This window comes from Rousettus aegyptiacus, unplaced genomic scaffold, assembly GCF_014176215.1.
Source record: "Rousettus aegyptiacus isolate mRouAeg1 unplaced genomic scaffold, mRouAeg1.p scaffold_m13_p_10, whole genome shotgun sequence".
Taxonomy (NCBI): Eukaryota; Metazoa; Chordata; class Mammalia; order Chiroptera; family Pteropodidae; genus Rousettus; species Rousettus aegyptiacus.
The window spans coordinates 46,905,847-46,977,935 of NW_023416285.1; the positions used below are offsets into that span (position 1 = coordinate 46,905,847).

Sequence of the window (72,089 nt, forward strand, 5' to 3'; positions counted from 1 at the left end):
CTGTCCTTTGGCTACACCTGGCATGGGGTGCAAATACTAGCTGTCCTATCTGCCCTGAGGAGGAAAGAGCCAGGAAAGAAGGCCCAAGTGGCCTTGAGAGTGAGCTTATAGCTATACAGTCAAGAAATTTCAGAGTCCCTGGAATAAAAAAGGAGGGGGGATGGGCACAGGCTCTTCTTAGCCTAGCAGATTCCTCACCCCTTGGGAAGAACATAGCCAGATGAAGGCCAGACTGGAGCCCATGACAGACACATCTCTTGTCCGTGTCCCAGGAAGTACTGTTGTAGTCAATAGATCAATCAGTTTGACTCTCAGTTCTTCACAATAAAGTGGATCTTATAATGTCTCTTCACAAGATGGTTACGAGCCTAAGATAGGGTGCTATTTCTGAGTGCACTATCTAAGTTTATGGTATGGTATTTACAATATTTAGTGTTAGTTATTGTTATCATGGCCCAGGTATAGAGGAAAAAGGAGATCGGGAAGTCCCTCTCTAGAAGGTGGCATGTCATCTAGATGTGTATGGGATAACATTTCAGGCCAAAGGAATGGAGATGGGAAATTACTGTGTGTTCTACAAAGAGGGAAGCCCAAACTGCCTGACTTGGAGAGCTTTTGCTCAAGATAGTGTTATTTATGACAAGAAAGGTGGACTGGGTCAGGATTGAGTTAAGGGAGAGTGGGAGACTGGGCATGTCAGGGGAGAGTGGTTGAATATCAATCTTAGAAATATTACCAAACTCTAACTAAATTAGGACTGTCTTTACATTTTCAGTTTCTGATTTTATGCGCACACACACATATCAAATGTAAAGCTAATTATTTTAAACACCACTATAAACTTTCTCAACATTTACATAAGTATTTCTTAAGACTATAGACAGGGATGAATCTTTTGCTATATATTTTTCTCTTCTTCCTTTTCTTTTTCTGTTTTGTGGCCCTAAGTACAGCTCTAAAGATAAAAGATGTATGAACTTAGATCAGTTATTTTATGGCTCTGAGCCTTAATTTCTTCTTTCATAAAATAAAGATAATTCCCATTTTTTCTTCATTTAGGTACATTTTCTATTGCCAATTATCTTCGCTTTTCTCATTCTGTCGCTTTTCTACCTCCTTGTTGAAAATTGCATTTATGTTTTTGTTTTCTTATTCTTCTCAAATTCTTGGGGGAAAATGTAAAGATGAAAGACGAAAAAAAAATTTTTTAAAGGTTTGTAAATGAATACTGGGCAAGAGATTATGAAGTGAGAAGCCACTGTGATGGCAAAGAAATTTAGTCAGAGATACAACTGGTCTAACAATGAGGCTGGGGTTGTATAACATGAGCTATACTTGCAATGAAGTTTTAGTTGCAATATAATTACAAATGATAGTCTTGAATCAAATTGATATAATGTCAAAATAGTTCTTTGAATATCTGGCAAAATATGCTATATGGAAGCAATGTCTATCTATCTCAAACCAACTTTTTCAGTACTTAATCTTTACTGCTTTTCTGACATTAACACTTTTCACCTTTCTCTACCTTATAAACTAATGACTGTTTGCCACATCATTCCTACATGACCATCTGACCTTGAAAGACATATTTATGTTTTGGTTATCCTTATAAATTCCAACACTTAACATTCTACCTTGTAACTAACACAAATAACACTACACAAATCAAATGTTGAAGAAAGCCTTGGATAATTCTTTCCACCCCTTCCTACCTTACCCCTACCCCTCCCCCCCCCCAAAAAAAAATTAAGGGGTATGACATGCCAACTTATTTTCAAATACTATGCTATATAATGATAATATAACGGAAAATGCAATGGTTATAACAGAAGGAAATACAGGGGAAAAAAAAGTGCCTAACCTAGACTGGGGAGAGCTGCAGGGAGAAAGCTCTTTATCTAATTTTAACTGATGCCAAAGCACTTGGGTATGTAGAGGACTGGAGGATGTTATAGAAGTAGCAGGAACAAAGCCCAGAAAGGAAAAAGAGTTTGATGATCCTTATTTCTTAACTTTCAGTTCAGTGCAGCAAGAAATGAGGCTGAAAAGGAAGACAGTTTCCCCATTTTGAGGATGTTATATAGAATGTCTCTTGATCAAAGCAAAAGGTTTCTTAAAAGGGAAATGGTGGCTTTGGAATGACATTAGTGACTTCAGGAAACTGGTGACCTAAATTATTCATAAGTGAGGGCAATTGTCTCATGGGTCTGTGTCTCATCCTTCTGTGGGGGATTATCCCTTTCTCTCTTGGGCTTTCATTAATCTTATTCTCATGCAACACTGAAATTTGAAGACTTTCAGAATTCTCATTCACAGCTCTGCCTATGGCTAGGGGAACCTTTCTCACTAAATCAGTTATATAAAGCCTTGTCTTACCATACACTTTGCTCATTCAATAAATATTGGGTAGCTGTTAAATAACAACAAAAACAACAACAATAATAATTGGTATGGTTTCTCTTTTTCTGACTTGATTCAGTGATAGATACATAAGGGCTATTTAAATCCTCTGTTCTGCTTTGACTGGTCCTTCTGGAAGCAGCTGTATTCCTCCAAATTTCTTTGTGTGTACTCTCACTTCATGATACCATCTTCTGCCAAATGACCCTCCTCATAGTTCTAGTTCCCGTCAGTACCCCTGGCTTCTGGACTGTGGGAATGTTACCCTTTCATGCTTTCTCTTCAGCCCTGGGGATGGTAGCAACTTTCTATTTTGTTAATCTCTGAATTTTCTCACCATCCCCTATGAGGTTTTTCAGCTCATTTATCACACATCATTAATTCTTAATATTAAATTTCATGTGTTTTAAATATCTATTGTGGCTCTGTTTTCTTAACTGAACCCATACAGATATAGGTAGTGAAAGTATAGTTTAGACACTCAATCATGAGATTCAGGCTGGGTCAGAAAGAAACAAAAAGAGATCTATCTGATGATAATAACTTACAGAAATCACAATAATAACAATCTTCATGGGGTCAAATTACGGCACCTGAGGAATAAATAAGCTATTGACAATAGAAAGTTTCAATAAGAAAGTGAAATAGTTGAGGTTTTGTTTTAGAATTATAAAATAAAATTTAACATATTTTCTTCTAAATTTATTTAAGGACATTTTATTTTGAAGCAAGGAAATCAACTCAGGCAGAGCAAATAGGAATAAAATTGCCTCTTTACAAATTCTATTTTAAATGAAGATTAAAATTGTTATTTTCCAGCTTTATCAAATTGCCATTTAAAACATATTGAAAAGGAAACTGCTACCTGCTCTTACCAGATGTTCTGCAAATATTCAGCATCACTTGATACGTATTAAGTCACTGTGCAAAAGCAGCACAGGAACTCAAACATATTTCTCTTGCCAATTTTTTTTGATTAAAGGCAAATTGTGTCTATCAAGATTACTATGATTATATTTAATTAACTTTCCGAAGGTTTAAAAATTATCCATTTTGTTTTTAAACTCATTGTAGGATATCACTAGATACCGATAATAAATTATAAAATTAGAACTATAGATCTCCTGATTTTCTCATTCTTAAAAGACTTGTAACAATTCTGCATTGATTGACAGGTGATGCAGTAATGCTAATTATTTTGTTTAAAAAAAATCTATTTCCAAGTGTCTAACTGCATTTTATTTATTTATCTTTATTGACCTCTCCACAGTATTAGACAAAGTAGATGACCTGCTTTTCACCGATCTTCCAGAATACCACACTCTCTTGGTTTTTCCCCTAACTTTAATTTTAATTTTTCAATTAGAGTTAACATTCAATATTATTTTATATTGGTTTCAAGTGTACAGCATTGTGGTAAGACATTTATATAATTTATAAAGCGATCCCCTTGATAAGTCTAGTATCCGCCTGGCACTATATATAGTTGTTACAATATTATTAATTATATTCCCTATACCCTATTCCACTTCTCCTAACTTTTACTTTCTAGCTCTTTCTCTTTTTCCAAACTCATTTACATTGAAGTGTCCCAAGGTTCAGCCTTTAAACCTTTTCTCTCCTCTATTTATATTCATTCTCTAGAGGATCCCTTTCGTGCTATGGTTTCACATACTATCTATATATTCTCATCATCCCAAAGTACATCTCAGTTCCATGCCTCCCTTCTGAACATCACACTCGTATACCCAGCTGCCTAGCTGACATCTCTACTTACATATCTAACTGACATCTGAAGTTGAACATGTCTAGAATGGAATTCCCACACTTGCTTACCTACAGGCTATCTTACCTCTCTTAATAACAACAATTTTTTTCCTTCCAGTCTCTCAGCACCAAAACCTCAGTCACCCTTGACTCTTCTCTTTCCCTCATATTTTACATCTAATCTATCAACATATTTCACTATCTCTATCTTAAAAATATATCCAAAATTTTACTAAATCCTAGCAACTCAACCAAGCTAAGTCCCCAGAAGGCACACACAGTTCATTCATAAATAATTGTGGTTATTTAAGAATGAAAAAAGTAATAGCTTTCTGTAATGTATGTGTATTACTGTTACAAATAACTCGTTTGAACAAAAATACTTATTAAGTTGTTCGTGACAAACTATTAATGAACAGCACTATTAGGCATTTCTTTAGGTCTAGAGACACTAAAAAAAATTACTTAGACGCTGCGAGCTCTATGAAACTAAAAAGTTTGAAAACATCTGTTCTAGGCATTCTACTACCTTAAAACTTTTACGCTTTCTTTTCTCTGCCTGGAAAACTCTTCCAGACATCTGTATTGCTAACTTCATCACCTCCTTTAAGTCTGTTCAAATGTTACCTTCTCAAGAGGCTGACTGTCACCACCCCATTTAAATGACAATCAGCCCACTACCTCCATCTTGGTACTTCTGATCTTACTAACCTCATTCTAGTTTTGCCTCATATTATACTTTGCCTCAAGTGAACTTACACTTTATTTTTTAGATTTATTGTTATTCTTACTAGAATACAAGAAAAAAAATGGCTCTGTTTTGATTCTTGATATATTTCAAATGCCTAGAGTATACCTGGGCCACAGTATTCAATAAATGTTAGTGGAAGGAGCATATTTATTTTAAGATCTACAGATGTGATTATTAAAAGGTGAGAAAATAATAGAAAAGGTCTATTCACTTAAAATACTTACTCAGTCTACGGCCATGCCACCCTGAACATGCTCAATCTCATCTGATCTTGGAAGCTAAGCAGGGTCAGGCCTGGTTAGTGCTCGGATGGGAGACCACCTAGGAATACCAGGTGCTATAGGCATTTAAAAAATACTTATTCAAAATTTTATGTGCTTTTTGATATTTAGATGGGACAAGAGGGCATTTCTTTGAATGCCAGGCTAAGGAGTCTCATCTACGTAACCATTAAATGAACTACTGTTCTTTAAAAAAATATATCGAAAAGAAAAAAATTCTTGTGTTCTATTAGTTTTATTATCCAGAATGGTAAAGATGATGAAAAAATTGTAGAAAAGATACTAAGATTAAATATATTAAATGACAATGCTGCCAATATTGTAAGAGTTTTCTTAAGTACAATTACTCATTAGACATACTTATTGAACATCAATAAGTGAAAGCCGCAGGATTAAAAAATGTGCGACATATAAAAACTCCAGGCCCTGATCTTGAAAAGTGCATAATTGTGCATATAAGTAGTTGCTAATTTGGATGGGAAAGTTCTTAGTGCCTTGAGGCCAATATAGACAGAGTGTAATGGTGATTAAAAAGACAGGAAAAAAGAATTCGAAAAATTTCAAGGAGAATTTAAGCAAGGCTTTAAGCAATGTTTATAATTTAGAATTGCACAGATTGTGAAGTGGGAGGGGATATGGAATTTGTAGGCAAAGAAGAGGAGAAATTTTTTAAAGAAATTATAAGAATAAAATAAGTCTTGTTTAGCCAGTTATAAAGCCAGTTAAATTTATATAATAACAGTCACTAACTATAAATATGTAAATCTTTCACTTACTTAAAGGACCATTTTAGATCACTTGATAATGTTCTCTTTTCTCAGTACTTGTGCTGGTCTTTGGCTTGTTTGCCCTCAGTTTCACTCCTTGCCTCCCTCCTGTTCTGTTTGTAATGCAGAAGGGCAGTTCTAGCAGGTTTAATTGTCAGACTCCTGTGTCAGATCTGGCCATTAGGGGGTATTGGCAGGAAAATAGAGAATAGGAGAAAGTGAGAAACCAGGGCATTCTCCACTCTCTCCCTGCCTTGGACACTATCTCTGGTAGCAGTCATGTTCTTTCTTTTGGCTTTAGTGTTTCTGGCCCCCATAGATGGGCCTACGTGTTTCCGGCTCCCACCAGGTAATCCTATCCCTGTCTCTGTTAATACTTGGTCTCTCTATTCTAGGCTTATAAAGAATTTCCTACATTTTAATCCTCATGCTGCCCACTATTGCATTTAGATTTGCAACTCTTCTATCACCTATGAAACCATTTTTTTATTGTTGTATTAAATTCTCTCTGTTGCAAATAATTGAAGTGGTTTCCAATTTCCTGGTTAGATCCTGACCCTGACTTTTTTAGAAATTGTTATTTTCGCATCTGTTATGGGTTTAATTGTGTCCCTCCCCATCCCGCCCAAATTCATATGTTGAAGTACTAACCAGCAGAACATCAGAATGTGACAGTATTTGGAGACAGAATTTTAAAAGAGGTAATTAGGTACAATTAAGTCATACAGGTGTGGCCTAATTCAATATGACTGGTATCCTTCTAAGACGAGAAATTAGGACACAGACAGACACACACAGAGGGAAACCCTTGTGAAGACAAGGAGAACATGGTCCTCTACAAGCCAAAGAGAAAGGCCTCAGAGGAAATAATCTTGGGGACACCTTGATATAAGACTTCTGACCTGCAGAACTGCGAGAAAATAAATTTTTGTTGTTTAAGCCACCCAGTCTGTGGTACTTTGTTATGGCAGCCCAAGAAAATATAGTATTTCTATAGATATTCTATTTTCTAAACTTATAGCTATGATTTCTTTACAAGTTCTTCATCCCTCTCAATTTTTAAAATTCAATTTATAAGCATAGTATCTTTGAGGGTCTACCTTTTGCAGAATGTAAAAGCAGATTATTTGATAGATTTACTGGTATTTATGTGCAATCAAGAATCTTGTTCCTTTTAGTCATGAGCCCGTATTCCATACTTTATTTCTTATAGATTATAATGTATATGGTTTTTCAGCTGAATGCTTATAATTAGCCTGTGTATCTGTTTATTCTTATCATAAAACAACATATGAAGATATATAGTGACCATTACTACAAACCCAGGAGGGTGTCCAATAGCATATATAACCGATCTTGAACTAGGATAATCAATTAAGGAATAATAATAATTTTCACCCAGTGCCTATCATTCTGCTCTTCTATACATACACATCATGAACCTTCTGTGGGATTTATAAGCATGGCTTAGCTTATAAAAACTGCATATCATGAGGATATTAACAATAGACTACCATTAAGTATCTGAAAATATGTCTAACTTTTTAGTGTTAGCAAAGTGTATTATTTGCATTCTAATTTAATCAGAATTATTCTATACATAATCTGTTGAACGTGTGGTATTCAGTAAGGCATACTATATTATGGCCATGAAAAGCCATGGCCTCTCCTTAGTAGAGGGCAGTCTGCTTATACACACCCAGGAGAGGTGTAGTAGAAAGAGAAAAATAACAGAAGTAGTTAGCCTTTCATTATTCTTATTCTGTGGACATATACCCAAATTGAAAGAAGACATTCAGAATATTCGAGTTGGAAGAGGAGATAACTAAGATAAAAATGGACAAGAAAAACAACACGAAAAGCAGAGGAAAGCCAGTCACTTCTCCCATACCAGTTATACCCAGTCTTAGCCATTTATTCCCATATTATAATTTGTAATGACTACCTCTGTTTATTCAGTTTTTGTCTGACTTACCTGCTGGGCTTTCATAAGGACAAGGATTGTGTCAGACTAGTTCACAATTGTCTCCCCTAAGCTATGCCAGAAACTATAAAATAGTTGATACTTGGTAAATACTTCTTGAACAAATGAGGGAAAGGAGAAGAAGAAGAGCAAAAGTAGAGACTATTATTCCTATCCGCAAGGCACTACTAGAACTATAAAACACCTGCAGCAATCTTCTCTCCTCAGTATCTTATACTGAAATCAGAAAAAAAGAGAATAATAGATACTAAAAAGGAATTGATAGTGATGAATGAGAAGCCATTGCATGCCTCAAAAGTTCAAAGGAAGAAAAGTAAAGGGTACTTACTGATAGGTAGAATTACCGAGGATCTGTAGAAATAACCAAGAAAAAGAGAAAAGAAATAAGTCACAGAAGGACAAATATTGCATGATTCCACTTATATGAGGTATTAAATATAGTCTAACTCATAGAAACAAAAAGTAAATAAATAAATAGAATGGTTGTTGCCAGGAACTGGGGGAAGAGGGAAATGAGGAGTTGCTAATCTACATCCATAAAATTTCAGTTATGCAAGATGAATAAGTTCTTCTGATCTAAGGTACAACATTGTGCCTATAGATTACAATATTGTATTACACTTTTAAATATCTGTTATGAAAGTAGCTCTCATGTTATGTTCTTACCACAATTTAAAAAAAAAAGGAAAAAATGAAAACACTACAATTCTTCATCAACATCAACCTCAGAATGTTTTCCATGCTGAAAATCATCATTCTCTTTAATATGTTATTTCACGTCAAAGCCTGGTTGTCATAGTGAAAGTTACACTTTCAACACTCTCTATGAGGCTAAGGGCCAGCATGAAGTCTACTAGGCACTTCAGTGATGACCCTAGGATATCACTGAATTCCTGGCTTCTCTAGGCCTATTAGCTTATCTGATGAAAAGGAGAACTCTCCTGGCACCAGGTGCTCTGAAGTATGTTACCCTTGTCCCCTAAGGCCGACTAGAGTGCCCATCTGCCTTGGTTTTCAACAACTGCAAAGAAGTAGGGGATGAAATAATACTGGGTAAGAGGGACTGTCAATTCTGAAAATGCTTATCAGTTTGTACAACTACCTCTAAAAGTCTGAAGTAATTTTTATGATGCGTTGTGGCAAAATACTCCCAGCTTAAGTCTATAAACATTTGGTAATTTCCTACAGAATATAACTGAGTATCATTTATTATGATCATTTTCTGGTTTTACTTACCTTTTTAGATGATTATTACAGACATTTTCGGTGGCTGTTTTTTACTAGGTATTTAGTTTATAAAAACAATAGAGCTATAAGTATGTCACCTATTATTGGGATTACTTCTTATTAAAAACATTTCAGTACATAAGTATTAAAATATTAAATATACAATGAGTTAAGCATGTATATTTCTATATAATATATGTAACTGTCTATATAACAATAACTTTTGGGAGGACACCACTAACTCATTTCATCATTTCGAATCATACTTAATCACTTGGCCAATTCATTTCATTCTAAACAGAGCAAGGTTACACATGAAGAAATACATAGTTCCTACTTGATATTATAAAACATATTTCTTTGCCAGTTTTCATCTCTGCAAAATTAAACTCATATGTTTCCCCCAAGCTGAACAAAATTTGGTAGAATGATGAACTCTAATCTAGTGAAATATAGTTTATTCAGGTATAGTGTATTCAGGTATGACCAAAAGCTTTGATCGATTCAGACTATTGGATCAGACCCAGGACCAGCTAAGAATTCATTAAGTACCTTGTTCATCTTCTTGATAATATATCTTCAGACAATTATAAAAATGAATCCAAGGGACTTTGAAGAGCTATGAACTGTTTTAACGTCTCTTCTAGGATACTCTTTAAATATGCTAATTGCTTCAGAGAAACCCTAAAATAATGTCTAGTTCTAACTGTGCCTCCAATAGGAATGATAACCTCTGGAACTGACCCCTAAAGTTCACCTGAGACTTTCAGAATGTAGGATGATGCCAAATCCAAAGATATATTCTATTTTCCTGAAAACTTGATTAAACCTGATGGTTGGTTGGGGGTAACCAACTGTCAATCAACAAAATGATATTTATTAAATGGTTTTATATACCTGGCATTATTGATGACCATGACAGACAGAGGGCTGCCTTCGCAAGGCTTACAATTCATCAGAGTGCAGGGAATGTTAGAAAAAAAGAAGTAAAAGGCATGATGAGAAAGTATGGCAAGGTCATTTAACTAAGGTAAAGCAGTCAGGAAAGGTTTCCAGAAGAAAGAAAATGATCTGAAGTTACCTTGGAAAAGAGATGGTATAGGAGAAAAGGAAGAATGTTCCAGAAGGTGAACCAGCATATGACCCAAGGAGAAAGGAGAAAATTAACAGATTTGTAGCTGTTCATCAGTAGACAGTGAGTTTTGTGTCCAGATCATCTGAGAAAACAAAAATTGTATCACTTAAAAAAAATTTCTAAAGACTAAAACTGTCAGTGTTTGTTTATAAGACCTAGTGATGGCTGGACTAAGGTGGCAGAATCTACCCCTAAGTCAGGACTACATGGTAACATTCACCCTTAGTAACAGAATGCTATATCCTTGTAACAAAAGAAAAATCTACCAACACCTTGCTCCCAACAAAACAAATCTCTTTCCAAATGTCACCACAACCTGCTAGTCATTGCCTGAACAAAAGTTGGAAATCCTAATTCACACTTTACTTTAAAGGGTCATTCTGGTTTTATGGGTAAATGCTACTAAAAATGGCTGCTTCTTGCACACTATTGTTCTTCTATTAACTTAAAATAAAAATAAAGCTTCACTGGACACTTTTTTTTAATCATTAAATTTTAGAGGAGGAAAGTTTCTTTAGAAGTTACCTAAATTTAACCCCTGAGAAAAAGGGCCTGAGAGATAATTTGACTTGCTAAAGATCATAAAACTAGTTAGAGTCAAAGCTAGAATAAGAATCCTAATTCTTATTCTAATGTTCTTTACATGATTGTATACAGATATTTTTACTAGTATATTGCTATTCTCTAACAAATGTGATAATGACTGTACATAGACTAACAATCATAAACAGGGAATAACTATTGGTCAAGTTATTAAGATTCTATTACATGACAACTATAATTTTGTAAATAGAGAGACTGAGATCTTGATTTTAATAATACTAACAATAATGTGGGCTTAAGTCACAAATTTGCAGTAACAATAAGCAATGACAATAAGAAACTAGATAGCATACTGTTACAGCAAAAAAACTGTATTAACATGGCTTTAATAATGACTCAGTGACAATAATTCCAATTTTTCCAAGTTTGATTTGACCTGTAGCTTCTGTAGCATGTTTATTTATTTTGCTGACATATGTAAACAACACATGCAAAAAAAAAAAGTGCAATAAAACCTTCCCATCACATTGTTTTACTATGTTTGTTCTCTTGTGAAGTATATGCAGGCATCTCACACAAAAGCCACTAGGAAAATACATAGCAGGAACACTGCAGACTAAAGGCAGATGTCCATTAGACATTCAAGAAAAGGCCACAACCGGTGATTCTCTTCTATGGCAGTGTTCTGCCACCCCATGCCTTTCCTAGAAGGGTTTGAATGCTCTGGGTCTTGTACACGGACATCATTGAAACAGACTTTTTCTCTCCTACATCTCTTTTTCTCCATCCAGGTAAGAAGCTATAGAGTAACATGGTGGATAAAAAGTGGACAAAATCAAAGAACTCATTCATTCCATGTTGTTCACTTAGCAACAATGAACCACAGCAAGGCTTTAAAATGAAACACTTTCTTCCCTTCAACCACACCACACACACACCACACACCACACACACACACACACACACACACACACACACACACACACACACAAGGAAAAATTTAAAGTCTGTATTCTTTTTTTCCGAGAAAAAAAAAAAAGATAGAGTGGGCAAGAAAGAGCATCTTTCACATTCTGCATTTTCAGAGTAAGTATCCAACGCGACTTGCCATGATAACTAAATTTATTATTAACTGTGTATTTCATGATGTTAGTGACAATATGTTAATGTGATTTTTCACGTCCTCCTGCAGTGAACAGATGGCTCCTTTTACTTTACTTTCCACATCAAGTGTGATTATTTCTTGGTGCCAAAAGCCACCTGCCGCTCCTCGGTCTCCAGTCTAATTTTTTATGTTGGTAAAACACAGCAGGACTTGTTATCAGTTGGATGGCATCTTAATAAAAGGAGACATGCCAACATATTGACATCATGTTCAAGGGGAAATTTCAGCCCCTTCAAACCCTTAACCCTCTTCCCCCTAACCCCTTTCAAAAAGTGAAGGAGAAAAAGAAAAAGAAATAGATGCAAAGACCCCCACCAGATTCAAGATGTTCCATTACAATTGTTGGGCTTAGAGCCAAGATGCTGAATTGGTCTCCCTTTGTTCCCAAACCCAAGCACCCCACTCAGGGCTCTGATCTTTCATCCTGTGTAATGATAATTAGTCGTAACATATTCCAAAGTCAAATGTAAGCAGGAATACATTAACATTGAGATCAGTGTCAGGGCAATTTTCACTGGGAAAATGACAAAGAACACGCACGCACGCACACACACACAATCAAAAATTTCAAGATTCAAACATTCATAAAATCACTTTCATAGTGGTGAATATTAAACTTATTGGCTTGTCTGTTATAAGTGCTTACCTAGAATGCCAAGGCCTCCTAATGTGGATTCAGTGACTCCCACAGCCCATGCTTAACAGAGAAAACATGAGTAATAAACCACGGTAGCTTGCTTTAATTTTTCCATTCTTTATTAAAACAAAGAAGGATAGTATGTTAGGTGATTTGTGGTCCAAGAAGAGGTCTTCAAGGCGATTGGATGGCATGGCTCTCAACAGCTGGTCCAGCACATTTGGGAACAGCATGTAGAGAAATGCGTCAGTGTTTTGAAGATTACCAACTGTGATGATGCATTGGCTATGACACAATCTAAAAAAAAAAGTTAAATTTCCTAGCCACAAACTATATAATTCAATGTCCTCGCCATCAGGGCACACATTGTCAAATTAAAGGCTAAGATAAGTCCAAATTTGATAAAATTGAAACTTTCAAAATTGATTTCTACTCATTCTCGAATGCCTGATATTTCTTGTTAAAAGCCAAGGAGTTAAACATGTTGGCTTCTTAGGATTCACAAGGTTTACAAAGGCAGAAAAAAAATCCTATAATAAAAGTGCAAATATCTTAATGAAAAGAATTCACAATTAATGGTTTTCTTGAGTTGAACTATAACTAGATTATTCCACCACAGAATCTCTCAGATTAATGTAAACTGGCAGTGACTCTTTAATTCCTTTCAACTGTGCCTTCAAACAAACAAACAAAAAACCTGTATGAAATAGATCTTTATTAACTGTAATTTCTAGCTTGACCAATTTTTTATTTGCATCACATTTTCCCAATATTTTGTTATAAAAATTTGAAAACATAAAAAAGGTGAAAGAATTTTACCAACACCATTGTATCTAGTACATCGATTCTACAATATTTTACTATACTAATTTTATCATATATCTTTTTATTTCTCCATTCCGTTATCTCTTCATCAACCTACCTTATTAGATTGTAAAATGAATAACCAATAGCTCATCCAAAAATTAAAATTATCTTGACTTTATGATAATTACTTAATAAAGTGAGGGTTATATATATAGTGGTGTTCATTAACTCATTCGACAAATTTTTCTTGAGTATCTGCTTTCGGTCAGACACTGTTCTAACTGCAAAAAATTCAAAATTAAATAAAACAGCCAAGATATCTGCCCCCACTGAACTTATAATTTAGTGGGTTTTACAGGGGAAAAGCAATTATTAAATGAATGGCTCTCAAGTTCATGTGCCCAAGACGGCTGGACTGCAGGTTTCTCCTTGCAACTGCAGCGCAGAGAGCAGAGCACGAACTGAGGCTGCAGAAGTCATGGCAGGACAGGCCTTTAGAAGTTTCTTCCCCTCTTTGACCTAGTATTAGTTGAAAGGAGTGCTATGGAAACTGCCAGAAAAATCTCAAGGAAAAGTTTTGCAAGCAACTGTAAAACTTTTTGCAAAGTAGCTGCTGGATCGGGCTCTAAAGGAAAGGGTGGAGAGAGTCAACCAGTTAGCATGAAAATTAGAGATAAAGTTCTAGAATATGGTGGAACCAAAGTAGTTCTAGACAACAAGGATTACTTCTTATTTAGAGCTGATGACATTCTTGGAAAGCATGTAGACTAAAATAAATCACTACTGAAATGGCACCTTGCCCATTCCACTGAAGTTCTGCAATCTCATCATGTAAATAATTTCCACGCCTCTTTTTCATAATAAATTAACTATATCCCAAACTAATGACATCCAGTGTCTCTTAAAATTTAGTTTCACTATACTGATATAAACATTGCCAAATAAAAATGTATAAATTAAAAAAAAAAAAACGGATGGCTCTCTAAAACATGATGTGAAAAGGAAGATATGTCACTATATGCAAGTAAATTTAGTTGGGACTGTTAATTAAATGTAATATAGGAGAGAAAAATGTTTATGTGCCACTATATTATTCCCTATACTAAAGCCCATATGTAGCAACCTCTCAAAACATATCCTCCAAATTACTAAATGAATTAATACATTTTAAACCTTACAGTGTGGGCATCACTTAAACAATTGTACAGTAAGAAGTAACTGCACTCTAAAATTAGAGTAGATTTAAAGGTAAATAAATAATAATAGAAAGTCAATTTACTTAAGAACTCTAATTTTAACAATTCTACATTAAGACTTTTTGAAGAAATATCTGATCTGAGGGGGACTATTATGAATGGTATGTCCACCGTTAAAAAAATTTGCATTTGTATGGAATATAATACAAATGAAATAACAATTTCTTATAAAGTTAAATGTATTCACAAATAAAATAGTGCCAGTCCTTATTACAGAGGTGTTTTAATTAGAATACTGGAAAGCTGTTATAAACTAACAAGCAAAAGATTTTTAAATTTTTCTTGAAATGAAAAAAATAGTGGAGCTAGTTTAAGCTTCCTCATTTAAAAAAAAAAACAAAACATTAGTCAGCTTTGGTTAAATCTAGCATTTAGTTTGTAATTACTTTAAGAAAGTTAAATGAATCTTGTCAATTTTCTTTCTAAACTAAATTAAGACACTTTATCCGATTATTTAGTGGCTAAAATTTATTAACAGTAAAACTAAATATAAACTAATACTATAACAGCACTAACAATTTTATAAATGTTACTTGTATTAAACATAAAATACTTAAAAGTATTCCTAGGTTCAAAAACTAATAGGATTGGGAACATTTATGTGTATATATTGATGTGCAGGGGTGAAGGGACGTAGAAAAGAAATTTGGGGTCTAATCTTTTTATTGCGTAGATTAATCTATGCATATAATGTTTAATACTGCCAAATACTTGGCAATAAAAATTAACATTTAAAAAAATTAAAAATCTGTTCCATGAAAATTCAAACGTAGTATGGTAAACTGACATAATGGTAAATGTTGTCTCTAAATTTTTGCTTAGAGAATCTCTGATAAAAATTTAAAAACTAAAGAAAGATATGGTCAGAAAAGTCTGTATCATCTACTATTGATTTCAATTCTTTACTATTCGAATTAAGTTTGGTTGCTAAATTTGCTTTTCATAAAATTCCTTGGAGGATTTTCACTTAAAATGGAAAATGTGAGCCAGTTAAAACAGTAAAGTAATAATGTTTTTGTTGATTTCTATGTTATTTTCTATCTTGTTCTGTTAGTTTCACTAAAGATAAATAAGTTTCATCCTTGAGCTAACTAAAAAGTGTAGTTTGTGGCCTAATGTAGTAAACTGCCATTCATTGAATGCATGTTTAATAAATGTTCATAGTGAGAAAATGGATATTTATTCACCAACTTTCCAATCTGAAATTCTAGGTGGACTTTCACTCTGGCCAAGATGAAGTAAGAGAGATTATATTTATCCTCAATTATTATTTGAAATGATGAAAAATGGACAAAATATATAAAGCAGTTTGCATAATTTAAAAACATATAATGACAATTCACAAGATACTGGCTATCAGGCAATGAAGGGCAGTGATCCCTAAGAGGCAAGAAACAAATGGCGTGAGTATTATGACTTCTCAACTTATTGCCTTGAGAGAGTTTTGAGGTCACAGCCCTGGGAGAGGAAAGTGAAGTGCAGTGGAAATCTTGTGGTGAAGAGATGGGAGCTCAGGATCCAGAGAGATGAAGACAGCTAGAATGGGCAGGACATGATACTGGAAAGAAAAGAGTTGCACAGGAAGAGGACTCTGGAGATCTCCAGAGAGTACCCCCAGAATAGTCAGTTAATTATTGATCAGTGCATGTGTGAGAGGGAAATACTTAAGGCTGAGGAAAGATGCACATGAAAAATTAAAGATAACAGTACCCAGTGTTAACCCAGGTCTGGGAACATGACCTATTCCCGCCAACCAGGAAAACCTCATTCTCATGGACCTTGGGTAGAATACAATGAAAGATCTCGTCACACTAAAGGGGAATAATTAGTCTCAGACTAAGTACTGTCTTGTTCTAAACAAACCTTAAATGCATGACCCAAAAGAATCAAACTATTTCCAAATAACTTAGCTGCATCCCAAAACAGAACTCGAGATTTATATAAATACAAAAATATCCAGCAACCCAATCAGGTAAAATTCAAATATTTGGCATCTAATCAAAAATTATCAGGCATGCAAAGAAGCTGTGAAACATAAGCCATAATGAAGAGATAAAGTAATCAGTCAAAACTGAACCCGAAATGACACAGACGTTACAATTAGCAGAAAATGAGATTAAAAGTTATTCTAACTGTATTCCATGTGTTCAAAAAATTAAGTAAATATTTTTAAAACTCTAGAACTTCTTTGAAAGAAACTACAACGTGTGAGGTGAAAAATATAATGGATGAATTAGCATATTAGATATTGGAGAAGAAAAGATTAGTAAACTTGAAGACACAGCAATGGAAACTGTCTAAAATAAACCGTAGGAAGAAAATTATGAGTAGAGCATTAGTGATCATGGGATAATTCTAATATGTGTGACCAGAGTTCCTAAAGCAGAGGAGAGAGAGAAAAGAAAATTATATGTAGAAATAATGGTCTAAAGTTTTCCAAAGTTTATGAAATCTGTAAATCCATAGATGCAAGTAGCTTATAAAGCTAAACGAAACCACTGATAAAGAGTTTTAAAAAATTTACAAACAGTGAAAGAAAATTTGACATGTTAAAAATAAGGATGACAGCGATGTTCATACCTGTAACAACGTAAGAGAGATGGTGAAGCAAGTTTAAAGGTACCCCTTCCAAAAAGTTACTTAGAATTCTATATTAAGAGAAAATATTTTTAAATAGTAAGAGGAAATACTTCTCAGACCTTCAAAAGTGGGAAGAATTCATTTCCAGTGGGTCCACACTATAAGAAATGTTGAAGGAAATCTTAAAAGCAGAAAGAAAATGGTAACAGAAATATGGACCCATAGTAGAATGAAGGTAATGGTAACAGTAATTACATGATATAAATACATGACTTTTTCAAAAACTAAAACCTCCCTAACAGAATGGTTGGGGGAGGGGTGGGGCTTGGGACAGAAGAGCGGGGTGTAGTGACAGTTGAAAGGCAAAGGTTGCCTCGAGAAGCTTCAGTTTCAGCCCAGGCAGCAACTGCGCCTGCGCCTTAGACTCCTGATATGCGGCGTGCCCCTCCCCCTCCCCATACGCACCTCCATCACCACGGAAACGGCAGCAGAGCGGCTGAGTCTACCTATTGGTTTCATGGCAGCCCCGAAGGAATCAGTTGTGGGGCCGTTGGTGGGCGCAGTGGTCCAGGGGACTAACTCTTCTAGATTTCTGGTTTTCAATTCAAAAACAGCAGAACTACTTAGTCACCATCAAGTACAATTAACACAAGAGTTTCCAAAAGAAGGATGGATGGAACAAGACCCTATGGAAATTCTTCAGTCTGTCTATGAGTGTATAGAGAGAACGTGTGAGAAACTTAACGAGGTGAATATTAATATATCCAACATAAAAGCTATTGGTGTCAGCAATCAGAGAGAAACCACTCTTATCTGGGACAAGCTAACTGGAGAGCCACTCTACAATGCTGTGGCGTGGCTCGATCTGAGAACCCAGTCTACAGTTGAGAATCTTAGTAAAAAAATTCCAGGAAATAATAATTTTGTAAAGTCCAAGACAGGCCTTCCACTTAGCACTTACTTCAGTGCAGTGAAACTTCGTTGGATTCTCGACAATGTGAGGGAAGTTCAAATGGCCATTGAAGAAGATAGAGCTCTTTTTGGTACTGTGGATTCATGGCTTATCTGGAATTTGACAGGAGGAGTTAATGAAGGTGTCCACTGTACAGATGTAACAAACGCAAGTAGGACAATGCTTTTCAACATTCATTCTTTGGAATGGGATAAAGAGCTCTGTGACTTTTTTGAAATTCCCATGAGCATTCTCCCAAGTGTCTTTAGTTCTTCTGAGATCTATGGCTTAATGAAAACTGGGGCCTTAGAAGGTGTGCCAATATCTGGGTGTTTGGGGGACCAGTCTGCTGCATTAGTGGGGCAAATGTGCTTCCAGGAAGGACAAGCCAAAAACACATATGGAACAGGTTGTTTCTTGCTATGTAATACCGGCCGTAAGTGTGTATTTTCTGAACATGGCCTTCTGACCACAGTGGCTTACAAATTAGGCAGAGACAAGCCAGCATTTTATGCACTGGAGGGTTCTGTTGCTATAGCAGGTGCTGTTATTCGCTGGCTAAAAGACAATCTTGGAATTATTGAAACCTCAGAAGAAGTTGAAAAACTTGCTGAAAAAGCAGGTACTTCTTATGGCTGCTACTTCATCCCAGCCTTTTCAGGGTTATATGCACCTTATTGGGATCCCAGTGCAAGAGGGATAATTTGTGGTCTCACTCAGTTCACCAATAAAAGCCATATTGCTTTTGCTGCATTAGAAGCTGTTTGTTTCCAAACCCGAGAGATAGTGGATGCCATGAACCGTGACTGTGGAATTCCACTCAGTCATTTGCAGGTAGATGGAAAAATGACCACCAACCAAATTCTTATGCAACTACAAGCAGACATTCTGCATATTCCAGTAATAAAGCCCTCTATGCCTGAAACAACTGCACTGGGAGCTGCCATGGCAGCAGGAGCTGCAGAAGGTGTGGGCATTTGGAGTCTTAAACCCGAGGATTTGTCAGCCGTCATGATGGAACGGGTTGATCCACAGATCAAGGCCACCGAAAGTGAAATTCGTTATTCCACATGGAAGAAAGCTGTGATGAAGTCAATGAGTTGGGTTACTACTCAATCTCCTGAAAGTAGTGATTCTGCTATGTTCTCCAGTCTTCCCTTGGGCTTTTTTATAGTGAGTAGCATGATAATATTAATTGGAGCAAGATACATATCAGGTACAGCATATTAATACCAAGAATGGATTCCCAAGATGTGACCTTTGATATCATGAAAGAATCCAACCATTCTGTGTTTTATAGAAGACACCATAATAGACTCTTCATTTACTTATAAACTGCTTCCTGGATGACTTATGAGAACCTTACAAGTAGATCTGTGGCTCAAAATAAAGAAATTACAGAAAAAAGAAAAAAACATTGTGGAAACATTTGGTGTATTTTTAATATTGTCAGTTAAGTTTGGGCCAGCCACTTCAGATGTTAAGCCCCTACATTGTCATAATATTCTGCTCCATGCCCTCTAGAATATAGGATGTTCAGATTCTGTCTGTGGAATCTTTCATCAAACATTTTCTAACACTGTGAACCTGGATTTGGTTCTCTGTGTCATGCACTTGATTAAGAGATGTAACTAACTGCCTAAACCGAGGGACTTGTTGCTTTTAATAGACCCCCAAAACCTTCTTTGATATTTATGAAGGAGACCACAATATCTTTACTGAATGTTTAATGGACACATAAATTCTTACAATAGAAATTTAGTGTTCCCATAGCTTAAATATTTTCCTGTAAAATATTTGCCAAATTAAAATTATTCATTTTACATGATCTCACTAATTACACTGATTTGCCAATAGATCCTAAAGGTAAAAGGAAACTTTTTTCTTAGTTTTTTTTTAATCTCTCCATTTTATGTACTTTACTTGGTATGTACAACATATATGCTTATATATTTCCTATAGAGTAGCCCATTTATAAAGTTTCTAAAAAGAGTAGTCTTAAGTAGACCACAATAAACATAAATATTTTAGTATAAATATTTGTATATATTTTTGGGCAATGTGTATGCATATTATTTACCAGAAGAAACTTTTTTATTAAAGAGACGGTATTTAAAATTTAAGCATATGTTTTATATTGTTATAAAAAAAAATGTGATTTCAACTCTATTTCTTATGTTTTACCTTTTGATTTAATTGTATTAGATGAACATATGTTGAAAAATGTGGAATACTACAGTAAGCATTATTTTCAAGCAGAAAAAAACAATTGACTGCTCGAACGAAAATAATCAAGTATGGAGTTTAAGCATATATAAAAGAAAACAAAAATAGCAAGAAATTTGGAAGTGGATAAATGGAAGTGCAATAATATAAGCACTTCATATACTATGAGAAGTAGTACAACATAATTTCAAGCTGTTACACTGATAATTAAAGATGCACACTCTAAATCATAAAATAACAAAACAAAAATTATAAGTAATGAGGAAATTAAGTGCATAAACTAAAACAATAAAAATACTTAATGATCCAAAAGAAGGCAGAAAAGAGATGAAAAGGGGAAAAAAAGATAGGACAATAGAAAACAACAGCAGAAAAATATATTTAAACCTATCCATATAAACCACATTAAATATAGATGGTCTGATTATCTTGATTAAAAGGTAAAATTGTCATCGGATAAAAAAGCAAGACTCAAAAATATACTGCCTCCAAAAAACATATTTCAGAAATGTTTAAAAAATTTAAAAAGAAAAGGGTAGTAAAAAGATATATTATGTTAATATTAATAGAAAGCTGGAATGGCTATATTAATATCAGAAAGTAAATTTCAGAGCAAAGAATATTACCTGTGATAAATGAAGACATTTTGCAATAATAAAGGGGTCACTTCATATAGGGAAATAATCTAAAATACTTATACAACTAAAACAGAGCTTTAAAATATATACAGCAAAATCTGATAGAACTGAAAAAACAGTAGATAAATCTACAATTATAGTAGAATATTTCAACATCTCTTCCTCAACATCTGATGGAACAAGTAGACAAAGAGAGAAGATTTGAACAATACTATCAAAAAACTTAATTGACATTAATAGAACATGCCACCCAATAATAGTAGAATACACATTCTTTTTAAATGCACATAAAACACTATGCTAGACGTCATACAGGCCATTAACCAAGCCTCAATATATTTATAAGGATTTCATTCAAAGTGTGCTGTCTGAGCACATTAGACTTATAAATCAATAAAGATTTCTTGAAAATATTCAAATATTTGGACACTAAATAACAAACTTTTAAATAATCCATGAATGAGATAGAGAAGGAAAATAGAAAGTATTTTGAACACAATGAAAATAAAAACAACAAATCAAAATTTATGAGATATTACTAAAGCAATGCTTAGGGAGAAATTTATAAGACTAAAGAAGAGAGAAAATGGTTCAAATTAAAAAACTGGAAATAAAAGTGGCATTAAATACAAAGTAAGTAGAGGAAAAGAAATAATAAAGATGAGAACAATAATCAATGGTATAGAAAACAGAAAAATAATAGCAAAAATCAATAGAGCCAAAAGTTAGTTCTTTAGAATACCAATAAATTGATAAAATTTTAGCCAAACTAACTAGAAAAAATGAGATGACAAAAATGATCATTATCAGAAATGAAAGTGATATCACTATAGATCCTAAGGATATTAAAATGATAATACCGGAATATAAGAAATCTCAATGCCAGTAAATTGGATAACTTAAATGAAATGGGTAACATAAACTACCAAAACTCAAGAAAAAAATAGGTAATTTAAATGGCCCTGTCTCTCTATTAAATAAATTAAATTTCTAGTTTAAAACCTCCCCACAAAGAAAACTCCAAGCCCAAATGGAGAAATAATAATCATTCTACACAACTCTTCCAGAAAACTGAAAAGGAGGAAACATTTTCAAGCTAATTCTATGAGGATAGGATTACAACATTGCTCTGATTCCAACACCAGTCAAGGATATTACAAGAAAAACTGCAGATCAATATCCTTTATAAATCTAAATGCAAAAATTCTCATTAAAATTTTAGCAAAATTAATCTAATGATATATAAAAAAGGTAAGACATCACTACCAAGTGGAGAGATGTAAAAGATAAGATAATGAGTAAGTATAATTAGAAAACTCAATCAATGTATTTTACCATATTAACAGACTAAAGAAGAAAACCTACATTAGACATAACTACACACTGACTAGAATAGCTAAAATTAAAAAGATAATCAATCATACCAAGGTTGGTAAAGATGGGGAACTGAATATCTCATATGATTCTGCTGGAAATGTAAAATGGTACAAACATTTTAGAAAACAGTTTAATAGTTTCTTAAAAAATAAACGTTCCAGGTATTTGCTCATGGTAAATGAAAACATGGCTGTACAAAGATTCATTCAAAGCACTTTACTAGTTATAGCCCCAAACTGGACAAAACCCAAATGTCCATCAACAAGTTAATAAATAAACAAACCATGTATATTCATACAATGAAAAACTACTCAGCAACTATTAATACACACTACAATGACTACAATGTAGATGGCATTCAAAATAACTAAGCCTAGTGAAATAAGCCGGACTATATACATAGTGTTAGATCCCATTCATATTCAATTCTAGTAAATACAAACTATTGTGTAATGACAGAAAGCAGATCAGTGGCTCCCTGGGAATGGGGCTGGTGGGGTGGGGGGGGGTGATGAGGAGAGGGCAGGAAGGGGTAGAAGGCATAACCATAAAGGAGCACAAAAGAAATTGGGGGGTAATGAATATGCTCATTATATTAATTATAGTGATGGTTTCAAGAGTGAATATTTATGTCAAAATTAATCAAATAGAATACTTCAAATATGTGCAGTTATTATGATAAATTATACCTCAATAAAACGTTTTTTAAAAAGAAAAAAATTTTATCTTCAAACTCTGAAGGAATATAACCAAAGTTTGCTCAATAGGTTAATCTCTACTCTTCTGTATTATGCATATTAATGTATTCTCACTGATTCTACAGTCTGCTAGGATGGGGTGTGTCAGTTACTATCTCTAAAATGTCTATGAGTTTTACTTGAAGTCATTTGTGTGATTAGGCTGGAGAAGTACATGATAATATCTAGTATCATTTAAAACAAATTAATTTTCCATTTCATTTATTTGGTCATAACTCTCAGTATGAAGCTTGCTGCAAATGACCTTATGAAGGGTCACAAACAAAGATATGAAAAAATCAGACTAAAAGTCCTCAAACTCTGTATCTCATTCTCACTCCTTCAATATTACACTCCTGTGATTATCAGCTCTCTTTTTTCTAAATGCCTTTATAAGTCTCATTTTCATAATTTAACTTAACATGATATTGGTAAATTACAGTACTTTGCCCAGAGGCTATACAAGAGCTTCTGTATATTCTATTATAAAATTAGCTAATTAATAATTTCTTTATATTGCCACTAAGCAGAACTACATGGTTAAATTATGATGATGGAGTCTCATTGCCTGCATATTATAAAACAGCAAGTCATCATTTAATGCCAGGCGTATGTATGAGAGAGCATGAACTCGAACACTAACCAGGAGAATGAAAAACATCTAATTCTGACACTATTTTCCAAAGATGCAGTTTGTGAATTAAAACAAGTAAGTCATATCTGGGAGGGGAGAGGGTGCATAAGGAGGAAGAGAAAGAGAAGAAACAAAGGTCATTAAAGGAAAGGAATGTTATAGGTATCCAAATAGGAACAAGCTGTACTATTAAATCTAAAGACATCCTATTGTAGTATCCACATAGAAGCAGCACTAGATACCCAAGGCCTTTCTAGCTTAGTTCTAGGAATGGAAACCATATACATCAGTTTTAGAGGGATACACATCTTTTCCTCCTCACCCCATAAAGAATCTTAAATTATTATGTGTGTGCCTATTTCCAGAGCTTATATTATCATTTTGATATTAATACCCATAATATCACAGAGAAGCTATTGTTTCACTCACTGGTAAGCCCTGTTATCATAAATATAAATGTTACATTAAACAATCATCATTTAGGTGGAACATTATGCACCAACTCAATGACAATTAGGTATGGAAAATGTGTTTTCATGCTTTTTTAAAAAATCATGTGAACTAATAAGATCCCCTAGGGTAATCTTCCAGCAGGTCTAGAGTAAATTCCAAATCATCTCAGTCAGTTACCTACTTTAACCTCTCACAAAAATGACAGCTCTACAGTCTATTCTGATTATTTCAATCAAAACAAAATGAATAAACTTGATATTTAAATATTCTCTCACAGTTCCCATCAACAACCTTTACAGCCCTATTTATCTGAGCCTTGGAGAAATTGCATGTGATCTTTGTCCTCTGTGTGTTTAGCATACATTACAGTTCATTATCATATCAGCCCTCAACAAACTGATTTATGTTACAAAAAAGGAAGAGGGAGAGGGGGAAGGGGGAGGAGAGGGGAAGAGGAGGGGGAGGCAGCAGCAGCCCGACCTTTCGTGTGGAAAAAAGTAGAGGGCATAAGACTGTCTTAATAATTTTATATTAAACTACCTATGAAATTTAGTTCACTTTCAACTCCATAAGTGTTTCTTATGCTAGGTTATTAAAGTATGTTTTTCAAGTGTAATTAGAAATTCACATTTGGAAAACGTTTACAAAGCTAAAAATAAATAGTAAGGAGAGTCTTAGTGTATGTCTATCTTAGTACTTCAAAAGAGAGCTAGGCAAAAACTAGAATAAAAATGTTCTAGTGATTGCAAATAAGGATAACTCTGATTTGTCTAGGTTTTCTCTGAAATGAAATAGGCAACCTGTTTAATGGTCTCTCTCTCTCTCTTCTCTCTCTTCACTCTCTTCGCTCTTCTCTCTCTCTCTCTCTCTCTCTCTCTCTCTCTCTCTCTCTCTCTCTCTCTCTCTCTCTCTCTCTCTCTCTCCTCTCTCTCTCTCCTTTCGTTATAAGATAAGGTTTGTGTGGCCTCAAGTGTATTTCTCTGAATGAACTGATCACTTCTTCCCAAAGCTATTTCAAATCGGCCGTGGATATCTATAATTAGTTCAGTTTCACATTTGAGAATATTGAGGAAAAGAATAAGAAAATCACCTTCGTAATCGAGAAAGAATATAGCTTTAGAATGCAAGAGATGATTGATCTGTGGAATATGATTATTTGCATAGAATTTAGTATTCTCAAAAAAGATGTTCTCAAAGAAAACTGCAAGACTACTTCCTTCAATGTCAGGAGAGCCTGGAGTTGAATAGGACTTAAGAGACCATCTCGTCTAATATCTTCAAATACAAAGAAGTGAAAAATTTAAATCTCTTAATTGATATCACAAAGATGTTGGGAGCAAGATTAAAATCTAAGTTTCTATTTTCTGAATCTAATGTTCCTTTAGCTTCATCCAACTAACAGGGCTTTTCTTGAACTTTGTCTGCCTCAAAGAACTCTGTTATGACTTTTTTACAAGATGAGAGTAAAGGTAATAATGCTTGTGAATTTCTTATGAAAGTTAAAGTTATGTCTTGGCCACCATATATTTGGTGAACAATCACATACTCATACATGCATACAATTTTTATGGCCATTTAAGTCAGATACATTCTGAAAGATTCCTAACTATGATAAAATCATTCTCTAATCTTCAGTAATGTTTTATTTCTGAAAAAAATAATGTTTACAGACTCTTTGGGAAGTCATTTCCTTAATTCTTCCTGAAACATGCTAGAAATTTAGAAGTGAATTGGTAGACGTACGATTCTTTTCTTGAAACCAAGCTTACTACTCGCCATCCTAACACTGTTATCCTTTGAGACTTACCTAGTTAATTCCTTCATATCCAGGAGGGATGTAAATTTCCACCTTCTTCACTTCTTCATATTCCTCTTTGTCTTTTTTTTTCCTGAAACAAAATCATTGAGTCATATCATATGGTATTTACTACTCGTATTCACAAACATCAAAAGGATGGCAATCTGTTTAATATCCTGCAGATGAACATGAGCTAAAAGTGGCATTGGCAATTGGGCACTCGCTGCCTACTGGGCACCAAGCAGCGATGTGCTAAAGATCTGGCATTTCGTTCCATAGAGAAGAATGACATTCATTACAATTGTATCAAAAACAAATTATATACCAAATGTTTGCCTTGATAAGTACTTGGACGATCATTTATCTATCTTTCATTCATCCCCTCACAGCCTCTACTCTTCAGCTCTATCGCTGTCAATACTTTGCCTGTTTATGTGTATGCTTCTCTCCCATTTGTTTCTGTGGGTTCACTATCATTTTACCTCTTCTTATACCAGCCTCAGTGTAAGAACCATGCAATGCCTACAGATAAGAGGAACATGAATAAACAGTGCATAAATCTTTTACAAAACAGTTTCTACAGGAGCTCACGCTATCTCATTTTTGTTGTGTAATTGATAGTTGTCCCTGGAGAACAGGAATTTACTTTTCATTTTTGATATGTTAGAAACAACTATAAGAAGATAACCTAGGATTTAGAAAGATAAAACTTTAAATTTAAAATAGATCCCTCATGAATTTTAGCTAGAAATTGGATATCTTATACATCAGTCCCTTATTTTAAATATTAGAAACTGGGGTCCAGATATAGTAACGGCCTAAGGTTTCAGGGCTGGTTTGTGCATGAAAATACTGGGATTAGAACCTAGGGGAATTTTCTTCTATACCATGGGCCAAATTTATTTAAAGACTTCAATTCTAACACTAAAAATTACTGGTTTTCTCTAAAATAAGGTTAAAAGATATTTAGAAATGCAGTGGTAATTGCATGGGATTTTTCCCTAAACACTCAAAATTGTTTCAAGCACTGAGAAATTATTTTAAGAAAACTGAATTTAAAAGGTTTCTTATCTCTGTTTCTTCCTCTTATTTCACATTCTTTTAGTTCAGGCATCACCATTATCTTTTGATAATGGTATCTTATACACTACAGTAATCTAACTTTTCCTGTCCCATATCTCTAATTTATCCTCTGCATTTCCATCATGATTTGCTCTCCCCTCCTGTTTTTTCTCTTTTCATCTTTGTCACTCTTTGACTTTAACATAATTTATTGTTTTTTTTCCAGGGCCCTAGATCTGGCTTGGAAATCTCCCCACTCCTCTGGCCTTATCTTCAGATAAAGGCTTCTAGGTCTCTCAGCCGCAGGAGCTGTTCATAGGCAAAGAAGAAAAGGAGGACCCAGTCTCAAGATCCTCATTCTCAAAATCCTCCTGGTTGTTCTTATAAACATTTCTCAAGCATCTCCTGCCTCTGGTTGTTGCTCATCATCAGAAAAGGGGTAGGGGCTCTGAACATGGGTTAGCACATGGGTTCTTAATAATTGCAGATATAGACGGTCAAGGGAACACTTCAAATCTCTGTCGTAACCTTGTTCATCCACTGCTCATGACTGATTTTCCTATTCAAAAATGAATCTATTCCCAACATTCCAATCCTCTCATCCCAGGTATGTTCTGGTGGTCTTGGAGCAGTGCAGGAGGAGAGCCATCCTCCTGGCTGGGTATGTGGGCAGAACAGACTCTAGGCCAGTCCCTCAGTCAGACTGGAACTCAAAGTCCTCTGCTCAGTGCTGCCCAGTGGCCTTGAGCCCTTCATGTGGTGACTTCCACTACTTGGGTTCCATGACTGAGAGTCTTGTGATTATTTCACTTAATCACACAGCCAGGTCTTCCTGGAAGCTGTCAAAGATAATCTCTGTACATTTCCTGGGCAGTCAAAATCAGAGACATAAAATAAGACTTTGTTCATGATATTTTTCCTTTCACAGGATGAATCTCATTCTTTCATCTTAAAAAGTAGACATCATCTTCATTATTTAGGGGTGACTAAGTGGGATTCTTGGTGAGATTTAAAGATTTGAAAAGTGTGATAACATGTCTTAAAACCAGGTATTGGATTATAATTTTTCAAAACTTTTCTCAATACCAAATTACTTCAGTTTTTAACATTACCTGTTCTGCATGTGGCTCTTCATGATTTCTTTTCACTTAGCTCTACTACATTATTCTAAAGATAATTTCAACTGTATCAGTCAGATTAATTGAATTTATTTTTTTAAAAAGTTCTTGTATTCAGTCCAGAATGCCCACATTTACTCCAAGTCAAGATTCCATTGTTTTTTGTCTTTTTTTTCTTCTGATTAGTTTGATGCCTATTTAAGTATAAAGCAGTCAATTCATAAGTGAGTTTCCTTTTCTAGTCCTTAGTTTCTCACTAATCATAACATAAGTTTCTGAAGAAATAGAGTTTATCTTCATGGTAATAATCTCTGTGCAAATGAGTAGATTGTATATGTTATAAATACTACAGAAAGGAAAGGCCAGGAATTAGAAGAAAATATTCTAATGACAGAACCAGACTTCTAAATGTAAACTAGACTTCTAAGATGGATAGACTATCAATAGATAAGGATAAAGAGATGAAAATAAACTTAGTTGTGGAAAATGCTATGAGTTTTAGAGTTTGTATCAGTTAAATAGAGCAGATAATGTTGGAAGAAAGTGTATAATAAAAGTTGGAGCTAGATTTCGAAGGATCTTAAATGTCAAGCAAAGAATATAGATTTTATTTTTTCTGTAAGACTAGAGTTCCATGAAGGGTTTATGTTGAGGTGAGTAACATAATAAAAATCTCATGCTTGTACCTCCTTGACTGCTAGCTTTCATAATTGAGAGAGAGCATGAAGTAGCAGTAAAAGCATAGACTACTGGCTTTAGATCTGGGCCCTACCACTTACTGTGTGACTTTTGCCAAGTTACTTAACCTCTCTGTGTTTCAGTTTCTTCAACTCTAAAAAGAAGATGAGGATAAGGATGGTAATAATGATGACAATGATAGTTGTAAGGAATAACTGGATTATTTGAGGAGTAAATGAGTTAATGTGTGTAAAGTCCTTAAATAAACTCTTTGAAATGGGTAAGCTCCATGTAAGAGTTTGCTATTATTGCTATCATTATTATAAAGACAGAAGAAGAGTTGGGTGAGTCTTTGGTTTCTATATTTTTAAACAGAATAGCAGAAGGGTTCCTAAAAAAATAAAACAACAACAACAACAACAAAAACAGGAAAGAATAGTCATAGACCAGTACAGGTTTAATTATGTATATGATAAGCATTGCTTTATAAACTAAGCATTATTTGGCAACTTACATGATAGTTCTATTTACCTTTTGTGTGATTAAGAGGATGTGAAGAGTACAACTTAAAAGAATAAAAAAACGAGAGAGAGAAGTTAATGTAATCAACTTATTTCTAGGCTATGAAGACACATTTAGAAAAAATCTTACATTGGATTTGACAACGATTCCTTACACATAACACCAAAAGCACCAGTGACAACAACAACTAAAAGATTAATTGGGATTTATCAAAATTAAAAACTTTTATGCTTCAAAGGACATTATCAAGAGAGTAAAAATGCAATACACAGACTGGGCGAAAACATTTGCAATTAATTTATCTGATAAGGGATTAATATCCAGAATATATTTAAAAATCCTACCATTCGACAACAAAAACAAAACAAAACAAAACAAAAAACAAAACAATTAAAAAATGAGTTTAATAGACATTTCTCCAAAGAAGATATACGAATGGTCAATAGGGACATATAGAGATGCTCAACATCAATAAAATAAATAAATAAACTGGTATTTTTTAAAAAAAAATTTAATTTAAGAAATATATTTCCACATAAATGCCAAAAAAAAAAAAAAGATGCTCAACATCTGCAATCATAACATTGTAAAAAGGTACCATTTAAGATCCATTAGGATGGCTATCATTTTTTTAAAAAAGGAAAGAAAAGAAAGTAAGTGTTGGTGAGGATGTGGAAAATTGGGACTCTCATGCTTTGCTAGTGAGAACATAAAAGGGTGCAGGTTCTGTGGAAGACAGTATGACAGTTCCTTAAAAAATTAAACATAGAATTACCACAAGATCCAGTAATGCCACTTCTAGGTATATACCCAAACGAATTGAAGCAGAGACGCGCACTTTTTGAGGTACCTAGAATAGTCAAATTCATAGAGACAAGGAAGTCAAATAGTGGTTACCGGGGCCTGATAATAGGGACTAACAGAGTCATTGTTAAAAAGAAAAAAAGAAAAAAAAAGTCATTGTTTAATGGCTAGAGTTTCAGTTTGAGATTGTGAAAAAGTTCTGAAGATAGACAGTAGTGAAAGTTGTATAACAATGTGAATGTACTTAACTGTCACAGAATCGCACAGTTAAAATGATAAATTTAAAAAAAAATACACATACTGTGTATATTTACCATAATAAAAAACAACTTTAGTCCAAAAAAATATAGTCCAAGTGAAATTCTCTTACCACTCCTACATTATGTTGGCATACTAGTTTACTTGCATTGATATGAAAGTATGGCTGATTATGAACAATCAGAGAATAACGAAGCAGAGAGATTGTATGATCCATAGCAGAATTCTCACTAAAATGTCCCCAAAGAAGTTGTAGTACATAGGGTTCATCTTGCTAGTTCAACCATTCATATCTTCTTTTCTAGGAAAACATTCTAATAATGAAGAACTTGCATTTTATGTGTTAAAATGTACTCTGTAAAGCTAGTTAATTTGTTTGCCTTAAACTTAGTATATTACCCATAAAACAATAGTTCTGAATTTCAGTATTCTTTTCATAATGATCTTCAAATAATATGCATCTTAGTTTCCAGAATCTTTAGAACTCTGAGAGATTTTCACCATAAAGAGTGGTAAAGTCCTTCTCCATCATTCTTTTCCGTTCTCTTTCTCATATCTCCTGAAAAAAAAAAAAAAAAATGGGCATGACCCCAAGAGTGGCTCTGAAATTGTTGCTTTGTAAAGATATCCATCTGTTCCTTTTATTGTCTTCCCAGTCATATCTGACTGGGTTTGGGATCTCCAAACACATATCTGTTACTGTGAACACTACAGAGCCAAGAACTCTTTGGACAAAGTAAACTGAATTACAAGCTATTGCCTTATGTGTCCTCAAAAGAATTGCCCTTGCCTAGATTCAGAACCTTTATTACTAGAGCGAATGAGGAATACTCAGCAGGAAAAAACATATTTGGTATTAGACATGCTATCAAAATGAATTTTAAAGATGAATACTAGTAACAGAAAACGAAACAGGTCAATGTCTAACAAATGTGGCATTTTAAACTTGACTATTCCTAATGGTATTTCAGAGGTTATTATTTTTCATGAATGTTTTAAATAGAATATGTAAACTATATGAAGAGGCATAATTCCTGTTTGTTCTCCTCTAGGGTGTAATCACATGGCCAATGAAAAACAATGTAATGGAAAATTTGTTGAGCTGGAGATTTTTTGGTTTGTTTGTTTTAAATGAACAGGCATAGACATGAATTTTATTGTTTTCATTCCCAGAGATTTTTCTGGTCTATCTTAAATTATAACTTGCCTCTGAGTTGCTACCTCTTAAAGTAAAATATTATAGAAGTACATTTCATTGAAAAGTACTTCTATTTTCACAAATAGAATATTTTACAGCTTTTTCCAATAAATACAAATAACTACAGGAAACTTGAAATAGAGCTACGGCAATAGTAGATTTATTCAACCAGTTGTCATTTACTGAGTGTCCAGTATGTGCCAGGTATTGTGTCTGCTTGGCAGTGAGAATACAAAGATGAGTAAAATATTTTATCTTTGAAGAATATACTGTTTTGTGGAATAAATAAATAATACAAAAATTTGATAGCTATCTCCCCCATGCCCCTGGGTTACATTACACTGGGAATAAAACCAAAGGTAATATAATAATGTGTTTCTTTGAAAGTGTCTCCTGAAATGCCATCTCCCCAAGCCCTTAGACTCTGGTCATTGTGGGGTTGCTCCAAAATTCACATTCAGGTCATTCATTGCCTTGGATCAAAAACAAGGAGTGCCTGTTCACGAGAATGCCATTTGCTTTGTTCTTGACACATTCTTACCTGTCCCCTTTCTTCTGTAGACAAGAAGTCTCTGTGCCATGTGGGACTAGAACAACCACTAGGTTTCTTTTTGTTTCCACATTCAAAGAACATTTTAAATATCCATGCCGGAGTCCCACCACCCACAATTCTAATCTAATTCTTTGGATTTTTTTTTTTTAATTATGCAAGTGATTCTAACCTGTAGCCATGTTTGAGAACCGCTATCCTAAGTGACTTTTCACTATGATAAATTCCTTGATGCAACCAACCAAGCCAGAGCACAGGTAACATAGCCCTTTGGGCCTGAAGTCATTGAAAGGACTCCTTGTTCTGGGCCTTCACTTCTCTTGTTTCTGGGTTCTGAAATTTCTTCTCAACAGGGCAGAAAAGAGACTGAGGTGAAAAGCTTGATCATCACTCAAGTCTGCTAAAATGGAGGGCATTATCCCTATCTCATCACAGTTTCTAGAGATTGATGGGAGACGTTCATCCCAAATAGATGTAATGGCAATTGCTCAGTTACATAAGCAAATAACTCCAAGTCTGGCTAACACTAAGTTGGAATTCTATTGTATGCAACTGAAAAGACTACTTCCCAAGTTGAAAATTGAGCTACCTGTTCAGAGTTTCCATAAAATGTTATATACTCTTCTAGGAGTAATTAATAACTTATATCTTAATTATGTGTTTGTTTCTTTTGTCTACTAAACTATAAGCTTCTTTAAGGTAGGAGTTCTCTTCTTCATTTTTTCCTTTTTGTTTCCTTGTAAAGTTTGGCAGAGAATATGTGTTAGATCAAAAAACAAAACAAAAAATGATTGATGAATGAGCAAAAAATAAATATTATCCTCATATTTAAAGTTCATATATTCTTCTCTCAATAGAAATAATACCCAGAACTCAATGATTCTGGAAAAAAATCTGTTTTAGTTAAAAATTTAAAATAATATTAATATTGCTCAGCATATTAACAGTGGATCTCAAAAACCACCTAGGCGTTTCATTCCTCTATGCTCTTTACTGCATTCTAGAACCACAATATCTGTCAGAAAGTTGACAGTATTTTAAATCAGGTATGAAAAAAACCTCTCCCCCAAAAATCTAAGCCTACAATTCTGAAGACACTAAATTTTATCATCTGTAAACATTTCATGTTTTGAAGAATTGTACCTATCACTGAATATGTTTTGTGTTAGTCTTTATTTAAAACTTGAGTCCATAAAATTATTCAAACTATAGCCAGCTGTAAATCAGAAAAAAGTTGATAATATACTTTGTTTCATTTGTGTTTATTTTTGTCTGAATTTTTTTAATCCAATATGTACCACATTTCCTTAATGGCTTACTTTGTGATTACATGAAAGAACCACTGTATATTCGTCCTGGGACAGTATGTGTCAGCATTCAGAATGGTCCAGTGTTTGACACACCATTGAAGGCTGTCCTACAGTACAGCCTCTAATAAAACTAGGCTGTCCCAACCCCCTGGTAATAGAACTGTTTACCTTTTTACCAAGAAGGATGGGAAAGCACCAAAATCTTCATGAGGTATGTGCCCAGGCTAACTTTGCGGAGTTTATGTTATGAGACCTGAAGTTCTCATAAAGTTGTCTAAAATGAAAAACATGTCAGCCAGGGCCTAGGGCAGATCCATGTATGCTAAATGTGTCTGTGACAGGATCAAGTGTGCTTTCCTTATTGAGGAGCAAAAAAACATTGTGGAAGTGTTGAAGGCACTAACAGAGTCAGAAAGTAAAATTTTTTAAAAAATGAAGCTTTTTTGAGTGATAAAATTTTTTGTTCTGTTAAAAAAAAACACTTTAAAAATATCATATTTGAAAAAATCAACATTGCCAAAGTTGGAGCTATTGAACAATGGAGCATTAGCAGGGGTCTTATTTGTAATTTAAGATCCCAAAGTATAATTTCTTTCATTACATGAACTAGAAAAAAATCTTCATGTGTCTGAACATGTCATCACTCTCCTGAGGCAATCATGACAAGTTCTTAGAATGCCAGCCGCATTAATATATGATGTGAACAATAAATTTGAATAAACAGGGGAGCTTTAAAGATAATTCAAGGTAGTCCATCTTTTCTTCAATGGCTAGAAAATTCTAATATAATGAGTATTTTCCAATTTTAAGGTTAACTAGAACTTTTTATAACTTTTAGCAATTATAAAAAATTTACTCCGGATTTACATTTTGGGCTCTTTTCAAAAAGTTAGACTGAAAACAAATAAATTTTTGTAATGACTTAAATATCAAGTAAAATATTCAGATACCAACTAGCCAATATTTTTGTTAGGATTGTTTTATTAAAATTGATAAATTAACAGATGACATTTTAGTCTTTTTCTGCAGTTTTTTTTTTAAGCAATGGACTGGACTACTTTTATAATAAGTCAAAAATCTAGCAATAAAATTATAGAAGTAATAAAGCATTACAAACTTTAGATGAGAGAGAAAGACAAAGCAGTTAGACCCATCTCATTCCTGAACACAATTCTCTTGCAGTGTTTTCTAAGTCAATGGTATCACTATCCAGTCTTGGAATCCAGAAATCTGACAATCCTGTTTCACATCTCTCTCCCTCTCATCATATATCTCATTGTTGTCTAGATCATGTCCATATTTTCACAAACTCCTGCCAATCTTAGGTCATAGACATTTCTTAAACCCATTCACATTTATCCAGCTCTGCTGGTTGGAACCAATACCCTAATTCCAACTACCATTGTTTCTCACCAGATATTTACTTTAATAGCATCCTCACTCTGGTCTTCTCATCCTGCCAGGCCTTTTCCAGACTATCTCCACTTTAAAACCAGAGTGATTTGCATGTTAAAATGCAAATTCAATCACATCTTCTGTGTTTTTTGTCCCATCTCCCACCCAATACTCTTAGGAGAAATACCAAAACATTCAACAAGACATGGTCTGGTCCCCCCCTCAGATCCCACCTAGAGCCCCCTTACTTATCTATATTCTAGACACACCACTTTCCTCTAACTTCTAAAACATGGCATTTGCCAATAGTGTTTAACTGTGTGTTTGAATCCATGGCTAGCACAGCCTGGGGCAATAAACATCCTGGTGAATGTGCAAGATGGATGAATGAATGCATGAATGAATAAATATAATACTGCAGGATAACATTATACTAGGTAGATATGTAGTACTAGAACTCTTGTTCTGCCATGCAAAACACGTATTTTAACTTGTTTTCTTCATAAATAAGCCACTGGTCAGCACCATTGCATAATATGTAAAGAACTCAAGTTACAACTCAAAGCAATAGTTCTTTGATTTCCATAATAGAGATAGGCATCTACACTATGGTTAGAAATACAAAGACTACTTTATTAATCATACGCATTAGTTAAAATATCATTCGTTTGTACTTTTCACTCATAGAAAATATCTTTACATAAAGATGTTAACTAATAAATTCATACATATAGAAACATTTGCATTTTGACTGAGAAAGGTACAGCTGCATTAGACAGTAAAAATAACTTGAATAGCAATTTCTTTGAAAGAACAAATTTTAAAATAAATGTGTGGTTTAGGCTGTTTTTTAAATGGGATTGCTGAATTGATCCTGAAGTGGGAGATGTAATTTAATCTGGGCGATCTATCCTATGATGTAGTAAACAGAAAGAAACTCAATTGTGTAGAAGAGGGGAAATTAAGGGAAGATTAATATCGACTCTGAACTACACAATGTATTAAGAATTTAATATATGCTGTTTCTCTTAATCATTACAACAACCTGAAGGTTTACCTGCCTTAGAATTGTCCTTCCTTATCTACGGGAGATGTGTTCCAAGACCTCCAGTTGATGCCTGAAACCACAGATAATATGGAATCCTATATATATACTATGTTTATATATATTCTATGTTTTTTATACACATACATATCTTTTCACTGAAAGGAAGCACTTTACTGCTTCTCTTTGGCAGAATTGCTACCCTTGCACTGCGGAGCTATTATTCAGTAAAATAAGGGTTACTTGAATACAAATATTGCGATATCACAACAGTAGATGTGACCAAGAGGGCCACTGAGTGACCAACACATGAGGAATGTGTACAATGTGCATATGCTGGATAAAGGGATGGGGCACATCTTGGATGGTATGGAGCAGGATGGCATGAGATGTCATCATAATACTCAGAACAGCATGCAATATAAAACTTATGAACTGTTTATTTCTAGAACTTTCCACTTAATCTATTCAGACCACAGTTGACCATGGGTAACTAAAACTGTGGAAAGGGAAGCCGTAAATAAGGGTGGACTACAGTATCCCCAGTTTACTGTTAAGAAACAGTGCCTGGGAAGTCACACAAATATTAAGGGGCAGCCAGAATATTTGTCTGACTCTAAAGGCATCTCTTAATTTACTGTGATAATTGCAGAGGTCAATAACCACCACAGATCTTTCTTATTGTTTCGGATACACACACACACACACACGAGAGAGAGAGAGAGAGAGAGAGAGAGAGAGAGAGAGAGAGAGAACCCTGTAATTTCTTTGATACTATGGGCAATTATTTGTCAGACAATTACTGTGCCTCTTCGGATGATTACTTTTGTGATGTATGTCTAACACTCGTCGAGTGTTTGGTATTTGCAGACATTTCAGATCAAGTTCTAAACACCTTATGCTTATTATCTTAATATATGTGCTTCATGTGCTTTGAATATGTTATTTTACTTTTTTTTTTTTTTTGCACATTTCTAATTATTAGTCAAATGAGAAGCAATGAGATGAGCTACTTACTGGAGATTAAAACCATTGTGGCCATGAGGGAATTGTAAAATAAGCCAAAGTTGTCAGTAGACTCCTTTGGGCTTGCTATCTCCAACACTTCCTTCCAAAATATATTATTTTCTTATACCATTGTAATACTTTCCTTGAGTGTTCTTACAGCCAGTGTTACACATAGAAAAATGCTCTATATCCATTGCAACTGGCCCTTACTATTTTTTCTTCCCCCTTCACTCTATTCTTTTAGCAGTGTCAAATTCACCATTACCATTTTTTTCCTCAACCAAGCTCAATCTTAGAACAAAAATTGAAATCCAAGTGCCCACCAGAATTAGATATATAGACATTACAAGTATACCAGGTTTGATAAGCCAGTCTATTTCTTACATTAAAAATACAGCTTTTAAAGATCATATACTAAAACATTTTTCTCAATATCTGTAGTCAAACACTAAGAACTGAGTTACAAACCAAAAAATATATCATATACACACATTTACACGCGCGCGCGCACACACACACACACACACACACACAAAATGAAGTTATGAGGAATAGAGACAATGGACTAATCTCAGTGAAAGAAGGAACTTACTGTAATGCTAAACCACAAACTATTAACCAAATTCAAACACTGAGAAGGCTTTATGAAGCAAAAGCAGCATGCAAAGAAGCAATACATCACACTTTTGACCTCAAGCAGTGCACAATTCATCCCACATAATAAATGTCTCCATCCTGAAGGCATACTCAATTATCTGTCTGTCTATCTATCTATCATCTATCTATGGTATATATATATATATAAAATTCCCCACCCCTTGCTTCCTCTTCCTATTGCTGTGGTTTACATAGTCATACTCACCTCTTTGGAAAAACATTTTTCTTTTTACTTAAAGTAGGGAAAATAAGTGATATCACTCATTAATCCCACTTATCCTTGTGAAATGTGACTAAGAATTATCTGCTAGTATAGTAGTTGTCAATATTTAGGTCTCAGAGCTGTTTCTCATATATGTCAACAGATTTAAGTTAGATCATGAGTTTCCCTGACAAATGGCATAGAAACAAACATAACCTTTCCTTTCCACTTTGGATGAAATGTTACTAATTCAGGGTGACAACACTGATTTCTAACACTGATCTGAAAATCTGAATGGCAGTTACTACGATTTTGATTAACTTTTACATGGCGTGGCATCTGAATTATTTGTTGACAAATTCAATTTATTTTATAGACCAAACTTTTCAAAGCAGGGGGCCCGTATTCATTACATCATATCTTATTAAATGAAAGTTTAAAATTAATGTAAATGTCCAGCAATATTGAGGAATAGAAGAAAATGTTAAATAGCTATTAAAAATAATGTTTTTGAAACATTTAATAGAACATACAAAGTTTAGGATATAATCATAAGAAGAAAGAAAAATGGATATAAAATCATTTACATTATCTCAATTTTAGAAAAAATATATAATATATACATAAACTGTGACAGGAAATATGTTAGTCTGTTAACTGTGATTATCTCTTGGTCATGAAATTTATGCATGATCTCTAATTTTCTTCTTGATGTTTTCATTGAATCTTCTAAGTTGTCTCCATTAGAAATAGATTTTATAATAAGGACAAACAAAATTTTATAAAAAGTGATCTATAGAACTAAAAATAGAAAATAGTCATTGGTAATGAAAAAGTTTGGAACTACCACCTTAATGCTAAAATGGAAATTAGCAAGGTAAAAGGAGAGGTAAATTCATGATTTCATTTCTTACTTCCAAAATGACTCCTAAGCCTCTCTTCAGGCTTTAACTCTCATTAATCTTAGCTGATCATGCGGGTATTTGACCAGCTTAAAATTATGATCAGTCTAAATATAAAAAAGAGATGTGTGTGCCTCCTTGGATACTAAACTCCAAAATGGTAAAATGAATAAAAATAATGAAAATAATCAAAGAACCATAAATTTTTAAAAAGTTAACACTTTTTACCTCTAGTACATTTTATCTTTCAGTATTTTGAATAAAATACACTCAGGTAAACTCCTGGATTTTCTATATCCTCCAAAAGTTATGCCATAATTGCTAGAAATAATAATAATGATGATGATGATGATGATGATAAATATGGTATATCTCAAGCACTTTTGAAATGAAAATCATATCATACAATTCAATTTTTATTTAATGAAACTAGAAATTCTGAAATACAATAAATATGGTCTCAATTGAAATGAAGAACATTTAGTAAAGAAATAATATAGTTCTTAGTTAAATTTGCTCTAGAATAACAAAAATTATAGATTTTATATAAAAATGAGCGAGCCTTCAAATTTAATATGACTATTATTACATTTCTAGGTTTTAGGTGAAGAAGAGTTGCCTAAGCCCAAACTTTAAGCTTTCCCAATTCTCACAATTCAATAAAGAGATAAAATTGCAGCTGAGGCCAAAGAGAAAAGTTAGCACTCTGGTGAGAGCTGTTTGTTACTGTGCCTAATATTAGTCAGAATTGGTTATGGTTCCAAAAAGCCCTCTAAGAAGTATTTGATAAGTCATCTGAAAGAAATTCTTTAAATAGCTAATTTTTTGGAAAAGCATCATAACTATATTTCTCAAAGGTAAGACACACTTTAATAATAGTTGTTTTGTTAGGCTCTTGTTCTAAGTTAGAAGCAAAGGTGAAGTCAATACAGGAACCTCAACATATTCGGCATTCGGTTCTTTGTCAGCTATCACCAACAGCAGGGTTTATGACAAATGAGGAGCCAGGCTTCCAGCTGAATTTCAGTGTAGTTATTTTTGTTTTAATGTATGTGTGAATCAATTAATCCTGTCATAGAAGGGCATCGTAAACTGTGTGCCAGAGTTAATGAGTCAGCCATTATCACATCATTACACCAGCTGGCATAATGTAGCATGTGTTGTTTGTCATAATATACACTGCCATGCTTAACAACCATTAATTGTTTACACGAGCAGTCATATTTTTCTTCAAAGAACCTTCAGCGACTGGTTAATATTTTGAAGGCTTTTTAAGTGAATAACTACTACAAGGGAAAGATTTTCTCACCAAGATAGACCACAATGAGTGAAACAAAAACAAGGCGAAAACATTTGGAAGACAGCAAAAGTCTTGGGGATCTTTTAAATAAAATCTCGAATGTTGCAGGATCAACTAAATCATAAGACTAATTGCATGGCTGATTCAACTACCACCTAAAAACAACTCCCTAAATCAAAAAGAAAAATACTCTTTTAAGAAAAAGTTGATAAGGTAGAATTTCCCATTAGTATGTTTTTAGGCGGTCAATGAGGCCTATCCTCAGGATTTACATGTTACCACCAGGACTTTGAGAGAAGATATAATCATGGATTTATAATCATTATAATCATTATAAAAAGTTTGGCTATTGTGGTTTTCTTGGTTGATGTAAGGCAGTACATGGCCATTACAGTCCAAAGTTACAGTTAACCAGCTTTCTGAGGATTAATTTTAGGTGACCTGTGAACATTTCATTGGACATATGGCTTTTCCAGCCAAACACAGATACCATGAAAAAAGTAAAGTTTCCAAGATTTAGAAGAAGAAATCATGGTGACCTTTATCCACTTGACTCAAAGCTCATTTTCTTAATGAAGATTTGGTCATAAAAGTACTTCCAAAGTGTATATACTACAAGCTACTACAATTATTGCTGCAATTGTATCCCAGTTTTGGTTTTCTGGTTTTTTTTTTTGTTTGTTTGTTTTTTTTTTTAAGTCGCTGACGTATAACTACAGAGACTTTCTTTGTGTTTGGGAAGAATTATTCCTGTATTTTGAAAATTTCACTTTTCAGGCACTTAGTTTTAGAAATATACATTCTATACTATATCACATTTTTATTTTTATAAGTACAAACATATATATATTTTTGCTTTTGAAGTGGTAAACAAGCTTTTTTTCTGTCCTTTATAATTGCTATTGTATTTAATCCTCAACTGCATATATTTTTCAGTAACACAGCAGAAGTGCATAAAATAAACAAAGAAAGGCAAATTACATTTACCTATGATTTATTTGGTTGGAGAAGTTTTTCTCAAACTTTAGGGGAAGGAGGAGGTAGATGGGGTAAGGGAGGTCAAATATTTGGTGGGGGAAGAAAATTTAACTTTAGATGGTAAACATACAATGCAATATATGTATGATGTATTATTGAATTATACAGTTGAAACTTATTTGACTTTATTAACTAATGTCACTCCAATAATTTTTTTAAAAAACCTTTAAGGTATATAGAATTACCTATAACGACGATTAAAACTGTAGATTCCCAAGGATTCTGATTCATTTGGTATCAATTGTGTATAAACTGAAACCTAGTAACCTACATTTGAATAGCTCCCTAGATGATTATTGCAGAATCATACAAATATAATTTTTAGGGTATAAATAAATGAATAATAATGATAATAATAATAAAGGTAGAAACATGATAGAAACAAAGGGAAAATCATAACTTCGACCCAGTCAATACCATAGAACTTCAAAAGTAGTTTATAAGAAAAAAAAATAGTTTACTGTGCATACAAAAAGAAAATGTAATATTCTGATGTATTAAAAATATTTCAAAATACTTTATGCTTTTAAAATCTGTTTTAATATTGGAATTGTGATACACTGGTATAACAAAAATGTAAGAAGTAAAATGTGTGCATAATTCCCTTCCTTAATTTGATGATCTATAAAGTATTTCCGCAGAGCCAAATTTCCTCTGCAACATCAATACTTTCAGAAATTGAGATGATGAATAGCGTTCGAAAAAGTCTATGCTCTCCAATTATCTCTCCCAAAACATCCCAGCGATCTAGTACTAGAGATCTTCCAGGATCCACAGGAGAAATGGCAATACACAGACTGAATGAAGTGAGATTGCCAGTAGTCATGTGTTTTTGACTCACACAAAAAGTGATTCGCTTTAGTTCAACTTCCTATCGGCAATGGAAAATATCTAAACCTCATGTCCCTGACACTGAAGGCCACACTGACATTTTAAATAGGATAAGCCATGAAAAAGAAAAAAAAGATGAATGAAGGCAAAGAAGTCCTTTAGCTGCTCAAGATATGTCTTATATCATGGATGAACTAGACCTGGAAATGTGAACCCTCCTTGGAAATGACACAAAAAAGCTTTAAGACTTTTTTGTCTTGGGGCCTTTCCACATCCTGGTCCTTTGCCTGAAATATTCTTCAGAGTGCTTTCAGGTCTCAGATTAAATATCAGCTCTTCAGAGATCATTTTTAGCCATCTGATTTTAAATAAGTCTTCTCCAGGCCTTTCTCTCTCACATCTATTTCTTTTCCCTCACACTACAAATCACAATTCATGATTATATATTTGTGTCTTTGCTCATTCCACAAGAGTCTGTCTCTTCACTCTTGTCAAGGAAGATAAGAATAATGCCTATAGATGCACAACAAAAATTCATTGTATGAATTAACTAGTTAATCTATTCTTTTCCATTAATATACAAGCATCCAAATCCCTGTTTCTCTTCCAATTTAAAGTGTTCGGCGTATTCCAACAAATCTAACTTTACCAAATAAACATAAAGGAAAATAACTTCATTTTCAAAAGTAACTTCAAATAATTAAATTGAATGTAAACAGTGAACATCGAAAAGGAAATCACTTTGAAAACTGTTAACATCGTATACTATATAGTATTATTCTGGTTGGCAAGATATTTTGTCAAGTTCTACAAACAAGATATTAGCATCAAAACTTAGAGACCTATTTTAACTTTAAGGGGGTTCATAGCAGCTGAAAGAGAAAAGAAGCTATCATATTTTACCAAGTAGAGAAGTAAAGTTATTGCTTGTGATGGAAAAAAAAGTAAAATGTATTGCTTACATAATTATCTGTTGGTTAAAGAATACTACTGATTACCTAGCCATTTCCTGTAGGATACTGCTGTAGGAGCGTCATGTAATATTGCTACATATGCAATGCTGGAGTGCACGTCAGTGATGAGATTATTGCGCATATAGCTGTCCTCCTGAAAGTTAGACAAAACAAGTATGTTGCACAGATAAAAATATAAAAACATAAAGAAAGAAGAAAGGCAGGAAAGGAAGGGAGGGAGGGAGGGAGGAAGGAAGGAAGGAAGGAAGGAAGGAAGGAAGGAAGGAAGGAAGGAGATAGTACGGAATGAAGGAAGGAAGCGGAAGTCCATTTTCCTGGGAGTACTTCTTGTTGGTGGTTGAAGGGAGTGTCGGTCGAGAGAGTTTCTTTCTTTTATCTCTCGTCATAAGAGACGAGGGAGGGAGGAAGAGAAGGAGGGAGGTTGGGAGGGGGGAAGGGAGGGAGGAAGGAAGGAAGGAAGGAAGGAAGGAAGGAAGGAAGGAAGGAAGGAAGGTTCTCAAAATGTATTAATGCAGTAAGAAAAATATAGTCACAAGTAAATGATGTCATTTATGATTTATTGAGAATTATTGAACTAAGAATTCAATGTTCAATGAATTCAACAACAACAAAAAAATGATTTCAGTGGATCTGATGCCTTGTCTTTCTGTTTAGGCATATGGATTATTTTAAACTGTTCTAGTGATGCTTGCTAAAAAATTTCAATCATGATATATGAGTAATCACTGTAGTTCTGACATTTTTCATAATCACCCCTGCAAATGTTTATGAAAATATCTTGTTGGAATGCTCAGAAAATTATTACTTTTTTAGAGAGATAATGAAAAGTTGATCTGTGCTAGATTAAAATCAATTTTATGGACATGATAATTTTCAAAATTCCCACCTTTAGGGTTACAAAAGTGCTTTATAGAATCCTGACCAACAGTCTTACTGCTTCTTTCTTTATGAATACCACATTTATTAACACACTCAATTATATCAATTATACCTAATTTTGTTAACAGTTTTTCCATTTACCCAAATAATAAAGATGTGGAAAAGATCACTAAGATGAAAAGAACCCTGAAATCTAATGTCCCTGGTAATCACTCATCTGTCTGTGGGTAAGTCACCACAATCAGCACATGGCTTTTTGTCTCATTCTTTGTGATCTTAGGAATACTAACACACTAAATTCCTAACAGACTCTGATTCTTTCTTAATTTTAATCTATGAAAAATACAATGTCCCCCAAATAAGGTAACTCTCATTTGAGGGGCAGGAAGAAAAAGTAGAAACAATTTACCTCTCATTCCAGAACATAAAAATCACAGGACACAATTTTGCCTGTGATCTCAGATTGCCTCAGAATCATCACAGAACTCTTTTTAATGTTTGATGAATGTAGTGTTTCTAAATTCTAATTATCAGAGCTTCTCAATATATTTTTGAGGTAAATAATTTTGTTTCAGATTTATTTCCGGTTAAAGTTTCAAGCCTGCTAATTGCCAAATTGTGACTTTGATTACAAGGTTATTCTACCTCTGTATGAGTCAAATTGAGGCCATTGAAGTCATCTCCATCCAAATGCTCCCTGCTTCCAGATCCGTACACTCGCTGTTATCCTTGCCCAGCGCTCTCGTCCCCAGATAGGCAGCGCTTCTTCCTTCCTTCCTCACCCTATATTACCTTCGCAGTGAGGCCTTTCCTGATCACAATAATTAAAATTGCCAAAGACTCCTACACCCGTACCCTATCCACATTTTCCACATTATTTTTCTCCATGGCATTTCTTATCATCTAACATTTAATACATTTTTTTAATATATCTTTTTTATTATTTGTCTCCTCCACTGGGATGTAAGTTTCATGTAGGCAGGAATTTTTGTCTGTTTGGTGTCACTTTCCTAATGTCTAGCAGATGCATAATTAATATTTATTGAGTGTATAAATGAGTGAATAGATGAAGAATGAATGAATAACAATAAATTGATAGCAAACAAAATTGTACCCTTCGATGACAAAATATAAATGTCTATGAAAGGTGTATATCACAAGTGATTTTGTGTTATTTTGAGGGAAAAAAAGCAATAATACGAATATATTTGGGCAAGACTGGTTAACATGAGTTTTAAAGAAGAAAAAAGTCTGAAAGTTATAGCTGACTACAGGCAAATTTGAATGCAACTAAAAGCCAGAAAGTAATTTACATTTATTATTCAGTAGTAAGTATTAATCAGACCAGTGTTAGAGACTCTTATTTTAAGTATGAAAAAGGTCTAAATACTAAATACCAATAACCCACTTAAGAAGTATTATTAAAACTTAAGTATTCATGAATTCAAATTCATGTGCTATTAGAATTGACTGAACGTTTAGTATTCTGCTGGGAAGTCTGGCTGCTGCACACATTTGGCAATATCACAAAGCTCCTACTGTGCACGTTCACATAGACAGTTAGCGTTCCCACCGTCTCCATGGAGAATTATTTGATTTTTCTTTTAATGTCTCATCACTGTAGTTCTTGCAGTTTAACTATGAATTTCCATTACTTCAAGTTTCATTATTATCAATTTAATATCACTGCACAAATGCTGATGCATATTTTTCACAATCTTTTTGTCCTTTCGGCTTCTTTTTTCCTATAAATTTCCACTAAGAGATGTGTTTCAAGAATATGAATGAATGTTCAACAAAAAACACCATTAAGAGAATGAAAAGGCAATCCACAAATAGAGAGAAGATATTCTTAATGCATATGTCCAGCAAAGGACCTTTGTCAGAATATATAAAGAATTCCTATGATTAATTTTTAAAAATGGTCAAAAGACTTGTGCAGACACTCCACACAAAAGGATATCCAAAAACCCGACAGACATGTGAAAAAGTGTTCAATTCATTGTTCATCAGGGAAACAAACATTGAAACCTCAATGTGATACCACTACACACACACCAGAATGCCTAAAATGAAAAAGCCTTTAATATCAAGCATTGGCAAGGATGCCAGACAGTTAGGACCCTCATATACTGCTGGTGAGTGTAAATTGGTATAACTTTGAAAAACTGTTTGACTTTATCCATTAAAGCTGAATACAAACATACCCATGACGTGGCAAGTCCACTTCTAGGTATATATCCAGTAGGAACAGATTCACACACATACTCACAAAAATACATTATGAGAATGTTTATGTCACCACTATTTGTAACAACCCAAACACTAGGGACTGTTCACATATTTATCAAAAATGGAATAGATTAAAACATTATGGTATAGTCACACAATGCAATTCTATACAGCAATGAGATTGAGTGAACTTCAACTAAATGCAACAACAGATATGATTCTCACTAACATTATTTTGAGAGAAAAAAGCTGGACATAAAAGAGTACACACCAAATATTTACATTTTTATATAAAAACATACAAAATTAACCTATGCTGTTAGAAGTCAGGATGACACTTAACTTAGGTGGCAAAGTATAACCAAAGAGGGCACAAGACAGAGATCCTGAACATGGATAATTTTGTTTTTTGTTTCTGGTCACTTGGCACTATTTAAATTGTGAAAATTCATCAAGCTGTACACCTATAACATATGCACTTATCTATATTAAACTGTGCCTCAGCAACGTCCTAGTATCTCAATAACCAGGGCAAATATATATATAACTACCCTGTGCATGTTCAGTCATAGTTCACGGTTATCAATTTTTTTTTCTTTTTTATTGAGAAGTGGAGCAAGTAGGTCTTTCACTCTGCCTACATGGTAAAAGAGCTATTTGTTGAGGCTGTAAAAGAAAAGGCTAGGGGTAACTTCAGAGCCCACTTCGTGGATGTGCAGCCCACGTGCTCACACAGGATTCTGTGCTCAGAAGGGCCCTGCATTGGCTTTAGTGCTCTGCTGTCACTACCTCAAATTTTTAATAATTTTTTAACAAGATGCTCACATTTTCATTTTGCATTGGGCCCCGAAAATTATGCAACAGTCCTGGGTAACATATTTACCTTTTTAAGCATCTGAGGTGGTTTCCATATTTAGAAATTAAGTAGAAATAGGTTGACATTTTATAGGGGGGACTTTGTTTAGAAATAAGAAAGGCCTAGCAGTTTAGTAAAAATGATGCCTTACATGTGGATACTAGAAAAGATGCACAAAAACAGTTAATATTACTGAAATAAGTATGACAATTTTAGGATGGAAGAGAATGATTTTTTCAGTAGGTATTGTGGAAAGATAGGCAATCAATCCAAACAATATGGTATATCGCTCCTACCTACACAATTCTGATATGTTTTAGTAACTTCCTGTTAATTTATCTTGGCACATCAGAAAAACAGTTTTATAGAAACATTTCCTTAGGAATGTTGAAAATATAAGTAAAGGCATGAGATTCATTCATCCATTCATCCATCTACCCATCCTTCTCATTTTTATACCCAACTATACACTCATCGCATTGACAACAAAAGTAATACAAACATAAATGTCAGACACAATAGAAAATATGCTCTAAGAAATGCATTTATTGTTGAGAAAATATGGAGGAGAAATAGTTATTTCATGCTGGAAAAAAATCAGAGATATTTTTACAGAAAATTTCTATATTAGAATTTGAAAGCTAGATAGGATTTGGATGTTCACAGAGGTTTGGAAGATATTTTTCTCTTGTTTTCTCTTGTTCTTTCTTCGATAATTAAATATCATCTATAGTATCATCTTCTCTAGAAAAATTTCTCTCACTCTTTTCTACCCACTATTTTTCTACCACTAGATAGATAGATTGAGCCTCAGATTTAAATATAAAATAAAATAATTTTAAGGAGAGAAAATAAAGAACCTATAACTACATATTAGGAATTCAGTAAAATGTAATATACATACTAGGAATCCAATAAGAACTAAAATTCAATAAATGTCAGTTACTTAACTGAGACCTCACTCTATATTCTTTGGATCTGAAGCACAGTGTAGTGAGTGGTTCAGAGCATAGATCCTAGAGTTGCAGGTATGCTTGAGTTTGAATTCCAGCTTCAGTTCTTACTAACTATGCAACCTGAGATAAATTATTTAACCTCCTTCTTCACCTGTAAAAATGAGAGTAATAATATGCTTTTCCAGATAGATTTATTATGAGAATTAGATGAGTTAGTATATTAAATGATATGTATTATTATAATTATGCTATTATTCCAGAAACTATAGTCAGCTTTTTATGCATAGTTTATACATTGTATGATTTTAGAAGCACTGATAATGATCCTAGCCTTAAAAAAAAAAAACACTTTTTCTCACTCATTTCTTGTTGCTTTACTATTTAGCATCATAGATTAATTTCTTTGCCTTAAATCCTGTATGTCTTTTAAAATTAAAATCCTCAGAGGCCTTTTTTGTTTCAGTTCCGTGGTACACCTCCTCTAACTTTGAAGTTAGTTAAAATACTCCAATTTTTTTCTTTCTTCCAGTCCAAAGGAACACAAATGCTTCCTTTCTCAGTGATAACTTAGAATTCTCTTTATCATCCTTTAAGTGATCTAGTTTATACTTTTACATCTGAGTCTAAACATTTCTTTACATACAATTCTCTCAAGTAACCAATGTGGTTTCTGTTTCCTGACTGGACCCTGACAGATAGAAGATTTGATGTTTTCCCAGGAGGATCTGCAACAAACTGCAGCTAGCTTTTTCAATCTACAGTGAATAGTAAAACAAGTCATGACATTCCTTCACTCAATTCTCTGTAGCACTTAGAGTAAAAGCTCAAGTCCTCTCAATAACCACAATGATCTCCCTGCTATTCTTTGGATGCTCATTCTACTCTTGTCTCAAAAACTTGATGCTTGTTCTTCCATATGACTGGAATGTTCTTCCTGCAGAGGTCTGTAAAGCCCACTTCTACTTCCTAACATCATTGCTCTAATGCCACTTTCTCATTAAGGTCTGTCTTGAATATCTTATTTCAGATCAAACAATCCCTCCCAACCACTATCTGGTGCTCCCCATTCTCTTTCTTCCTTTCATTTTTTTCCATAGCATTTATAATAATTTAATATGCTTTATAATTATTTATTGCCTATCTCCACTTCCCCTAATCCTAAAATTTACGTTTAATGAGGGAAATATATTTTAACTGTTCTGTTCTGTGTTGTTGTACTGCAATCTAGTGAAGTGCTTGGCATATAATAGATTCTCAATAAATTCATAAATAGGTTTTCATTAGGTTTGCTGAAGTAAGATTATTTTATAATATATTTTGTAATACATTAAATCATAAATATTGGAGCACATTGAGTTTATAAGACCTTTCCCTTAAAACAAGTCAAAGAAGCGAAATGGAAAACAGTTAAAACATTAAAAATCTGAAGTGATAGAGAAACTGATCAGCTATAATATTATTTACGAAGCCAGAGCAAAGGAGATATAGGAAGCACCTTGGAACACAGGAAAGAACATTAAATGTGGAGCAAACTATCCCACCTCTCCCCATGCCTCCTTCAACGCTGCTGCTTGCTATAAATATAATTCTGGGGAAATCATTTAACCTCTCTTGCTCTCAGGTTCTGCATTTCTGAATTAAAGAAAATAATTTCCTCTTGCTTCCCTCAGAAGGTTGATGTGAAAATCAAATGAGATTATATATGTAGATATACAAACATAAAAATGTAAACTGATGATTATGATGATGGTGTGACCTCTATTAGAAGGGACTAGGAGAGCCAGCGGGGCAGAATATGCCAAAGGAGTCCCTGGCAAGCCCTCTACCGAGAAAAATTGATGCATAGCCATCTTCAGCTTCAGGGTTACAGGCTCTTCACTGGAGATGCATTTGGAATGATTGTCTTTTAAGTGTTATGTATTTTGTGTGTGCTATGCCCTTTCCATTGAATTGGGATGCAGCTGCAGTCATTTACCCTATTTAATTAATTTTATTTTATTTTGCATATTTGAAATTGGGGGCTTAGGAATATCATATATAAATATATGAAAAATATTATGCAAATTAGCATTGAAAGCCAAAACTTACCTTTCAACAAGCAAACAAACAGCAATATATCATTGGAAAAAATAGGTTCTTCTCACAAGCCTACTGTGCTTTAGCTGTGTAGAAAGTCTTCATTGTTTAATCAGACTTTATGGCTACAAATGATACAAATGTAACTTTGTATATTTATTACTGGAGAAGCTCACAAAGTTAGCAATTTTGGTACATTTGACCTAATTCTCTTTATGGAAGAAACATATTTCTGTAGCTTTAAGAAATTAGCTGGAGAAGTAGGGGATGGAAGGATGGGAAATGGGAATAGGAGGTGAAGTGGCTACTGTCTCTCACACCTGACGTGCCATATGTCAAGCCACTAATCGCGCGTTTCTGAGAGATGGAATGAGAGAAGCTTTTTGTTTATTTTCATAATTAAATGAAGTCTAAACAAAGAGATATCAAATCAGTGGGCTTTTCTGTTCCATTTAGAAGAAATTATTTTATTACATAGTTATATTTACAGTAATCATATACAGTCTTTCAGTCTCTGAAAATAGTGAAGAATCTGTAATCTTAACTTTTCTTACACAAGGGCTACTATCATTTGGAGTATATTTCAATAAATAATCCATTCTCACAAAGCTCAAATTAGTGCGGGATTTTGATACAGGACATCCAAAAGTCTGTATTATAATTATAATCGTAAAAGAAAAAAAAAAAAAAAAGCCTGAATTCTGAAAAGTCCTTTAAGGTGACACATTTTTATTATTATTTTTTTCCATACTAAATTTCTTTGTGCTCTTACTACTAGTAAAAGAAGTCTTTTTATATCTATTCTAAGGAAGACTGTATCAATATGCTTATGAAATTTTTCAAATTGCAAAAAACTGACTTCACATAACACTTCATAATTTTCCTCATCAAATCCTAAAGACTATATTAAAACATCTGTTTTTGGAATATCTTGCTGACAGTAGAATACTATACCCCCGGGGAGTCTCCTAATTTTGCATAAAATTTGCATACTCATAAATAAGTTATCACTGAGGGGGAGAAGTATATCGACAGCGAACAATGCAAATGTTTTCCATATATCCTTTTTAGAATTCACTTAGAACAGAAAACTACAGATTTTTTGAAAAATAATTTTCTCTCATTTAGTCACCTTTTAAATGAGACTATAAATTCTTTATAAAGATTTTTCCCTTCCAATTTTCCCTACCCTGTCCTCAGAAATCCAAAGGTAATTCATATTGCTTCAATATTCAGAAGCAAAATATACTGCAGCTGTGTGCAAATAATAAAGTGCGGCATATATGATAGGCTCTAAAAGTAATTTTATAGTAACATGTGTACCCTGGATTATGAGACATATGGAATGAGGTAGATCTTACATCTTTTTTTCTTATCCTGGCATGAAACTTTATACTCGTACAATCTTGGTAATTTACACACCCTAGTAAAGTACCGAGAAGTGCACCATGATTTTTTTCATTTAGTTAACTGTGTGCCTTCAACTCTTTGAGTTTGAAAGAAAACTTACTTTTTTCAATGTTTATTCTGATTTCACACTAGCCTGGGGAATAATGGAGCATAATGGGAAAATTACTTCATATAGACAGCTGTCAAATCTGCTTGCTACACAGTCAGCATTATTACATTATTAACATAATACATTAATACATTACTATGTTATTACAGAAGACTATTATCCTAATATAATGACTAAGAACTAGCTCTCTGATTCCCATTAATTCCCAGTTTCACATACTAGGTCAGTGAGAATAGAATAGGTAAGGCCTTAACCAGTGAAGTTTCAGGGAAGACAGGAAGATGCCTCCACACAAATTCTTTTATACTACCACTGGATAGTGTACAAAGTTACACAATTAGAGTTGCATCTTTTATTTAAAATTCTAATTGTTGGTTAAATAACAATATTTTGAGGAGGGGCTAACACATAAAGCTATTATTTGTCATTTATAACTTAAGTGAATGGGCTCTTAACCTGAGACACATGAACCACAGACAGAATTAGGGGAATAATAATAAACCCTCTTAAATTAAATGCAAATTTTGGCTTAAATGCATTATGTGGTTAATTGGAGGAAAAGGACTCATATATTTTGACATATTCTCTAGGAGTTCACACACACACACACACACACACACAACACATACACAAATCAAGAACTAATGCTTTAATGTGAATGAAATTTCTGTGAACTGATTTAACAGGGTATGAAAAGAGTGCAAGTTGCCTGGCAACTAAGCAAGGATATAAGGAGAAAAGGTTTCCAGAATTCTAATAGATAAAGAAGGTACATTAAAAAGATGCTGAATCCATAGGACCAATTTTATTGGCTTCGAAATTTTACTCAAACTAGGCAGAGGCAACACAAATTGACTGGGTCAACTTGCATTCCCAAACAATGGTTTTTACCTATATACTATTTTCCTATTTCCATTAAAAAAAATCTTTCTCCAGAATATTGTAAACACCACTTTAGAAGGATTTGTACAGGCTCAACCAGAACAACTGGACTTAGACCAAGAACTGAGTCCTAAAGGACTAACTTCAGGGTAGCATACATTATCGATTAATTAAGACACTTGCCTTTGCTTGTAAAAGAAACAAAACAAAATTATGGCATCGTTTGAATGAAAAGTCCATCAATAGCATCAGGTAATAAGTCTTCAACCACCATGAAAAATTATGTGACCTCAGGTCTGTTTACAGCTGCTGCAGTAATCAGAACTATGTCTCCTTATTCAGATCCATCAAGATCTGACTCAGCATAACCAGCAAAATACCTGAGATTCGATCTTAATGGACTTGTTGAGTTATGTGTCCATTTTGGAATCATCATAGAGATGGAGCTAAAATGTGCTCATTAACCAATTATGGGCCTACTCATGGAGCTTGGAATGGAATTAATCTGATCCAAGTATGTGGCTGAGAGTAGGAGGAGAATAATCTATCCAAAGGGTTTGTATTAATTTTACTAAAGAGTGTGTGTGTGTGTGTGTGTGTGTGTGAGAGAGAGAGAGAGAGAGAGAGAGAGAGAGAGAGAGAGAGAGAGAAAGAGAAATACATACTTACTATCAAACAACAATTTTCTATAATATTATCCAAGAAACAAATGAAAGGACATCTCTTAACCAAAGCATGTTGATGCTCATAGCCCCCCAAAGAAACAGGTTTAAAATGAAGAAACAGAGCATTAACCAGATAATAATGTCAAGATCTAGAGTCTGAGATTTTACCGTACTTAGAATCTAACAAGTTAGCCCACTACAGTTTCATGAATGCTGGCAAAAGACATAAGACTCCTGGGTCAAAGACAAATGGCAGTCTATTACTCAACTCACAGCAACAGCAATAGCCAGAGAAGCAGCATTTGTTCTGAGTCCCAGTTCCCACATGCAAAAAGGGCCAGATGATACTCACATCTGCATGAGTTGCATTACAGAGAGCAACTCTGCATTTGGAAAATCCAAATTTTTTATACTGGACAGCCTAACTCTATTCTTCCAAGGACCTTGCTAAAAAAAAAAAAAAAAAATTCTGAGAGCCATAGACACCATTTGAGCCCCTGAGTATTTGACAACCACCTGGAGTGGAAAATAAGACAGTGTAGCTAGAATTATTGAGAAATTACTTAGATCCTTTTGTTAAAATAAAAATATTTGGAGGAATATCATTATAACAGCCATTATCATTATAACACCTGGTATGGATATTAAATAGTCATTTTCTAAATCTGTTAAGCATTTTTACATCTACTGGTTTGATCTACCTATACAACCAACTCTGTATGACAAGTAAGTATGTAACTGTTATCCCATGTAATAGCAGAATAAAACTGAGACACAGAGAAGTTAAGCAATTGACGCAAATATAATCTTATAGATTATATATGAGTCATTCAATTAAATTATAACTCAATTAAATTATAACATCATAAGTAATATAGCAATGTAATTTTCCCCAGAATTATATTTATATGTTATATATGTGTATATATATATATGTTCTACATACATACACATATGTACACATTATGTACATATGTATAATTCTGGGGAAAATTATATTGCTATATTACTAATTATGTTACACCATTAAAAAGGATATATAAATAATTATATATATAATTCAACCTCAACATTAAACATAAAACTATAAAAATATAAAAGATAAAATCAAGTGTTAGCTACACTTTTGTGAGGTTTGGATTGTATTTTAAGAGCACTGTTTCGAAGTAGTTCAAAATAGTCAAATGATGGACCCTTGAGTTGCTACTCCGAAATTATATTTACTGTTTGATAAGAATATCCACCAAGTTGTTTAAATTCTGCCATAACTTTAAAAAAGATTACTGATGCAAGCATTTATTACTTTTTGCAAGCAACTTCAATCTCCTCCAATTAGAGATACTTTTTAATGAAGTAACATCCACTAATCTGTCAAATCGAAATTACTTTACAAATGAGGAAACTAATTCTGTTTTATCATTTAACTATAAGATATTAATCATCTGATGAAACAGAAAGATTTAAGAAAACGAGCATTTTCAAAACATTTTGCAAATATCTGCTAATGAGAGCAGATGAAAACTCTTTGGTGAAGGTGAGAGAAGATTTCTTTACCTAAGACAAAAGCAGATTGCAAAGTGCAATAGCGTTGCTTTTCTTTTTTAAATCTGTAACACAGTAGCAGATTGTCAAAAAGGGTTAAAAACAATGTCAGCCATGACTTCTTTCAGCTCTCAAGAGTGTGGCAACATGTATTATTTGGCGTAATCATGACACAGATCTGCATGTGTATGTCTTCAATAATTCATGTTGCAGCTTGTCTCACTGTGGGGACAGATGTCAGTGAAACCAGTGACAGCCGATCATGCTGATCCCACACATAATCACGTGCGGCTGATCCCACAGTGACACTGAGCCTTGAGTACATGCCCGGTAAGTCTGATTGGAGCTAAGAAAATATGGGCCACCAAGTTCAGGTATAGCTATTCATTTTATAACTAATTAAATGTTCACATTTATATGTATGTATTTTTTAAAAAAATCTTACTTCTATATAATTTTCTAAGGATTTGAAAAATATAATTCAGACTAGTTATATCTGGGAACATTTCTTAAATTTGAATCTCATATTCATTGGGTCATTAAAATATACATAGAAATGTTACGAACAAAATAAATTATTTATTGTTAAGTATAGAAATGTATTAGTCTCCTACAGGTGATTTATAGAATTACCAATCTTGATTACTCTTTCATTACGAATTCATGTATAGAACAAATAAATGTCATATATCCAGAAGGTTAAACAAGCCAGCATACTGAACCTTTGTTCTTAAAGACTTACTTTGACTAGTATTTCTTTTAACATTGGCATTAACCAAAAGTGATCTCATTCTGGGTACTCTAAGAGAAGAATAAATGTATATCTGTCAGTAGGTGTCTATGAACATTAGCTAGAATATAGAACATTGATTAGGATACAGAAATATTCTCCCTGCTCAAAGTTAGTCTAATTCTTATGTATTAACCCATAACAAGCTTAATAGCAAAGGACTAGAATAAGAGAATGTAACTAGAGCTATATAAGTCTATTTCTTCTACTAGAATAGTAGCTCAACATACTTACCTTCTATTTGTGCATAATGAAATACAGAGCTGGCAGTTCCGAAGCTTTTTAAAAGCCAAAATATTGTGTACTATTTTTAGATCCCAAGATAAGCTCCATTTATTCATTTCTTGAATAACATTAGAGAAAAGTGTCGAGTTCCACTTGCAACCTACAGAATCTTTGATTAACAACTAGAAAATACCATGTGTATGTTTGTATGTGTGGATAAATATGTGTATGTATATAGTACATTTTTAAATATTCAACAGAACAAAACATTCTTCTTTATGTTTTCTTCAGTAGCATAATATATTCTTCTGCCATTTTTGACTTGCCCTTACACATATAGCCTTTTGGTTAGCTTTTAGAGTCATTTTTCTTGATTTTATTGTTTTAGAAAGGAAGTTCCTAATTTTCAATGGCTCCTCCGATTTGTCCTCCCTGCTCCGTGCGGTTAGAAAAGGGCATTGATTTCTCATTATCCCAGGATTAGACTATTTTCAAGATACACTCGGGTCAGAGAATCTCTTCAGTGGTACTATGCATAGAGCTGCCTAACTGTGGGCACCATTTTTCTTTGGAGATGGATTTACATAAACATTTCTAATCACAGCTCCATGAAGAGACACGGTATAATAATTCATGACTTTTAGGTAATATGTCATATGAATCTTAACATATGGCATTATACTCTACAATGGCAATCTTGGCTTCCAAAGGGACCTGGAAAACATCCAGTGAGATGAAAATAAGCCAAACTTGATAGAAAACCATATCGATGCTAATCCAGGTTTACACCTTTCATTCAGACTCGGAACTCTCTAGCAGATGGTTCAGTGTTGAAGCACTAATGTTAGCAAAATGTCAAAACTATTTTGCTAGACTCCCCAATTGTTCATACAGATTATTTTTCAAGTGCTGGATACCAAAATAGTATTAATAAATGGTAGCACTAAGTTCTCTGATCACAAGTGCAGGGTTTTAGTTTCAATTTCCAAAGACAATTTGGCTTTGCTCCCTTGGAATACAACCAATGAGCTTTTATAAAAGAAAATCAAATTTTAGAAATTTCTTCTCTGATTTTTTTAGCCAACAAGGGCATACTTAAAGAAGACAAAGGAATGCAGGACCATTCAGCACATAGCAATGTTAGTGGCTGCTATATCAATTTAATCATCCAAACAAATGTCATGAGATACATACTCAGAATCAAAATTTCTTATCCTGTAATTCATGGACATAGAGAAAAAAATAAAAGGGTTTCAGAAAGTCTACAAACCATCTGAATTTAGAGGCATATGTGGATGTGCATATGCATACTAGTCTATGTACACACAATATGCAGCACTGAATATGCAAGGTGAATGACTTAATGAATAAGTGTAATCATCATATTAGGATCTAGCAATGATTTTGGTATGCTATAGAAAATCAGAACTACATTTCTAAACAAGAAAGAATATATTTGCATCTAGATGAAAGCGTATTTAAGCATTAGTTGATCACTTAATGCCTATTAGGATCTACAATCTCTTTAATATATTTTTTCTTCTAATACTAAAAAAAAATTTTCATGAAATAGAAATTAAGAGTCTTGTTTTGCAGACATTTAACAGCAGATGTCAGAGAGAGGCTTATGTGGGCTCTCCCAATGAGTACTCTAGAATTAGTCTTTCTAACCCCAAATTCCACTCATTTTCTTTTCTATCGTTTTTACTCCCCTTAATAATGGTTGCTACCTTAGTGTAAACAGACTACAATCCCAACAGCAAAAGATTGTTAGCCACGTTTATAACATAAGGAGACATATAATTAGGAAACCACTTTCAAGTAACATTCCTTTTCTAGAAATTGCTTTATGCAAGTCTAACGAATACCAATATTATTATCTTTGAGACATGTGTTTTCCTTTGTAAACTTCTTGTAGCAACCACTATAGTATTAAATCAATCTTCATTAAATAATAAAATAGCAGTAAGACTTTCCATCACATCTGTTTGAGTCCTGACCATAATCCAAGGCAAAACCTGTGAGCATTCCAACATGGAAGCCAGTTTACATCAGGACAGCTATTTTTCCTATTCTTCCTTGAATATGTTCCTAGAAGTGAGGTCACTGATAGAAAGATTCATGTGTTGCCCATAAGAGGCTAGTCCAGATCAGAACTAAATAATGTTCAGTAAAAATTGATCGGAGAGATTTAAGAGAGCTGAAAAGAAGTGTCATGTTCAAATTAGGTCAAGCCATTCAGGACCAATCCTGTACAGAAGACCTGCACCAGTGGGTGTCATTTAAGCACAAAAAATTGCTTAAAGGATTGTCAGGTTGGACGAGACATTGTTCCAACGATGTAAATCATCTGAACCCTAATTCGCTCTTCTCACTATGTCTTTTATGATTAACCATGGTTTATTTTCATTTTTGTTCATTATCAATTTCATCACTGAAGACTCTCCATATTTCTTTGATGTTGTGACAGGAATTCTTGCTAAAGCTAAAAAAAAAAAAAAAAACCCACACACACAAACAAGAATGAAATGAACTAAGAGAATAACACCGTATTCCATTTTTCCATTTAAAATATGTTACAAAACAGCTTTCAGTTTAAAAAATTTTGACAGTGTATATTCAATTTTTCAACTAACAGATGTACATACATAAAATTATATGATTGAAATTCAGTGTCAGGGGCTTTAGTCATTTAGTTTGGGGAAACTCAAGGCATTGCTTCATAATATAGCTCTTGAATATACATTTAATAATGAGAGTAGGATTTCTATAAAATAGTAATATGAAAGTATTGTGGAATTTAAAAAGAATAATTTATGTGAAAATTGTAAATTATTATGATTATTTTTTTAAATGAAAAGTGATTTTGTTTTTTAAGAAATCAATTTATAAGATTAAGTGAACAACATATGGATATTCAGAGAAGAAACCATATCATGTCTTAGACCTTCTAGTTCAGAGTTCTCTATCCTAAAACTTTAACAATTAATAATGTGTTTACTAATTAAGGAATATTAGAACTATTAGCAACTATTTAATGAAAAAAATGAGGACATTAAGTACTATTGATGAGGTTTGTTTCATGTTCTTATCAAGGTTTTGAGAAATATATAGAGACTAATCTTAATAAAGGCAATAGATAAATGCTTTTAATAGAGACAATCCAGTAAGGAAAATAGTTTTAAATTGTGAAAGTCTAGTCTGAAAGTGGTCTATGGCAGTCTTACTCAATGTGCCTGTCTGGGACTATAAATCAACTTCATATAAATATGAATAAAACATACTGTTTTATTCAGCTACATTTTTATTTTATTACAAGACATTCTCAATAAAGAAAGCAATGTGTTAATTTCCATTCTGGGGCAAGCTCCACAGTGCATGATGGACTAGTAGCAAACTGCTTAGATACTGTCATCAGTTGGCTAAATACACTTTATGTAGTGTTTGCCTAAAGAAAAATGATTTCATTGCATTATCACTGTTAAATATTTGTTTCTAGTAAAGATTTAAAAATCACTTGTGAATAACAGTGAGGTTTTAAAATAGGGACCTACTTTTTCTCTAACCAATACTATTTCCACATACACATAACTATAGGAGAGTTTTAGAAAAATATGTTACTGCTAAGAGAAAACTGTAGGAAAATAAAATTTAGAAAATGAGCACAAAAGACCAAAAGTTCACATGTGTTAGTTGTATCATCTTCAGTAATCTTCCCATAACTGACAGGCATAGGACGGTGGTGAATATTCATTTTATCTTTTATTGTGGATTGAACTGTTCCATACCTAGGGTTACAAATCAAGGAGTGTTGGCCATTTTCCACTTAGGAATGACGAACTCTAACTTGCAAACATCTGCTTATATTAGCTTAGGCTTTCTTGCTTGTGTGATGGCAATAAAGAGAATGACATCTATCTTATTCAGTTCAGGCTGCTATAACAAAACAACATAGAATGGGTGGCTCAAACAACTATCATCCAAGAGTCCAAGATCAAGGTGCCAGCAGATTCAATGTCTGGTGAAAGTCATCTTTCTGGTTTGCAAAAGGCATCCTCTTCTCATAAGGGGAGAGAGGCGGGTAGAGAGAGAGACAGAGACAGAGACAGAGACAGACAGATCTCTGGTCTCTTCTTATAAAGACAGGAAACCCATCAAGACCTCATTAAATCTATTACCTTCCAAAGGCTCCCACCTCCAATATTACCACAATTAGGGGTTAGGGTTTTAACATATGAATTTTGTAGGCGCTTATTTAATCCATACCAGTGAAGTGAATGCCATCTAAAATATATTGGTCTCCAGATAGGACCAAATATATGGGTTATAACTCTAGAATGAAAATGTGATCTTCTTTCAGGAAAATATAGGCTATCCATTGTTCTTATAATTTATCAGGATAATTGAGTATGTGCTACAGAAGCCAAGGACTTCTCATATTTGTGTACCATTTTAATTGACAGAAATACCAGATATATCATTTATACAATAAGATCATTCCAAAAGACAGCAATTTGGGGAGTCCATATCCCTTCATTATAAAGCAGTAACAAGGCACCCAGAATCGACCCCCTGGATTGGAGTTTTATCATCTGAGTATTAACACTGACTGGGTAATCTTAGGCAAGTTTCTTGGTCTTTCTCTGTCCAGTTTACAAAACAAGGATGATAACAGGATTTATCATCCAGAATAAGGATTATATGAGATAATAAAGTAAAGAGCTTAGCACAGTAACAGTGGTAAGCAGTCAATAAATGATACTATTGCTATGATGATTTCATCTAACCCAGAAGGCTTGGTTTTACAAATGCATCAAGGTTAACTAAAATTCCAGTGCCCTAAGTGGAAGCAGGCATTATTATTTTTATAGATGTGTTGACCTTAAGGAAGTGTATTTTCCCTATAGACCAGTATGACCATTAACCATTATTAAACATTCAATATATTTAAAGAAAAAAAAATATTTTTATCCTTAGCTGCTGGACCTTTTGTTCAAAACAAGGGTCCATCAGAAACAATAGCTTTATTACAAGTCATTTTATTCTAGGAAAGGTGGTTTTGAATATTCAGTAGTGCTTCAGGCTAGTGATTTTGTGGTTAGGTTTCTTGTCTTCCAGGAAGCCCTTGACAAAGGTCACAAACAATTTGATGGCTCCTCTTATTAAAATAAAGATGGAAAGCATTGATGATAACTCTGCCCAGCAGCTAACTTCATCATCTGTAGCAGTTTCAACATATGCTTGTGAGATAATGAAAAATATAGCATTAAATACAGTGGCAGATTGAATTTTGTTTCAGAGTAAATATAGTAAGTCATTTTTTTCCCTCTTCATTTCCTCAGAACCTGTTTAGCATTAGACTGTTAATATCATCACTGATACATGACAAAACCGTTGCATAATATACTGCATTTCAGACCAACCCCCACATAAAAGTGAGCAACAGAACACTATGAACATTAATCGGGCATTCAAAATAATGAAGTGCTTCAAGCCAACCCTCTTCAAAAGCCTTCCACTCATAGTTTTGTAGGAACAAACAGTTTTATAAATCTGACATGCTTTTTGATCCCATTTAATATTATGAAAATGTCATTTTTCTGAGCTATAGTCAATATTAAAATTTTAACATATTTTATAGCCGAGGGTAAAAATATTCTATGTAATGTTTATGATATAATCTTTTTTTAAAAGCAAGTTTTGAATCTAAAAAACAAGTTTGTCAATATTGTGAAGAAAGGATGGATTATTTACACTTCAATCTTCAAGGACTAGGAAAATATTTTTGAGCAACCACTTTGTCATGGTAAAAGGTTGCCTAGGGAAATTTTAGCTATTTGAAGCCTATATATATATTTTTATCCAATAATAATTTCAAATACCAATAACAAAAAATTTGTAACCGTTAATTTCAAAGAAAAAGCAAATAAGTTAACAATGATTGAATTTGTGTTTGTATTGAGGAACATATCTCAGGAAAATTTTCTACATACATACACAATTCCAAATAATATATCATTAAAATATGACATAAACATTAAAGTATTTATTAAGATAAAAACTGAATTAGGAGTTGATATTTTACTGATATTAACCTTTGATTGGTGACTCTTATAAAACATGAGTCTTTCCTGCTTTATGTCACGGGTATGTCCCCACTCCCATAACTCTTTGCTAATAGATGGCGAACATGCTGCCTCTCTTAGGTTGTTTCCATTACATCGGAGGTCAGTCTAAGTTCTGCATTCTGAGTTGTCCCACCTATGCTGTTGCCAACATATTTCCTTTCAGAAGTGACATTAGAAAAAACATCTTTCCTCTATTGGCTCTGGTTTACAGAAGCAATAAATGGCTCAGCTGCAGCCATTGCTTCAGGATCTAATTAAACAAGAAACTGCAGATGCTGTAGATTTTTTTTTTTTTTTATGCCTAATGATACAAGCAACTGCATGGAGCACATATGTTCATTTTCTAGTCTTTGACAAAGACTACAGAGAACCTGAACTTGCAACACGCATGGGATGTGGTATGTTCTTAGGTATTATTAAATGTCAAATGTTTTTAGAAGTGAAAACTGCAACAATTAACCATGTGACTTCATGTAATGTGGTCTAAGATTTAATGATATCTTATATTAAATGTGAAATCTATCATGTGGATATATCAAGCCCAGATTCACTTTGGATTATGCCATATAGTCTTTCTTAAGGGAGTATTTTTCATGTGTTTATTTAAGATAAATTTCCATTTATCTTTTAATTATATACTAAACTTTAAAGCATAATAACAAAGAAAACACCTGTAAATCTACATCCAATCTAACAATGACAATATTTTCTCATTTCCATCTCTTTTTTTAAAGCTTTACCACATTTAGTTCAAAATACTGTCTAATTGCCCTGTGATTTCTTCTTTGACCCATAAGATATTTATAAATGAATTGTACAGTTTTCAAATACTTAGGTATGTTTCAATATTTTCTGCTTTTGATTTCTAATTTAATTTCATAATTAATTTAATTATAATCAGAGAATATACATTACACAATTTAAATCCTCTTAAATTTATTGATTTGTTTTATGGCCCTGAATATGATCTGATTTGAAAACTACCATGTGCATTGTAGATTTCGCTGATTAGGCGAAGTTGGTTGCTACTATTGTTCAAGTTGAAAACATAAAAAGAACTATAATTACAAGAAATTAAACAAAAGATATATTCAAGGTTGTGCACTTATAGTATTGTTTGTGTGGTAGGCAGTATTCTAGAATGGCCCCCAAGATTTCCACCCTTAGGTATGTTTACCCTGTATAATGCCCTTGCAGGACTTGTGAATATGATGAGCTATCACCTCAGTGATTATGTTACATTATATGGCAGAAAGAATTTTGTAAAAGTAATTAAGGTCTCTGATTAGTCGACTTTGAGTTAATTAAAAGGAACACCATCATGGTCGATGGGCCTGATCTAAACAGGGATCACTGAAAAGAGGAAGAACAAATTCAAAGCTGAAGATATTTGTTTTGCAGCTCTCGAATCAGCAAACTGCAATGTTGTGGAATGGTTCACATGCCAGGGAAACGTGGGTGGCCCCTGAAGCTCAGAAATGTCTGCAGTTGGCAGGCAACAAGAAAGTTGAGAAAGACCTCAGTCTGACAACCTGAAAGAACTAAATTCTACCAACAACTCTAATGAGCTTGGAAGAGGACTTTGAGTCTCAAAGGAGACTACAGTCCTAACCATCTTCTTTATTTTGACCTTATGAGACCCTAAGCAAAGAAAACCAGCTGAGCCACGCTGTTCTCTGACTTCTGATCCACAAAACTATAAAATAACTAAATAAAATAACAAGTTCATGCTGTTTTAAGCCTCTAAATTTTGTGGCAATTTACTATGCAGCAATAGGAAAATAGCAGTTTGCAACAGGAAAACAAAACGAAACAAAAACAAAAACAAATAAACGTAAAAAATAGAAATAACTCAAATGTTCATGGGTGGCAAATAAATTAATAAATTATTTCATTATAGTCATATAATGTTATACTAAATAAGTCATGATAAAATTAAATAAACTATACCAACATGGATAGCTCTTACAAACCTATTGAGAAAAAAATACAAATCACAGAAGTTTATACACTATGACTCTTCATATAATTATTAAAAGAGGAAAAATTAAATAACATGTCATTGAAGGACATATATCAACAAGAAATGATCAATATACAAGTCAAGACTGAGATTATCTCTGGGGGAGATAAATATCTGGGAGGGTTATAAAAGTAGTTTCAAAGGTATTGATGTTAGCCTATTCCTTAGGTTAAGTAGTTGATTATATGAGTATTTATTTTATTATTTTTCAAACTCTTCATATATGTTACAAACACTTTTATAATAGAAGACATATTTCACCATTAAGAGTATATAATCCTGTAAAAAAAAAAAAGTCCCTAAATTCTAGAAGGTTAATCTCTTGTCTTTCTAGATTAGAAATTGAGTAATAAATTCATCGAGTGGAAAATAAATTATGTATGGCTCTCCAAGTGCATTTCAATACAGCAACAGCAGTAACAGACATGGTAGTAGTCACCTCTTCATCCTAATTAATGATGGCAGTTGAAGCAGATTAGCGAAGTGAACCAGGAGACTAGTGACCCAGGTGTCATCTTTCTTCTTCTGTGTTATATGCTTTGCATGTTCATTCTGTACTGTGTTAGCGGAATAAAGCCAAGAGAAAACTCAAGTGATAATAACCATGAGTGAGAAAGACACAGAGGCAGAAAATTGAGGGAGAGACATATTTTAAAATATGCTTAACATGTATTGGATTAATTAGAAAACGAATCATAAACCAGCGTTAAACAGGCAACATGATTGCGGGTGAATTATTTATCCAGTTGAAACACACAACCTATGTTCATAGTATTGAGCTGTCTTGCTTGCACATCCTGAACGTACTACCAGGTCAATCAAGGGAATTACTTTAACAACAGTTCTGAGAAACTCCATCAAACCCGAACTCATGAATCTTCCTGATGAAGTATTGAAAGGCAAGCCAGTACTCTATTTTTATACAAATTTTGCAAATCTAGTTCTACTTCTCCAAAGCTACTTTTGAATTTGGTGATCACTATAACAAAAGCAAACTATCTGATCTAGACCTATGATAGGATCAACACTTTGCCATAAGACTTGATATAGATAGATCTATGTCCCTTGTAACAAAGTGATGCTAAATCAGATTTCACAAAGCTTATTTCTCATAGTCAGTTAGCAAGGATTGCTAGATATTCCTAAATTACTCAATACTTTTAACACGTTCTACTTTGCCAATTAATTCTAGCCTAGAATTATGAGAATAGTTTTAAACAGGGTGGTACTGTATGTATGTTACTGTGAGGGCTTAAACGATATAACGAATTATTTACTACAAAGAATTACCACTAATGCTGAGGAAAAGAGAATCCACCAATTTTCCCCTTTTAGTGTAAAAATTCTGTCATTCGCTGTTAGGTTAGAGGAAATTATTTTCATTGAGTGAATTCAAACTTAATAATAAAGTGTTATGTCACTGCACTATCTCTCTCATTTTGATGTTCACCAGCCATCTCCACCAACAGTAAAATTCATGTGTGCTAGACTAATAGGTGCAGAATTTTATTTATTTATTTATTTATTTTCAAGATTTTAGAGCTAGAAAAGATACAAGGTGTCACGTGGTCCAACCCAACTAATCAGCATGGTTGTTAAAATTTCTTTTTGAAAAAAACTCTAGAAAAATAAAACTGAGCTTTTTCCATGGACAATCATTGAGAGGGTTTATTAGCTCCTCGAGTTTGAGAAAGAATTTACTTTTTAGCAGCTGAAATTCTGGCACATAAATAAAAAATAATAACAATTAAGTATTTTCAAAGTGATAGGACCAATCAGCATGGAGATCTTAAAGGGACAACATTTATAAATGTTGACAACCAGTTATACACCAAGAAACCAAAAGAAATTTATGTAGGAGTTTGGCATCCTAGATTCTCTCTAAATTTCTGACTAAGTGCTCAAATAGTTTTATTTTTCTCACTTAATCACTCTCCTTACTACTTCACAATATAGATGAGAGCATTTGATTGCATCCAATACTCCAAAGGGATCATGGACTAAAATATGTCAGTGAGGTTTTAAAGAATGCTGGTTAAATAGCTAATAATGGAACTAACTATACAATTTAAATGGGAAAATGAGATAAATTAATTTTCTCTTCTTGTTTCCTTTCAAAAGCTAGACTATTGTTCCCTTGCCTTTTTTATCATAATCTAATTGTTTTCTTAATCTAATTATTTTGAACCCATTCCTAATTTCTGCTGTTCTGCACCTGCTGCATTTCCTTTACCTTGCCCCCAATTTTTGTTTTCATCAAGTATTTCTATTAGCATGTTTGGGGCTTCAAGAAAACTTCTTCCATAAAATAATACATTGATAATGATACTAACCCTTTGCATGAAGCTCTCATATGTTATCCTATTTCATTCTCAAAACAAAGTAGCAGGGTTGATATATAGATTTCCATCCTCCATAGTAGAAAAGCGAAAGCCTAGCCAAGCTAAGTGGCCTGCCCAAGTTCGCAGCTAAATAAATGATTGAATCAAGAATGAAAGACAAGCTTTTTCTCAGAATAGCCAGCATGACTTCTTAAAGTCACTGCTTCTCTTAAATGTATCAGCGTCTCCAGTCATCATTCCCTCTCTATTGTTACTTTTCACTCCCACATCTATTTCCATGCAATAATGTTTTTGAGCTTACATACAAATTGCTGCTGATATCGTACTACCAGGGACTTCTGATGATCTCTGAAGGTCTTGTAGTGCTTGACTTCCTCTGGGACAAACGAGAAAGTTACGTGGAAATAGATAGTATGGATCTGACAGGACAGGTTTCTAGTATCTCCATCAGCAGGAATTCTATAAATTTAAAAAGATCTTCTCTTCTCATACAGAGAACAGTGAATCTATGACTGTCTCAAATATTTTGCCTTATTATCATCCACTAATGGATGTAGTACTTAGCTTCTGCATATCAGACTGAGAAAACAATATGAAATTTAAATTTGCATTAAAACCAAATACTCTAATTCCTATCAGACAGGGACCAGCCTGGAAACCACTCTAGGTGACTTAAATGAGGGAATTTAGTACACAAGTAATGAGTGATGGAAAAGCTGAGAAGCCAACAGGGAAGCAACTAAAAGAGTAGTAACTGCAAGAAGCCTCTACTGCTTCCAGGGATAGAGGGACGAAAGGGAAAAGTCTTATTACCAGAGATTAGAAGACATGGTTGCCTGGTGGGAAAACTAGAACTCAGCAGAGGCCGTCTAGTTGGGAGCTGAAACCGCAGAGGAAACCAACCACTGGAGGGAGATACTGCCCTGGCTTCTCCCATCCTTTCTTTCTCACATCCCACCCCCCATCCCTGACCTCTCGTGAATCTAATCTACCTGGAAGCTGGTTGACAAGAGAGTCAGGGAAACAGTTTGTAGGTGAAGGGTCAGAAATGAACATTAATTACAATAATGGCCAATCCACATCCTAAAGAGAAATTTAAAGGTATAATCTGGTTGCTAAATTATATTCAATTTACTTGTCTTTTATATAATGAAAATGATATGCAAATCTCTGAGTAGCCTAGACATTGTAGCATTTGGTACATAATGTAGCTGGTTAGAAACTAATGCTAAGTATAGAAAGTGATGTAGCATAAGTAAGTGCCGTCATATTAGACACTTTAAACAACAATAATGGATATCATTATACAAAAATATGTACTATAATCATACAATTTATTTGGATTGTATAACAAAAGGATTTACTTAGCCTGTCTTAATATATTTATATCTCATTACATATTTGTTACATAAGCATTCACTCAAGGCCCACTATGCAGCATGCAATTTACTAGTCCCTAGAAAAACAACTATTTTCATAAGACATAGACGTGACTGAGAAGAACACACAAATAGAGTAGTTCATTTTTCCAGGGGGAAGAGTGTCAAAGAAGACTGCCCAGAATAGAGGATATTTTTGCCAACTCTGAAAATATAAGGAAGAATCGAAGCAAATGTTATGTCTCTCTGAAGCCTTCCCAGGCTCTTCTCCCATAGGCATACCGATCCTCAACAGCGATTGCTTACATCCCACCCTCTAGGCTGATTATAATGCTGAATCATCTGCTTACTTCAAGAAAAAGCTTGAAAATAATCTCTTACATTTCCATCCATTTGGTAACGCAAGAAATGTGGCATAGATATTCATGATTTAACAAATCTCCAAGCAGCACATAATATAGCATTACCTTCTTTCTCCATGATTCCCAAACCTGTCTCCTTGCTATCCTGCTTTATACATATTACTATATTATGACAGTGAATTTTTGTTTTAATTTGTTTTATTTTCCAATACAACTCCAGAGCGGAGCATACCTGAATTTACATTGACCCAAATTCCTTGAGGCTATAAAGAAAGACTTTCTTTGTTTTTCCACATTTGTAAAGGGATTTAGATAACCATTTGTACACTGGAAACTCTGCCTTTGTCCAAGACTTGCTGTCCTTCTGTTAGCCACTCCCTAATTGAAAGATTAAATACTTAAATCTTACTGCCTGTTATAAAGATTGTAAAGAATGTATGGTAATACACGTCTCAGATTCATTACTTGGGACATTAAATACGTATAGGAACAGGAGTGAGGTCATCTAATAGGATAAAAAAAAAGTCTCAGTCCTGAGGCCCACCCAAATTCCACAAACATCCACTCTCTTGGGTATATAGCTAGCTGTTGCTTACATAGTATATTGGATATGCTTCTCATCTCAAACTTTTATTGAATCTGATTAGAACTAACATCCTAGAGCCAAGACCTTTGTCACAGAAGCCAAAAAGGCTTTTCCCTTTTTTAAACAAACCTTCTAGAGAAACCCAGCATTAAGTCTTCTTGGTAATCATAAGCTCATATATTTTTATACTATGAAAAAAAAGGAATTGTTTTAGGTGTGAACACAGATTCAAAAAGACAAAGAATGGCCCATCGGTTATATGAGTCCATTCTAACCTGACTCAGTCCTTGCTTGTAGTGGCTATTCTGAATGAGGCTTCCTCTACTTTGGTCATTAGCACTTCTCTAGCTGAGGTTATTTCCCACACAGTCCAGTACTCCTAAAGACACAATCACATTCTAATGTTGACTTAACAAAATATGTAATTTTATACTTCTCTGAAAACAGAGAAGTCTGGGCTTATATTAAACCCAGCTTCTTTGCTCCTGTTTCAATGCAAGGAGAATTTCATGACTTATAGCCACTGCCCACTTTCCAAATCCAATGTTAACTTCAAAAACTATTTAGTTTTCAAAATTATTAATCTCATGTTTTATGTATCTATGCCCTGTCAAAGGCCAGAAAAAAAAAAATGTTGGTTTGGGATATGCATGCAGTAACATGAGAAAGTAGAAAATTTTCTTTGCTACCTGTTCTTGCTGTTGTAGCTGCCAGCCCCCGATAGACACACGGACCACCAGAACTCAGTGAGTTATAGGAAACACACTCTTTATTCAGCCAGCTGGGTCTGCCAGGGGTACACATATCCCAAATTAAGCAGCCCTGAAATGTAGAGGTACAAGGTTTTTAAGCCCTAAACCCCATTTTTCATTCTGTCTGAACACAAAAGTCTATTTTTCTTTTACCACCTGTCAACCCACAGGTCGGTTGTGCAAGCTAAGGTACAGAAGCAGAAAGCTTATTGTTAGAATGTTATGCTCCCATGGGTGATAGCCTATGTTCCCATGGGCGATAGCCAAGTAGTAATTTTCCAGCCAGCACATTGCTAACTTGTATAACTGAAGTTATAATCTTTGGTGTTGTTTATGATTATGGACAATAAAGAAAATAATGAGAATTTATCATCTCAGTAGGTATAAAAAATGTTTATTTGTTCATTTATCGATGATTTATTACATATCATACAATTCCCTTATAACATAGCTGTCTATTATACTGCTCTCCAAACAACTTAGAGATGGAAATGCTTTGGCTCACAGTGCAGCCAGAGTAATGCCATTTCCCCTTTCTGGGGCCAACTGGTTGTCTGAAAACTCTTTTTGCTGTTGCCTTACTCTAAGATTAGGTTTCAGATTTAAAATTAAATAGCCTCAAACAAACAAACAAACAAATCTTACTAGTTAATAGGGTGTCTCTTCTTTCCAAATTTATGTGGGCCCAAGGATCTTCTTTATCTTGCTTTCATGGCTCACGGAATGAGAAGGATAGACAGAAGAACTAACAGCACAAATAACAGATAAATAATTAATATGTGAATTTGAGTTCTAAGGTGGTCTGTTTGTCACATCTGTCCTATTTGTCAAGTCTCTATTTTAGGAAGCCAGTAAAGACACAATGTTCTTATAGAAGAACATGATGTACTCAAATTTTGATAGTCTATGCTTTTTAAAAGAAGGACTTTAGGACTCTTTAGGATTAGCCTTTTAGAATGATATCACCTTAAAGAGTGATATCCATGAAGTGAGGTATAACATAAAATTTTCTGAGTAAAAATAATGCTGGGAAATAACTTCCAATGTATAGAGTTGATCAAAATATCAAGGAGCTAAAATTTTATCTTAAAAAATGTATTAATAAAAACATATATCTAATTGTTAAATTACAACAAAAAATAGTGGCTATTAAAATTGTTTCACAAATCACACGTCTCTAGACTACTTTAGCTAATAAAAGCGTGCTTATACTCATATGAAAGAGTGCTGCATACCTATGCTAGATGTGTCCTGTACAATATTGACTAATAATATAAGACAAAAGACTACCTAATTATAATAGAATAAACTTTGGCGTTTGAGTCCCCAGGTAATGATATGCTAGGAAATTGGAAAGGAAGTTTGTATATAAGATATATAAATATTTATAAAATATATAAATACAGTCAGCTTATGTGCAAGTGATACTAATAAATGTGACTTCTCCACACTAACAAAGAAATATCACCCTATCCCTATGGGATCCAAGTAGCTACTACCTACTACGGCCCCTTACTGGGTTCATGTTCTTCTGCCCTTAGGTACTACCAGAAAAGAGAGGAAGATCCCTATCCTTTGCCTAGACCACTTCTGCCTCCAGACCCTTTTGGTTCTGGACCCTTTTTTGCTCAATTGCCCTCTCCAGTTTCCACCTGCATCCTTTCCCAAGAGCTGGAGCCCAAGGCCAATCACATATCCATGAATGTGGCCAATATTTGACTCGGGCCTTTGAACTTGACACAGTAGTTGCTGCTAGCTTTTTTAGATGATGCCCTCACATTCCTAGGAACTCAGTTCTGTGTCCCCCAAAGTACTGGAGACCACACAGGGACCAGCCTCTTGGACTTTAATAGTGTCATATTTTAAGAATAAAGAAAAAGATGACATTAAAAAAAAATACCTCAAATCTTACTTTATCATGTTGGCATGAAAAATTTAAAATATATCTAGAAATGCAACTTATGAGTTATGACAGAGACAATACAATGGAGAAAGTGATCTTTTTCAATAAATGGTGCTAGATGAAGAGAATACCCACAAATGCACAAAAATAAATTCCAATGGATTTCATATCTAAACATAAAATATAAGACCATAATGTTTTCAAGAGAAAACACACAAGAATGTCTCTGTTCAAAGATTTCTTAAACAGGACGCAAAAAGCATGAACTATGAAATTTAAAAACTGGACAAATTGTACTGTATTAAAATTCCTAGTTGGTGTGAAAAACCACCATTAAGAGAGTGAAAAATCAAACAATAGAGTAGAATGCTATTTGTACAAATATATTTGACCAAGTAGTCATATCCAGAACACATATATGTATGTCTGTGTGTGTGTGTCTGTATGCATCCCATTTCCCGTTCAGAAAAAAAGTACAGCACGCTGCCAGCGTTAATTTAACATCACACGTAGGATTGCTATGTTTTCTAGGAATTGACATTTTCGGCAGTCGAGAACTACTATATTTTATAAATGGAAATACCACTACTAAAATCAGAATGCTATAAATAGAATGATGTCATTTATTTACAAAGACTATTGACATTCTAGAGGGATGTGAAAATAATAAAAACAAGATATTTTGTGGCAAACTTTGAGTGTAAGGTTAGGAATGCAATCTACGTTATCTCAGGGTAAATGCTACAGCCAGAAGTGTTGCTGGCAAGTAGCTTCTGGGTAAATAGTAAATGGAATATATTTGGATATATCTATATCTATATATCTATACATATATATACACATGCATGCACATACACACAGCTTAAACATTAATGACATACAAACCAATAAGAAAATGAACAAAAGACTTGAGAAAGACTTCTTTTAAAAAACATAAAAATTAATAAGCATGTAAAGAGGTGTTCAATTTCATTACTCATCAGGGAAATGTGAAATAAAATCACGATGTACTACCACCAACT

At 33.8% G+C, this 72,089-nt stretch overlaps 1 protein-coding gene and 3 pseudogenes across 1 annotated transcript; all 4 read left to right on the plus strand.

Moving 5' to 3' along the window:
* Positions 1-5,148: 5,148 nt before the first annotated feature.
* LOC118608848 lies at positions 5,149-5,267 on the plus strand (annotated as a pseudogene).
* Positions 5,268-13,945: 8,678 nt separating this feature from the next.
* On the plus strand, positions 13,946-14,238 carry LOC107515533 (annotated as a pseudogene).
* Positions 14,239-17,747: 3,509 nt separating this feature from the next.
* GK2 (glycerol kinase 2) lies at positions 17,748-19,658 on the plus strand. The gene has a single exon (XM_016154429.2). The coding sequence runs from the start codon at positions 17,821-17,823 to the stop codon at positions 19,483-19,485; it is 1,665 nt and encodes a 554-aa protein (XP_016009915.2). The 5' UTR covers positions 17,748-17,820; the 3' UTR covers positions 19,486-19,658.
* Positions 19,659-33,690: 14,032 nt separating this feature from the next.
* LOC118607693 lies at positions 33,691-34,047 on the plus strand (annotated as a pseudogene).
* The last annotated feature ends 38,042 nt before the right edge of the window (positions 34,048-72,089 follow it).

Excerpts from the sequence above, each read along its gene's own strand:
- GK2 (XM_016154429.2), top strand. The coding sequence starts at position 17,821 with ATGGCAGCCCCGAAGGAATCAGTTGTGGGGCCGTTGGTGGGCGCAGTG.